Genomic DNA, 72,089 nt, shown 5'->3' on the forward strand with positions numbered 1-72,089 from the left:
GAACAACACTCCACTGTCCTTGGTGGTGTATTCGCAACATGTCCTTTTGCAACACTTTGGGAATAAGCACACACAATTGTCCACTGTCATTTTGAACTAGAATCACACCTTGTTGAACTGAAAGGCTGTGCTGGCGTGCAAAATATTGGTACACAACTGAGTTCTGTACACTCTTCAATGAATGAGACCAAGACGTGCGAATGTAATGCAACAAAACCTTGAGATCTGGGTCTGCTTCCAGGGCCTGTGCAATTTTTCTGTTGTGCAAGAGAAAGGATTCCAGCAATTCAGTGTCCTGCACATTGATCTGCCAATAAGATGCATCAGAATCAGAATCTGGGACAATCGGAAGGTGAGATAGGGTGTGTGCGTTGCAATGCTTTGCTGTAGGGCTGTACACAATTTCATACTGATAGTGCGATAGCAAGAAAGCCCAGTGTTGCAATTTTTGAGCAGTGCATGTAGGAACCATCTTTGATGGACGAAACAAGGGCTGAAAGGCTTGTGATCTGTCAATAAACAGAACTTTTGACCATAAAAATCGGGATGGAATTTTGTCACATCATACACAATAGCAAGAGCTTCTTTTTCTATATGAGAATAATTACACTGAGTTTGAGTGAGCAACTTTGAGGCTAAAACAATAGGTCTGTCTGTGCACCAATTCTGGACGAAAGCACAGAGCCAATTCCGGAGCAAGAAGTGTAGACTTGCAGAACTATTAGCTTGGCAGGGTCAAAATACCCTACACATCTGTCACTAAGTAAAGCATTTTAGAGTTTCAGAAATGTGTCTTGACAGTCTTTAGTCCACGCAAAAGGTACTTTTTTTTGCAAAGCAAGCAATGCAATGGAGCCGCAATCTGGATTGGAAGTAAATGATACTGGAGCAGGTGTGCAGCCTGACTGTTTATCACATGACCTAAATACTGTAGTTCAGTTTGAAAAAAGGCGCACTTTCAGAGATGACACTTGAGTCCTGCTTCTGACAACACTCGAAAGAGAGTATGCAAATTGAAACAATGTGTTCTGGTGGTGTAGCCCCCTGCAGATCCGGGGATGAGAATAGGCCAGAGGTATTCCTGCCTGTCGTAATAGGCGACTAAGAGTCTCACACGTTTTGGCCTTTATGTGATGGGTCCCTGTAGGGTTTGACCACCATTCTTCAATATTTTCCCAAAGAGCGAGCCAATTGGGCCCCATGTCGAGATTACGGACGCCATAATATCCCAATACTCCATGTGCCCTGCCTCCCATCTGTGTCAGCTGCAGAGAGCACCATTCGCCTTGCACGCCAGACTGCAGGATTCTCCAGAAACAAGGAAACTCGTGGAGTACAAGACTCTGGACTGACTGACCTACACTGAGGCTAAGAGAAAATTTGAACGCCCGCATCCTGTGCGTATGACATTGTCTTACGCCGCCGCTACAACAGTTTGGGCACCATCAGCTCCGCCAAACCCCCCCCCCCCCCCCTCCCCCCCAAACCATTGAGAACGTCCGTCCCCACTTCTAAGCCACAGAAGTCTTCTTTGGCTTCTCTTGCTTGGATGGGGTCCCTTGGGTCACTCCCTTTCCAGGTTTCTTCTAGTGGGAAAGATGACACCCACCAGTGGCTGAAGAGCCCAAAAGCAGCTGGTCATAGGGCTTCACGCTCATCCTCAGTCCCGGAGACTGAGCCAGTCCTCCAAGCCAGCAAAACCCAAGAAGCAGTGAGAGAAATCCAAAAAGAAGGCCCCTAAGACCAAGAAAATTGCAGTGGTACCCACACCACTGCTACCTACAAGCTCTGCGTCTGAGGATGGGTGGAGATTCTGGCGTCTGCTGAGGACCTAGATCTCACCAGACCCTCAGACACAACAGATATAGACTGCGCAGGCTGTAAGTCGGTGGCAGCAGGTGACCGTGAGGTGTAAACGGCCTCATTGAATGTTCCATGCCTTCCCATTCTCATGATTGCATCCTCTAGTGGAATTGCAGCAGTTTTTTCCATCGCCTGGCTAAGCTACGGCAATTGTTAAGCTTTACACCTGCTATCTGCATTGCCATCCAGGAAACCTGGTTCCCAGCAATGCGGACTCCTGCTCTCCACGGCTATAAGGATATTACAGGAACCATAGCGACTATAATCAAGTGTCAAGTGGAGTTGGCGTTTATGTCCTAAATTCAGTCTGTAGTGAAACTGTCCCTTCGAACCCCTCTTGAAGTTGTGGCTGTCAGAATGAGAATGACACAGGAAATAAATGCAGTGTATATCTTCCTCTATATGATGCAGTATCCCTGAATGTATTAGCTGCACTGATTGATCAACTCCCTAAACTTTTCCTACTTTTGGGAGGTTTTAACATCCATAACCCCTTGTGGGGCAGCACCGTGCTGACTGGCCGAGGCAGAGATGTCGAGAATTTACTGTCTCAATTCGACCTCTGTCTCTTAAATACTGGGGCTGCCACACATTTCAGTGTGGTTCCTGGTAGTTACTCGACCATTGATTTATCAATTTGCAGCCCAGGACTTCTCCCATCTATCCACTGGAGAGCTTCTGTAAAGTTTGGAAGGTAGGAGACGAGATACTGGTAGAAGTAAAGCTGTGAGTACCGGGCGTGAGTCGTGCTTCGGTAGCTCAGATGGTAGAGCGTTTGCCCGCAAAAGGCAAAGGTCCCGAGTTCAAATCTCGGTCGGGCACACAGTTTTAATCTGCCAGGAAGTTTCATATCAGCGCACACTCCGCTGCAGAGTGAAAATCTCATTCTGCTCTCATGCCCTGTTTCTTTTATGGTGTAATGTAAGCTCTCTTAGTGCTTTATACACACGAACATGCGGGCATTCTACACCACTGCAGTTGCACAATAATGCCTGTTTTCTGGCGCTCTCTGGCAACTGGTAAATCGAATCTAACAGTCTCCGGATAGTATTGCGAACGGTCGTTAGAAAAGTGTTACTTTCAAAGTAAATTTCTTTTTACGCAAGGTGAATTATGTTATGTGTGAGAAAGTGGGATGGATTTCTAAATCACAGAGCGTTAGAATCTGAACAGTTTGAGGACAAGCCACTTGCAAGAATTTCGAGTTCAGACATTTATGTCATAATTTTAAATTTACTGGCACATTTGTGTGATGTATCTTAAAATACAACACACGCAAAAAAGATCAATATTACCGTACATGTGAAAGCTTAGCTTCTGTTGTAGCATGTTAACCTTAAGAGACCAATATTATATGTGACAGCTTAGCTTTTCTTGTAGATATACAGTACTGTGTACATTAATGTAAACCGTTAACTTTTCATCTTCGTGTGTTCGCGCTACGTAACCAGTGATCTTGCTATTGGCTGACTATAACACGTGTCCTATGCTCTGAATAGCTGCTGTGATCGGCTGACCAGATCTCATGGCTTGAGATATGACTGGCTTACAAAAGGACATCGCAACCTCGGTTTCAACACTCCTGAAACTAACAACGCGCTGTATTTGGTGCAATTCAAATTTATACTTTCGTAATACGAAAATATGCAGCGGATATGTTGCTGCAAATGAAAAGTCTTTCCAAAAATTCTCTGGTTTTTTTTATTTTTTTATTATTATTATTATTTTTTTTTTTTTAATTATTAAAAGTCTCTCCAAAACTTCGCTCCCCCCGTCTTTTCTTTTTTTCACGGGAAGTTCTACGTGATAGTATAAAATGTTCACCATTCAAAGGATTGATTATTTACAGTTCTGAGGGAAAATCTACGGATAACCTGGATAACCTACTGCCACTTAGCGCAGAAAAAGTGTATTTTCACCCGGGAAAAAGCATATTTTTTAAATGAGATATCCAGGAGAAATCCGGGAATTTTTTCCTTGTCCCCGTATACACCCTGCACCAACACCAAGACCCCTCCGCAAACAGTTCTACTTAGCTTCCCATAAGTCAGGAGGCTTCCCCCATGAACCATGGACCTTGCCGTTGGTGGGGAGGCTTGCGTGCCTCAGCGATACAGATGGCCGTACCGTAGGTGCAACCACAACGGAGGGGTATCTGTTGAGAGGCCAGACAAACATGTGGTTCCTGAAGAGGGGCAGCAGCCATTTCAGTAGTTGCAGGGGCAACAGTCTGGATGATTGACTGATCTGACCTTGTAACATTAACCAAAACGGCCTTGCTGTGCTGGTACTGCGAACGGCTGAAAGCAAGGGGAAACTACAGCCGTAATTTTTCCCGAGGACATGCAACTTTACTGTATGATTAAATGATGATGGCGTCCTCTTGGGTAAAATATTCCGGAGGTAAAATAGTCCCCCATTTGGATCTCCGGGCGGGGACTACTCAAGAGGACGTGGTTATCAGGAGAAAGAAAACTGGCATTCTACGGATCGGAGCGTGGAATGTCAGATCCCTTAATCGGGCAGGTCGGTTAGAAAATTTAAAAAGGGAAATGGATAGGTTAAAGTTAGATATAGTGGGAATTACTGAAGTTCGGTGGCAGGAGGAACAAGACTTTTGGTCAGGTGATTACAGGGTTATAAATACAAAATCAAATAGGGGTAATGCAGGAGTAGGTTTAATAATGAATAAAAAAATAGGAGTGCGGGTTAGCTACTACAAACAGCATAGTGAACGCATTATTGTGGCCAAGATAGACACAAAGCCCATGCCTACTACAGTAGTACAAGTTTATATGCCAACTAGCTCTGCAGATGATGAAGAAATTGATGAAATGTATGACGAGATAAAAGAAATTATTCAGGTAGTGAAGGGAGACGAAAATTTAATAGTCATGGGTGACTGGAATTCGTCAGTAGGAAAAGGGAGAGAAGGAAACATAGTAGGTGAATATGGATTGGGGGGAAGAAATGAAAGAGGAAGCTGCGTTGTAGAATTTTGCACAGAGCATAACTTAATCATAGCTAACACTTGGTTCAAGAATCATAAAAGAAGGTTGTATACCTGGAAGAATCCTGGAGATACTAATAGGTACCAGATAGATTATATAATGGTAAGACAGAGATTTAGGAACCAGGTTTTAAATTGTAAGACATTTCCAGGGGCAGATGTGGATTCTGACCACAATCTATTGGTTATGAACTGCAGATTGAAACTGAAGAAACTGCAAAAAGGTGGGAATTTAAGGAGATGGGACCTGGATAAACTGAAAGAACCAGAGGTTGTAGAGAGTTTCAGGGAGAGCATAAGGGAACAATTGACAGGAATGGGGGAAAGAAATACAGTAGAAGAAGAATGGGTAGCTCTGAGGGATGAAGTAGTGAAGGCAGCAGAGGATCAAGTAGGTAAAAAGACGAGGGCTAATAGAAATCCTTGGGTAACAGAAGAAATATTGAATTTAATTGATGAAAGGAGAAAATATAAAAATGAAGTAAATGAAGCAGTCAAAAAGGAATACAAACGTCTCAAAAATGAGATCGACAGAAAGTGCAAAATGGCTAAGCAGGGATGGCTAGAGGACAAATGTAAGGATGTAGAGGCTTGTCTCACTAGGGGTAAGATAGATACTGCCTACAGGAAAATTAAAGAGACCTTTGGAGAGAAGAGAACCACTTGTATGAATATCAAGAGCTCAGATGGCAACCCAGTTCTAAGCAAAGAAGGGAAGGCAGAAAGGTGGAAGGAGTATATAGAGGGTTTATACAAGGGCGATGTACTTGAGGACAATATTATGTAAATGGAAGAGGATGTAGATGGAGATGAAATGGGAGATACGATACTGCGTGAAGAGTTTGACAGAGCACTGAAAGACCTGAGTGGAAACAAGGCCCCGGGAGTAGACAACATTCCATTAGAACTACTGATGGCCTTGGGAGAGCCAGTCATGACAAAACTCTACCATCTGGTGAGCAAGATGTATGAGACAGGCGAAATACCCACAGACTTCAAGAAGAATATAATAATTCCAATACCAAAGAAAGCAGGTGTTGACAGATGTGAAAATTACCGAACTATCAGTTTAATAAGTCACAGCTGCAAAATACTAACGCGAATTCTTTATAGACGAATGGAAAAACTGGTAGAAGTGGACCTCGGGGAAGATCAGTTTGGATTCCGTAGAAATGTTGGAACACGTGAGGCAATACTAACCTTACGACTTATCTTAGAAGAAAGATTAAGAAAAGGGAAACCTATGTTTCTAGCATTTGTAGACTTAGAGAAAGCTTTTGACAACGTTAACTGGAATACTCTCTTTCAAATTCTGAAGGTGGCAGGGGTAAAATACAGGGAGCGAAAGGCTATTTACAATTTGTACAGAAACCAGATGGCAGTTATAAGAGTCGAGGGGCATGAAAGGGAAGCAGTGGTTGGGAAAGGAGTGAGACAGGGTTGTAGGCTCTCCCCGATGTTATTCAATCTGTATATTGAGCAAGCAGTAAAGGAAACAAAAGAAAAATTCGGAGTAGGTATTAAAATTCATGGAGAAGAAGTAAAAACTTTGAGGTTCGCCGATGACATTGTAATTCTGTCAGAGACAGCAAAAGACTTGGAAGAGCAGTTGAACGGAATGGACAGTGTCTTGAAAGGAGGATATAAGATGAACATCAACAAAAGCAAAACGAGGATAATGGAATGTAGTCAAATTAAATCGAGTGATGCTGAGGGGATTAGATTAGGAAATGAGACACTCAAAGTAGTAAAGGAGTTTTGCTATTTAGGAGTAAAATAACTGATGATGGTCGAAGTAGAGAGGATATAAAATGTAGACTGGCAATGGCAAGGAAATCGTTTCTGAAGAAGAGAAATTTGTTAACATCGAGTATAGATTTAAGTGTCAGGAAGTCGTTTCTGAAAGTAATTGTATGGAGTTTAGCCATGTATGGAAGTGAAACATGGACAATAACCAGTTTGGACAAGAAGAGAATAGAAGCTTTCGAAATGTGGTGCTACAGAAGAATGCTGAAGATAAGGTGGGTAGATCACGTAACTAATGAGGAGGTATTGAATAGGATTGGGGAGAAGAGAAGTTTGTGGCACAACTTGACTAGAAGAAGGGATCGGTTGGTAGGACATGTTTTGAGGCATCAAGGGATCACAAATTTAGCATTGGAGGGCAGCGTGGAGGGTAAAAATCGTAGAGGGAGACCAAGAGATGAATACACTAAGCAGATTCAGAAGGATGTAGGTTGCAGTAGGTACTGGGAGATGATGAAGCTTGCACAGGATAGAGTAGCATGGAGAGCTGCATCAAACCAGTCTCAGGACTGAAGACCACAAAAAAAAAAAAAAAAAAAAAGGTCAGGAGGTAGATAATTTGCAAAGTTATTGACTTGGCCATGTGCAGATAGCCACTTAGTCTTGCAAGTGCACAGTTGACCACAATAAGTCTACCACTTGTTCATTAGTGTCAATAGATAAACTGGTGATTCGCTTCACCACAGACCTGGGGGTTGGGTAATTTGTGCAATAATTTCCACCCTTCTGCTGTTGCTGATCATTCTGCCCATGAACAGAACCCTCATCCTGGCCCACATTGTCTTGCCAATTGAGCAAACTACTCTAGAGCTCCAATGGGCAACTTTATTGCAAAATTCTTCAATTGCGGCCCTCTGCTTAGGATCAGTATTTATTACGGTGAGATTTTGCACTGAACTGAGCCTTGATTCTGAACACACGAGCATGGTTGGGGACAGTACCGTGCAGCTACTCAGTGTTGGCTTGCAGGCCAGCAAGGAGGCTGCCACAAACTGAACAGGCTTCGCTTACCACACCCACAGAGTTCGGTGTAATAATAAGACAGCAGCTAAGTGCACCCTGCAAACATTGTCTCATCTCTCCAACACTGCCCTATGTTTCGTTGCCATGGATAACCAACTCATGTTGGAGTTGGGCCTTAGTAACATAGGAAATGCCCAGCACCCCTCTTCGATCCATGACCTCTTGATTGTATTATGAAACACCTAAATCAAAAAACATAGCAAAATTATTCTGTTCTACCACTACACAGTTTCAGAATCACACCACTCATGCATAACCTGCCTCTACTACCACTGATGGTTAAGGAGCTGGTTGGGGAGTCGTAAGATACTGGGACCACAGAATAAAATATAGTATTGTATTGAACTGGGGACCTAGAAACGACGGAGAGGCTTTGTCCCCGCCGTAGCCCTCAGTGGTTCACAACCCCACAACAGGCTACAGCAGTCCACTCACCCCACCGCCGCCCCACACCAAACACAGAGTTATTGTGTGGTTCGATCCCCAGTGGATCCCCACCCTCCAACCCCAGGAACATCTCACACCAGATGAGTGTAACCCCAAATGTTTGTGTGGTAGAGTAATTATGGTGTATGTGGAGACAGTGCTTGCATAGCAATGGCTGACATTGTGTAACTGAGGCAGAATAAGAGTAACCAGTCTGCATTCTCCGAGGCAGATGGAAAATCGCCTTAAAAACCATCCACAGACTGGCCGTCACACCAGACCTCGACACTCATCTGCCGCGTAGATTTGCGCTGGGGTCTGGCATGCCTTCCCACTCAGAAAGCATTGTGCTAGACCACACAGCTAACCAGGCGGGCAAATAAACTGTATGTGAACAGCATGTTATTATCAGTTACAAACTCTTTACAACAAGGAAATACATGAATAAATATAATCCTTTAAGTGGAGCAAGATGATAATTAAAGAAAACTAAGATGTCCCACATTGGCAGGCCAAAATAGATCACCAAAATAATTCGAAATAGTTAGCGGGTGCAACCAAATGATTAATTGCCTTGTGTTGTTGCTCATTAAAAAACAGTTACAGGTCAAGAACATCAACATATCAAGGAAATTACTATACTTAACAACTGCACAAAGGGCTTAAGACCCAGTGATAAATTTCTACCATGGCACAACTATTTAAAGTAATATAATTTTACATACAAATTCCATTAAGGAAAATGATGCCTTGGCCATGATCAGTTTTTGTCAAGACTGACCAGTCTTAAGTGCACAGAATTTCACTACAAGAAACTTTAATAACATTTAAGACAGATACAAGATAAATGAATTACAAGGTGGCAGTCACGCAACCAAGCTTTGCAACTGGTGAAGGTATACACCTTCTTGATACAAGAAATCTGTTAGAAACTATTTTGAGGGATCTTAACACTAGAAGTGTCATGCGAGTTCTTTTTGACCCGTATGCAATTTAACACAATTTGATATCAATAACACTAATTTTCAGACTATATAGTTTCCAGGCGTGCCTCGACATTATCCACAAGATGTTAGAGTATATTGCGACAGTTTAGTACAAACATATTCTGAAATATGAAGAATTTGGAGGTTAGACAATGCTTTATATCATCAAGACTGGTGACAGGCATACCGATGAAGTGATGTGGGGAAGCCACAGAGTAACCTATGCAGAGGGGATGGAGGCAACACAAGGAAAATCATAAATTTTGCCTCGCTTCAGAAATATGAAATGTATTTACAGACAATTGTATTGCCTGCTACAAGCCAGGTGAGAACATGACTGTCAACAAGCAGCTGTATCCTTGCAAGTACATACTCAGTAAATCTGATAAAATACTGCCTTCAAGTGCTAATTCCTGAATGGATTTCCTTTCCGTGGCAAACATGAATCTATGATCCAAGCAAGGGTCTTGGTCGCCATATGCTTATGTAGTTGGCACAACCATTCCTCAGCCGTGGTCGTAACATCATAAGTGACAACTTCTTCACCTCCGTGAAACTGGCAGATGAGCTGAAACAAAAAGGAACATGTTTAGTTGACACTCAAGAAATCACGAGGAGAGGTCCCTCCTATGGTGCAAAGTGAAGACGATGCATTGTACGCAACACACTTGTACAGGTTGGGTGACAATCTTCTCACAGTGTACCAAGGATATACCTAGGTAACGTGAACATTGGATGTCAGGTCAGTGAGAATATTGAGAAGAAACTTACAGAAACTGAAGTTTTTAAGGGCTGAGTGGGTATAGTTGACCGAATGACTAGACTCTACAGTGCCAGAGCTGGCACCCACTGATGGCCTGTGCATGGGTTTTACAACATTATTGACCTTGCCATGATTAATTCCGACACAGTTTGTAATTTACTTACCTCTAAGAAGATCTCATGGTGAGACTTTATCCTCAGAGAAGCCGATGAACTTGCTGGCCCCTACAAACTGCACTGAGGAGCCAAACTCCCCTAGCACACACTTGGTACTGGCACTGGCCAACCTGGAAATAGATATTGTCATCAAACTCAGATTCCTTGCAAAGAACAAAAAGGGAATAAAACATCATGAATCTATTTCAAGTGGAACAAGTATGTGTGCAAAAGCTGCCAAGCCAAAACTCTTCTCAAATTTCTGAACTGTGTGCCCATCCCTGCTTTGACAATTCTGCCCACTTCTTTGTACCTAAATATTTCCAAATGTTTATAATTCTGGAGTGAAATTGGTTGTTCTTACATTTTTGTTATTTGATGCAATAAGCAAGTAAACACATACAGAGCATTTTAGTCACATGCTGCATATTAGAATCTTTTTCAAATACTCAGTACTTACATTATTTGTCTGTAAAAGTAAAAATATTGTTAGTAAAAATACAAACAGTGTGTTTTGACTGTGTTTCAATCTTCTTTTTTAAAAAGTTCTTGTAACGCTGTTTTACAAACTTGTTTTAATGATGTTTGATGAAAGACGAAAGAATTTCCTCAGTAAAATTGAAAATAATAAAAAAATCTGAAAATTTATTTTTCACTGTTTATTAGTCATTTTAGAGGCCAAATTATCCTGTGATTACACTTTAGAGTCTACCTGAACATATTTTAACATGTCGACACCCAAAACACCACCCAAATATCAGTAGAACGATGGTTTCCTACAATGGTTCAAAAATGATCCACGTACAGCAAAGTGTGGTACTTCTAAAGTTAAGCTTACATCTGAACAAGCCTCCACATGTAGACAGGTTATTAGGCTTATAAACGGTGTGAGCTATACAGCACAATGGCCAGTCAAAACATGAGGCTCAATGTACAGTAAGGGTGCCTCTGTTTCTATTTACTTAAGTGGAGTTTAAAAGAAATCATGTACAGTGGAAATACAGAGCAAGGAAGATGCTTAATCTCTGGGGCAACAGATAAACAAACAAATGCAGTATCCGACTGTTGTGTACATTGTTCTGCGTAGTCAGCGCATACACAACTTTCCCACTAGAGCGCGCCCCGCTAAGCACAACAGCGCAGGCACAGCGCTCGTCCGTCTCCGCACTATGAGATGGCACTGTCTTAGAGACGGACCAAATTCTGCTTCCGTCGATCCGCATATTAATATGTCACGCAGCCAGTGAGATTGCTGCTAATGTATAACCTTTTCTCCTTGTGGATCACACTCGCGCAGTGATACCTGAACGCGTGAGGTATTATAACGAGTGTACAGACCTCCGATTAGTCAGTCAGCATGTGTCTGTACCAGTCTATAGTTAAGTTTCAATCTGCGCCTAATAAGATTACCATATTCCTGTACATAGCCATGAAGATAAATGAATAGACACTTTGTCAAGTATCAGAGATATGTGAGAATAAGATTAACGTACCAAGACCAAAGGAACTTCAGATTGTCAATTGTAAACAGCATCCAGAATCAAGTTACGTAGTGTCTATAATTTTTATTATTTTAATAAATGTGTGTGAAAATTAATCAAGTTCTGTTTAAAGTTGTCAATGTCAATCTGCTACTCTAAGCGTGCAAGTGGCATTTCTATTGTCTGACCTAACGGCAGAAGGTAAACATGCCACGATAAGACCACGAGACATATTGCTGACACTTGCCTACTTCGTTAGAGCGACAAGTCAAATAATCTGATGGTGTGTGTACCGAAGGTCTTACAGTACGCACACCACACCGACCAAATATGCAGGCAGAATGAGCTTAACCTACTGGACAGAAACAGCAAATAAACAAATCATAAGGCAGTTATTACACAGGTAAACGGCTAAAAAGTAATGTGGATATACTAGAATCAGCAGCTCAGCTGTCTTACCCAAACAGATACCTTCTCCATAGGGGTATGACAAATTTACAAAATAGTTTGGTGACTGTCACCAGGCCACCTGAGGTATACAATGATGCCCTTTCTGGGTTTGCACCTGGATTCAGTAAATATGGTATTAAATAATGGATAACCTACAACTTGCACATGCTCATATGAACAGAATTAAACGCAAACATCTATGAATAAAGCAAGTTTGGCAAGCACTGGGTGTGTTGGACATTATTATAATAAAATACGAAACAATAATGGATAAAATAAGCAGGTAAGTGCTGAACATAAGTAGCTTAAATTAACCTTAACAGTAATTGTGCTTATCATTGTTCTAACAAAATACCAAAGAATTAGAGAAGACACAAAGGAATTACGGACATTGGCGCTAGTGGGCATTGATTGAAATCAATGGGAAAAGTTGAAAATTTGTGCTGGACTAGGATTCAAACCTGGGTCTCCTGCTTAATAGGCAAATGCTCTGACCACTGAGCCATTCAGATGTAGTGATTATTGCAACTGCACAGACTGCCGTAGCACACCTCCCATCAGATCCAAATTATCAAGTTAACCACACACTACGAATGTAGTGCCCATTGCTGATTATCCTCATTACTCGCGGCATTTCACCAATTCCCATAAGAGATTGAGTCCGATGTGCATCTGCACTGAAGAGATCATTGGCCATCTTGCCCTAGTTATAGATGGTCAGAGCATCTGCCTAGTAAGCTGGAGACCTGGATTTGAATCCCAGTCTGGTACAATTTTCAACTTTCCTCATTGACTTAATGCCCACTTGCATCTGATGTCTGAAAGTCCTTCGTGTTTTAATTCATAATAGTTTCAGAATCAAAAACTCTGTTCTTTCGTACATGTCTGAGAGAGAACACATGCACACATGTGAAAAACTAAAAACTGCAAGGACAGATTCCTGACTGGAAATGGAGGAAAAAAGGTCCTATGAACATTTGTCTGGAAATTGACAGTATGTGGGCAATGACAACAAATCGTCTCGGAAGATAGTACAGAGCTGCATCGCATCCACACCACAACAGGTGTTCAAAGTGGCCTCCATGGGATACAGTGCATGCATTCACATATCACATCACGGATTCCCGCAGACTTTTGCATGTTCTGGCCTCTCTCAGATAGTATCACAGGCATTGTGAACGTGCTGTTGAAGGATCTACACATCAGGAACTTGTTCAGCATACACAACTCTCTTCAGATCATGCCTGAGATAAAAATTCTGGGGGTTTAAGTCTGGTAATGTTGCAGAACATGATACAGGGTCTCTGTGTCCTATCTAATGTCCAGGGAAGCCTTCGTTAAAGTGTCAGTGCACTGTAATGCATAAGTGGGGTGGTACTCTGTCGTGTAGAAACCACAAAACCTATCATATTGCCAGAGGCATATTCTCAGGCAGCCCAGACTCTGTCGAAAGTCCAGGCACACTCCTCCATCAAGGTGTTGTGGAGTAATAAACAGTCCAAGTATGTGGTCACCAAGAATCCCTGCTCACACACAGATGCTGAACCAATGCTGATCAGACACCTTAACCATTCCTTGAGGATTTTTTTGTGGCCTGCAAATGATGACTATGCAGATTGGTAATGGCCATTCCGGTAAAGGTTGCTTTGTCAGTAAAGAGGATTGATGACACTAATTCCATAATTGTGATGGTCTGGTGAAAAACCATTGATGAAATCCTTCCCATAGAGTGAAATCCAGTGCTGATAATCCTTACACTTGCTGCAGGCGATAGGGATAGTAGTGGTTGTCATGAAGGATTAACATAATCGTACTGTGGCTTACACCATGATGGTGGGCCACCTGCCTGGAGCCTGTTCTAGGGTTCGTCTCAGTATCTTAAAGAACCCAGTCCTCCAGATCTAGAGTACGCACAGTCCGCTGCCTACCTGCACATTCGTCTGTCTGAAATTATCCATGATCACACGAATTCACAAAAAGGGTGAAATGTTGTGTGATGTGGCTGGTGTCTATAATGATATTCGTTTTGGTAAAGCCATGCTGCCTCTCGACTGTTTTCAACTGATTGGCCATACACAAACAAACACTGTCTCGGCTTATTCCCAACATGAATACCTGACCATCCTCCTCCTCACAGTATGCTGCGTCAATCACCCAGCCTGCAACACACAAGGAATACCTGGCATGTGGTCAGAGGAACTTTCATTTGTCAGTGCCACCTACTGTGCTAACCTATGTGTTTCTGGATGCATGTATATTGTATCTTTTTTCCTCCATTCCCAATCAGGAATCCATCCCTGCAGTTTACTGTTTTTATTAATGTTCACCCTGTATAAGAGAGTGGTTTGAAATGTTCTCGGAATCACCATGAGAGGTCAGTGCTAGCGCAACGAGTTGTTCACGTGATATTCATTGGACTGTTGCCTGTAAACATGTGCCACATCAGTGCTCTTGGAAGAGGGCTGTGGCGGTGACATGTCTCTGTTGTTGTTCCCACGTAGTGGTTTGCGAAAATGAAAAAAATTGAGATTCGAGCAGTGATTAAGTACTTCGTAATGAAAGGTATGAAAGCAAAGGACATTCATGCCGATTTCCAGAATACACTGGGGGACTTTGCTCCTTCATATTCAGCTGTTGCCAAGTGGGCAAATGAATTTAAATTTGGTCGGGAGAGTTTAGATGACGATCCGCACAGTGGTCGGCCAAGATGTGTCACTCAAGAAATCATTGCAAAAGTGCACAAAATGGTCATGGAGGATCACCAATTGAAAGTGCATGAAATTGCTCATGATTGCCAGATGTCATCTCAAAGGGTATATCACATTTCAACTCCCCCCACCCCAGGGAGCCTGCCATTCTTTGGCGGGTTCATGCTTGGCTAGCATGAGGTCCCAGCCTTTGCAAAATTTTTAGCTTCCGTGCTGCATGTCTATTCTCTTGCTATTCTTTTTCCTCTCCCTTGAGGAACATGTCTGGATCGTTATTGGGAATGATCTGTATTTTCTGTCATTAACATAAGAACAGTCTCACTATTTTTTTTGTCCCTTTTTCGTTTCTTTGTTTCCCTTCTCCTCTTGTTCCTCCGCTTTGGCGTTTGAGGTTCCTCTTTTTCTTCTTCCTCCCTGTGCGCTCCTGAAGGCCACCCCATGTGTCTCGCGCGTAACAAGTGACTGGGTAACGCGTAATTCCCAGGCCCGGGTCGACAGGTAGGGTTTGCATGTACCCCATGGTATAGGCCAGGCCCAGGTAGGGGTGATTGCCTGAGCTGCAACCTTCCCAATTACCAGTTGGTCCCTCTGTCAGGTGTTCAGGAGGTGTGACCTGAGGTGTAAACAATCACATAAGGTGGGTGTGCTGCCTTGTGAAGGGCCCCCCCAGTTGGAAGGAGCATGCCATCGGAGATGTGTGGCAATCGTGGGGGATTTTTCTTGCAATGAGTCAATCATCTTCCCAAACAATATCTACGAAATGTAAACGTAATGAGGCTAATGATTCAAAGACCCTTCCCGCTGCATCACGGTTCCTCGTGGTCTCACGTACTGAAGATGGTCAGTCCTTCACCACGGTGAATCCATTTATTATTCAGAAAGGTGTTGATGCAATTGCTGGCCCTTGAAATCCTGCTTCCTTTTACAGAGTGACATTTTGTTTTTAGAGACTTCTTCAGGTTCTCAAGTACAACCACTGCTTGCTTCCTCGCTTCTCCATGGCTACCCTGTTCGTGTCGACGCCCTAGAACTTTGAATTCTTCCCATGGTGTTATTTACACTAGGCTCCTTGACAGTCTAACCAAGCCCGAAATCCAGTCTTACCTCTCTGATCACGGCGCCATTGCCGTCCACTGGGTAATGAAAGTGATAGATTCCTCCTTAGTGCCCACCCGCACTCTTTTTCTCATCTTCGATAGAGTGGAGCTTTGATCCAAGATCAAAGCAGGCTATGAAATTATCACAGTCCAGTTGCACATTCAGAAGCTGATGCACTGCTACCAGTGTCATCATTTCAACCACACTAGAATGTCTTGTCGACACCCAGCCAAATTTGTAACCTGTGGTAGGGATGGGCACAAGGGCAGTTGTCCGCCTCCTTCTACCTGCTGTATCAACTGCAATGGCGGCCATGATGAGCGGGATGTCCAGGACATCTGGGTAAAGGATAAGTACCTTACGCAATCGCATGCAAGTTATTGGCTAGTCGCAAACCCTGCGTTCTCCCATCTGGCACCCTCAGTCCTGTTCTTGCTACCTCTCGCTCCATGAAGGACATGGCTACGCAGACATGCGACCTCCAGTTCAGCTCTGAGGTTGTGAAATCGCCCAGTCTTAAGGTAGCACCAACATTCCCTTGTCCAGCTGTGCAACGAGCCATCAAACTCTCACCTCAAGGGGCGAAGCTACCAGCTACACAACCGGTAGGCCAGAAAGGACAGAAGGAGCATTCCCTTGAAGACTTCCTACATCCCTCCAGTCAAACAGCACCCGAGTCTTCCATTAACCAGAAAATCTCAAAGAAGTCCACCAAAGGCAAAGAGTTTTCTCCTACGCCGACTCGAAGAATCTCTTCGACAGTGTCGCCAAGTGATACCTTAGCCCAGCTCTTCTCTGTGTCGCTGGTGTGCACCACCAACCGTTTTTCAGCGTTGGACTCCACAGACCTATCACACAAGCAAGCCGATGCTTCAGTGGACCCCATGGAGCAGGATCCTCCTGCTTCTGTGCCCCATGGCAGCGACTCTTCATAGGTTGTTACTCGGCAGCCGCCGCAGTATCACATGTACATGTCTTCCTCACCATGACTCTCCTCCAGTGGAATGTTTGTGGCATTCGGGCCCACAAAGAGGATTTACAGCTGATTTTAACATTGCAGCGTCCCTTTGTACTCTGCCTTTAGGAAACAAAATTGTGCCTTTACGTCCGCTTTGAGCTTTCACGTTTCTTACTGGTTCATTTTGACCTTCCCCCTGAGGTCTGCATTCCACCTCATAGAAGCGTCATGCTGCTCATACTGGATGACATTCATAGTCAACCCACCTCCTTGACTACCCATCTTCTAACTGTTGCAGTTCGCCTTTTCCTTCCCCACCTGACTTTTTCCCTCTGTATCATTTATGTCCCTCCATCATTCGATGTCACCAGGGCAGACTACTTACAGCTTACTGGGCATCTACCTCCCTCAATTTTCCACTCAATGACTTTAATGTGCATCATCCCCATTGGCATTCTCCAAGGCCCTGTCAGAGAGGTGCCCTTTGGCTGACCTTCTTAACCAACTTCTTCTGCCTTAACACTGAGGCACCCACTCTCCTTTCCAGCTCCTTGCACACCTATCCCCATTTGGACCTATCCTCTCGCACTGCCCAGCTTGCCTGTCGTCTTGAGTGGTCTGTTCTTTCTGACACCTACTCAAATGAGCATTTCCTGTGTGCTAGCTGTTTGCTTACCCCTACCCCATCTGCGTGCACACCCAAATGGCAATTTACTAAGGCTGACTGGCAGCTTTACTCCTCCCTGGCGACCTTCAAAGACCAAGATTTCCCCAGCTGTGATGACCAGGTGTAATATCTCACAAACATTATCTTTATTGCTGCAGAACATTCAATTCCTCGCACTTTTCTTTACCACATCATGCAATTCCTGCACAGTGACGTGATCTCTGCGTTTTTAACCATCATCCTACAATGGCAAACTGCATTCTTTGTAAACAGATGCATGCAAAAGTGTCGTCGTGTTCTTCTGGATAACAAAGATCCAGCTGGATTTCATTCACTGGTTCTTTTAACAGTTCCACTCCTTCCTCTGTTGTGTGGGCCAACCTGTGACGGCTCTCTGGGACAAAGATCCATTCCACAGTTTCCGGCAGACAGTGTCATCGCGGACCCTATTCCCTATTGCTCTCTCCAAACCCCTGGGCCGCCATTTTGTGGACATTTCGAATTCTTCCCACTATCACCCGGCCTTCCTCCATCGGAAACGAGTGGTGGAGGCTCGGGCGTACCTTTCTCCGAATCGTGAATGCTACAATGCCGCCTTTACTATGAGGGAGCTAGAGCATGCTCTCAGTTCATCCCGATCCTCCACCCCAGGGCCAGATGCCATTCTGGTAAGGACAAAAACCTTCCTTCTAGCTACTGCCCCATCTCTCTCACCAGCTGCGTTTGCAGTGTGGTGGAACATATGATTCATGCCCGGCTGGTATGGTGGCTCAATTGTCTCAATTTCCTGACGAATGCACAGCCTGGATTTCGAGTGCAGCGTTCTGCAATTGACCATCTCATCATTTTGTCCGCCCATGTCATGAATTGTTTTCTGCGGAAATCCCAGACTGCGGCCTTGTTTTTCAATGTGGAGAAGGCCTACAACACATGCTGGAGAACTGGTATCTTCCGCACTCTTTATATGTGGGGCTTCCGTGGCCGCTTGCCCAGTTTCCTTCAGGAATTTTTAAAAGACCGAGTTTTCAAGGTGCATGTGGGTTCTGCCTTGTCGGACACCTTCATCCAGGAAAACGATGTGCCTCAGGGTTGCATCCTGAGCATCATCCTCTTTGCTATCACCATTAACCGTATAATAGCGTGTCTCCTGCTGGGCATCTCTGGCTCCCTTTTTGTTGATGATTTTGCCATCTATTGCAGTTCTCCACGGACCTGTCTCACTGAGTGGCATCTTCAGCAATGTCTTGATCGTCTTTACTTCTGGAGCATCGACAATGGCTTTTGCTTTTGCACTGACAAAACAATCTGTACAAATTTCTTGCAATGCAATTGGTTCCTTCCAGCATCTTTACATCTTGGGCCTGTTGCCCTTCCGTTTGTTTAAACTACAAAATTCCTGGGGCCCATGCTCGATAGGAAACTTCCTTGGTCCTCCCACGTGTCTTACCTGGCAGCCCGCTGTTTGTCAGTGTGCTACATGTCCTTAATGGTACTTCCTGGGGTGCCGATCGAACCACATATTTGTACCAGTCCCTTATCTGTTCGAAACTCTGGTATGGGTGCTTTGTTTATGCGTCTGCACATCCATCCCTCTTACGCCATCTCAACACTGTCCACCATCGTGGCATCCGTTTGGTCACTGGTGTCTTTTACAATAGCCCAGTTGAGAATCTGTATGTTGAAGCTGCTGAACTACTATTGTCCTACTGCTGTGACTTTCTCCTCAGCAGATATGCATGCCGTTTGTCTGTCATGCGTGGCCACCCATCCTATGCCTCCTCCTCCAATGATTCCTTTGACTGCCAGTACGGGGTGCATCCCTCTTCTCTGTTACCTCCTTGAGTCCACTTTCGGCACTTGCTACGGCGGCTTGACTTCACACTACCTGCAACTTTCCTGGTGGGTGTTTACCCTTCACCACCTTGGCTTTGTGAAGCAGCCCATGTTAACCTTGGCCTTCATCCTTTTACTAAGGACACTACTCCAGCCTCACTCTATCACCTTCAGTTTGACGACCTTCACATGAAACTTCAGCTTCTGGCACACTGCTCAGTATTTACGGCCAAGCTCTTCACCCTGTATCAGGCCACGGAGTACTTCCAGCCACACAGACTTTACAATTGTGTCCTCTGCTCAGACTCACTCAGCACCATTCAGAGCCTACGTGCGCTGTACACTGCCCATCCCTTAGTGCATTGGGTCCAAGAAAACTCACTTGCTCACTCTTGGTGGAGTCAGTGTCATGTGTCTGTGGGTTCTTGGTCATGTCGGTCTACCAGGAAATGAGGCTGCTGACGCTGCTGCCAAGGCTGCATCCTCGTACCTCAGCCCGCTAGTTCCTATATTCCCTCCGATGATCTCTGTGTTGCCGTCTGTCAGGAGATGGTGTCCCTTTGGCATCACCAATGGTCCTTCCTTCATGGGAATAAGCTCTGGCTTATTAAGCCTCTCCCAGCGGGTTGGAAGACCTCCTCTTGGCGCTCCTGCCAGGTGGAGGTCATTTTAATTAGACTGTGTATTGAGAACTGCCTATTTAGCCATTGTCATTTGATAAGTGGCACTGCCCCACCCCCTTGTACTCATAGTGCCCAGGTTTTAACTGTCCGCCACTTCCTGACAGAATGTCCATTTTTTTAACCGTTTGTGTTCCAATCTGGGTTTGTCATCTGAGTTTTTGGCTGTTTTAGCAAATGACGCGCGGGATGACGACCGCGTTTTACTTTTTACCTGCCAAAGCAATATGGTGAAGGCCATTTAATTTCTATTTTTGGACCTCCATTTCTGCATGGTGTCTTTTGTAGCCCTTTATCCAGGTCCCTTTTTTTAGCCGTCTTATGTCATTTGAGAGTGACGTATAGTCATTTTTTAACTCCTCTGTGTCTTCGGGTTCTATAGTTTTGACTTGGGCACCTATGACCCCAGTTGTTTTTTGTGCCCAAAAGCAAAACAAAACAAAACCAACATTTTAGCTGAAGAATTAGAAATGAAAAACCTACCTGCAAGTTGGGTGCCGTGACTTGACGCTGGATCAAAAACATGTCGTCACCATGGCAAAATTACACAAACTAAGGTATGAATTGTTGACAGACCCGCCGTATTCACCTGATATAGCTCCATCAGACTTCGATCTCTTTCCAAAACTGAAAATTTTTCTTGGTGGACGAAGACTCACTTCAAACGAAGAATTGATAGCCAGAGTTGACAACTTTTTGCAGGCTTGAGGAAACTCATTTTTGAGATGGGATGAAGGCACTGGAACATCATTGGACCAAGTGAATTAATCTACAAGGAGACTACATTGAAAAATAAAAAACGTTTCAGTGGTTTAAGTACTTTTTTTTTTCTGTTCCGATAACTTTGCAAACCACCCTCATAATTAAGGCGAGTCAGCCAGTGATCCCTTCAGTGCAGATGCACATCAGGCTCAAAATCGTATTGAAATCGGCAAAGTGTCACAAGTAAGGAGTATAATAGGTGAGGGGCACATCATTCATAGTGTGTGGATGAGTTGGGAATTGGGTCTGACAGGAGACATGGTAGGGTAGTATGTGCAGTTGCAATGACCACTGTGTTCAGATGACTTGGTTGTCAGAGCATCTCCGTAGTAAGCACGACAACCACGTTCGAATTGTTGTACGGAACCAATTTTCAAGTTTCCCCATTGATTTCAATCAATTGTCCTCCCAGTGAACGTAAAAAAAAAGTAACATACTGCTCAGTAATTTTGACAGTGCCCCTGACGTGGGTCGCACAGCACAAATGTCAGTGGCTGTTCGCTTTCTTCAGACACAGCCTAGCAAAGAAATAATTATCAAGGAACATTTCCTTGTGTTTATTCCACTGCTGGTTAATGTCTAACCAATTTACTCTTGAACGAGTTGCTAAGATGGCAAATTATTTTGAAAAATATTGAAAGCCAGGGATGTGATAGTTCTAATTATGAAAGGTAAAAATATAGGACTTCAAAAAACAAAGAGCCTTTTCTGTTTTATGTGGGGCTCATTGATAATCCTTATGATGCAGCACAATCGTGTTTTGTTGCTGTCAACATTTTCAGGACAGTTCACGAGGTTTTCAATTTTGTTTCCAGATATAGCTATCAGTGAGGTGTTTTGGAGAAACAAATCTGTCCACAGTACCCGTTGAAAAATTGAGCAGGTTCCTTGAAGACACTTCGATACTACATTAAATAAGTGTGTGATGATGATATTATGAAGCTACTGAAGATTCTAAAGTAGATTCTTTTGTAAGGAACAGTGCTATTGATATTGCAAGAAAGCTACAAGAAATGAATTCTTTTTGTCACACAGTGACCTGGTATGAAATTAAATTTATTATCAACCAGGTTAGCAAAGCTCTCCAGAGAGTTGGCATAAACGAACAAAGCACCACTGATCTAGTCGAAAGTGTTGACAGTTTTTTAAAGAAGATGAAAATGGACGAGGTTTTTAAAATGTGACAATGGATACAAAAATGTTTGCTGACAAATGAGGGACTCGGGCATAAAACATGGTAGGTGACATTTTGGCCAAAAATGACTTACGCCACTTACGATATAGTGCCTTGCATGCTGACATAAATACATGAGTTAGTTTCAAAACATCTCCACAGATGGCAGAATACAGGTTGTTTTTTCCTGGTAAGTAGCGACATCTGCACGTATAACATGTTATCTGTGTGAAAATGACTACTGTGAGGAAGTTGGAGTTTGGAGGCACAATTAATGTGGACGATTTTGCGATGTTACAAGAGCTATTAAACAGTGATTTTGAGTGTGATGACAGTGACAACATTATGGAAATGGAAGAGGATGTAGATGAAGATACGATACTGCGTGAAGAGTTTGACAGAGCACTGAAAGACCTGAATCGAAACAAGGCGCCGGGAGTAGACAACATTCCATTAGAACTACTGACGACCTTGGGAGAGCCAGTTCTGACAAAACTCTACCATCTGGTGAGCAAGATGTACGAGACAGGCGAAATACCCTCAGACTTCATGAAGAATATAATAATTCCAATCCCAAAGAAAGCAGGTGTTGACAGATGTGAAAATTACCGAACTATCAGTTTAATAAGTCACAGCTGCAAAATACTAACGCGAATTCTTTACAGACGAATGGAAAAATTGGTAGAAGCCGACCTCGGCGAAGATCAGTTTGGATTCCGCAGAAATATTGGAACACGTGAGGCAATACTGACCTTACGACTTATCTTAGAAGAAAGATTAAGGAAAGGCAAACCTATGTTTCTAGCATTTGTAGACTTAGAGAAAGCTTTTGACAATGTCGACTGGAGTACTCTCTTTCAAATTCTAAAGGTAGCAGGGGTAAAATACAGGGAGCGAAAGGCTATTTACAATTTGTACAGAAACCAGATGGCAGTTATAAGAGTCGAGGGACATGAAAGGGAAGTGGTGGTTGAGAAAGGGGTGAGACAGGGTTGTAGCCTCTTCCCGATGTTATTCAATCTGTATATTGAGCAAGCAGTAAAGGAAACAAAAGAAAAATTCGGAGTAGGTATTAAAATCCATGGAGAAGAAATAAAAACTTTGAGGTTCGCCGATGGCATTGTAATTCTGTCAGAGACAGCAAAGGACTTGGAAGAGCAGTTGAACGGAATGGACAGTGTCTTGGAAAGGAGGATATAAGATGAACATCAACAAAAGCAAAACGAGGATAATGGAATGTAGTCAAATTACATCGGGTGATGCTGAGGGAATTAGATTAGGAAATGAGGCACTTAAAGTAGTAAAGGAGTTTTGCTATTTGGGGAGCAAAATAACTGATGATGGGCGAAGTAGAGAGGATATAAAATGTAGACTGGCAATGGCAAGGAAAGCGTTTCTGAAGAAGAGAAATTTGTTAACATCGAGTATAGATTTAAGTGTCAGGAAGTCGTTTCTGAAAGTATGTGTATGGAGTGTAGCCATGTATGGAAGTGAAACATGGACGATAAATAGTTTGGAGAAGAAGAGAATAGAAGCTTTCGAAATGTGGTGCTACAGAAGAATGCTGAAGATTAGATGGTAAATCACATAACTAATGAGGAGGTATTGAATAAATTTGGGAGAAGAGGAGTTTGTGGCACAACTTGGCAAGAAGAAGTGACCAGTTGGTAGGACATGTTTTGAGGCATCAAGGGATCACAAATTTAGCATTGGAGGGCAGCGTGGAGGGTAAAAATCGTAGAGGGAGACCAAGAGATGAATACACTAAGCAGATTCAGAATGATGTAGGTTGCAGTAAGTACTGGGAGATGAAGAAGCTTGCACAGGATAGAGTAGCATGAAGAGCTGCATCAAACCAATCTCAGGACTGTAGACAACAACAAAAACAACGACAGTGACAAAGATCTAGATTAACACGACACAGGCTATGAAAGTAATGTCAGCAGTAATAATGAAGAAAATAAGGTAAGTAGTGTCACTAACCTCATGTTTGCCTTTGCATGTAAACAGTGGAATTTACTGCAGTTAACATGCTATACAAGCTATGGAGAAAAGCAGATGGTATTTGCTGTAGCTACCACATTATACGTGCTATGGATTAATACAGAGAACTACAACTGATGGTTATGTACTGTAACATTCTCCTGTGCAAATATTTGTGTGAATATTATGTTTTAAAGCATGTAGCTTGCTTGGTTAGGTAATGCAATGTATCTACAAAATAATTTTCAGTGTATTTTTGATGAAGGTTTGTTAATAAGAACTGTAGTAGAATTAAAATTGTAAACGAATTTCAGTGTGTTTTTCGAAGCAAATCTTTTCGTATTTAAATTACATTAGGCCTACCAATTTCTTTCATTTTTATTTTAGAATAAAGCAGATCCTAAGAAAGGTGAACAGAGTTGTGACAGAAAAAGGAAGAGGGGTATGAACCAGCAACAGAAATGCCAAGAAGCTCCCAATAGAGGTTTAGCTTCTATTCAAAAACTAGGAAAAGGGATTGAGAGTCATAGCTGCAAACCTGGTCCTAACTGTAACTGCAGAAAAAAGGTGTTTTCAATTATTCAACGAGGGAGAGAGAATGTATACCTCTAAGATGTTTTGGAATATGGGAAATTATGACTTGCAGAATGCCTTCCTTCATGGTTGCATATAAGCAACCGAAACAAAGAGAAAAACAAAGAAAACTGACAGTCCATCAAGACAGAATATAACTATAAGGTATTCTGTGATGTCATCTAGTAGAAAGCACATTGAAGTTTGTAAGACTGCGCTCTTGAATATTCATGGGCTACAAAGAAGTAGGGGTTGTTTAGAATACTTAACATTCAAAGTAAAGGAAGGTTGTAAAACCCTCTCAGGAGATGGAAGGGGAAAACACCAGTATCTGCCTAAAAAGTACTAGAGTGCAGAAATTTAATTTGTCAATACTTTCATAAATAGACTGCTAACATATACCAGTCACTACAAAAAATTTGATAGTCCAAATAGGACATTCATGAGCATGGAGTACACAACAGAAAGCTGTTATGACCAATACCAAGAAGAATGTGAATAACTACAGAAATGTCCGCCCCCGGTAGCTGAGTGGTCAGCGCAACAGAATGTCCATCCTAAGGGCCCGGGTTCAATTCCTGGCTCGGACATTTTCTCCGCTCAGGGACTGGGTGTTGTGTTGTCCTGACATTCCGGAGGGCTGAACGGAAGGCCTCTCCAGTTTGTCTGACAAACCGGTTGCAGGCTCTGTCGGCTGATACTGAACTTTGGCCGGACATGGCTGCTTGTCCTGTTCCAGAGGTTGCCCCTCAGTCTGCAAGATCCGGGCGGTCGCAGAGGGTGGGCTTACTGATAGTTGGGAGCTCCAACGTCAGGCGCGTAATGGGGCCCCTTAGGGATATGGCAGCAAGAGAGGAGAAGAAAACCAATGTGCACTCCGTGTGCATACCGGGGGGAGTCAGTCCAGATGTGGAAAGGGTCCTTCCGGATGCCATGAAGGGTACAGGGTGCACCCATCTGCAGGTGGTCGCTCATGTCGGCACCAATGATGTGTGTCGCTATGGATCGGGGGAAATCCTCTCTGGCTTTCGGTGGCTACCTGATTTGGTGAAGACTGCCAATCTCGCTAGCGGGATGAAAGCAGAGCTCACCATCTGCAGCATTGTCGACAGGACTGACTGCGGACCTTTGGTACAGAGCCAAGTGTAGGGTCTGAATCAGAGGCTGAGATGGTTCTGCGACCGTGTGGGCTGCAGATTCCTCGACTTGCGCCATATGGTGGTGGGGTTTCGGGTTCCTCTGGATAGGTTAGGGGTCCACTACACACAGCAGGCAACTACACGGGTAGCAGGGGTTGTGTGGCGTGGACTGGGCAGTTTTTTTAGGTTAGATGGCCTCGGGCAAGTACAGAAAGGGGAGCAGCCTCAAAGGGTGCGGGGCAAAGTCAGGACATGCAGGGACCAAGCAGCAATCGGTATTGTAATTTTAAACTGTCGAAGCTGCATTGGTAAAGTACCAGAACTTAAAGCGTTGATAGAAAGCTCTGAAGCTGAAATCGTTATAGGTACAGAAAGCTGGCTGAAGCCAGAGATAAATTCTGCCGAAATTTTTACAAAGGCACAGACAGTGTTTAGAAAGGATAGATTGCATGCAACTGGTGGTGGCGTGTTTGTCGCTGTTAGTAGTAGTTTATCCTGTAGTGAAGTAGAAGTGAATAGTTCCTGTGAATTATGGGTGGAGGTTACACACAACAACCAAGCTAGGTTAATAATTGGCTTCTTTAACCGACCTCCCGACTCAGCAGCATTAGTGGTAGAACAACTGAGAGAAAATCTGGAATACATTTCACATAAATTTCCTCAGCATGTTATAGTCTTAGGTGGAGATTTAAATTTACCAGATATAGACTGGGACACTCAGATGTTAAGGATGGGTGCTAGTAACAGAGCATCGAGTGACATTATACTCAATGCACTATCCGAAAATTACCTCAAGCAATTAAACAGAGAACCGACTCGTGGAGATAACATCTTGGACCCACTAATAACAAACAGACCCAAACTTTTCGACTCTGTAAGCGCAGAACAGGGAATCAGTGATCATAAGGCCGTTGCAGCATCCCTAAATATGGAAGTAAATAGGAATACTAAAAAAGCGAGGAAGGTTTATCTGTTTAGCAAGAGTAATAGAAGGTAGATTTCAGACTACCTAACAGATCAAAACGAAAATTTCTGTTCCGACACTGACAATGTTGAATGTTTATGAAAAAAGTTCAAGGCAATCGTAAAATGCGTTTTAGACAGATACTTGCCAAGTAAAACTGTGAGGGATGGGAAAAACCCACCGTGGTTCAACAACAAAGTTGGGAAACTACTGCGAAAGCAAAGAGAGCTTCACTGCAAGTTTAAATGCAGCCAAAACCTCTCAGACAAACAGAAGCTAAATGATGTCAAAGTTAGCGTAAGGAGGGCTATGCGTGAAGTGTTCAGTGAATTTGAAAGTAAAATTCTGTGTACCGACTTGACACAAAATCCTAGGAAGTTCTGGTCTTACGTTAAATCAGTAAGTAGCTTGAAACAGCATATCCAGACACTCCGGTATGATGATGGCATTGAAACAGAGGATGACAGGCGTAAAGCTGAAATACTAAACACCTTTTTCCAAAGCTGTTTCACAGAGGAAGACCGCACTGCAGTTCCTTAAATACTCGCACAAACGAAAAAATGACTGACATCGAAATAAGTGTCCAAGGAATAGAAAAGCAACTGAAATCATTCAACAGAGGAAAGTCCACTGGACCTGATGGGATACCAATTCGATTCTACACGGAGTAAGCGAAAGAATTGCCCCCATCTAATAGCCGTGTACCGCAAGTGTCTAGAGGAACGGAAGGTTCCAAATGATTGGAAAAGGGCACTGGTAGTCCCAGTCTTCAAGAAGGGTCATCGAGCAGATGCGCAAAGCTATAGACCTATATCTCTGATGTCGATCTCTTGTAGAATTTTAGAACATGTTTTTTGCTCGCGTATCGTGTCGATTCTGGAAATCCAGAATCTACTCTGTAGGAATCAACATGGATTCCAGAAACAGCGATTGTGTGAAACCCAACTCGCTTTATTTGTTCATGAGACCCAGAAAATATTAGATACAGGCTCCCAGGTAGATGCTATTTTCCTTGACTTCCGGAAGGCGTTCGATACAGTTCCGCACTGTCGCCTGATAAAAAAAGTAAGAGCCTACAGAATTTCAGACCAGTGGTGTGGCTGGATTGAAGAGTTTTTAGCAAACAGAACACAGCATGTTGTTTTCAATGGAGAGACGTCTACAGGTGTTAAAGTAACCTCTGACGTGCCACAGGGGAGTGTTATGGGACCATTGCTTTTCACAATATATATAAATGACCTAGTAGATAGTGTCAGAAGTTCCATGCGGCTTTTTGCGGATAATGCTGTAGTATACAGAGAAGTTGCAGCATTAGAAAATTGCAGCAGAATGCAGGAAGATCTGCAGCGAATAGGCACTTGGTGCAGGGAGTGGCAACTGATCCTTTATTGTATGATTATATGATAGCGGAACACACTGGTAGCAGTTACTTCTGTAAAATATCTGGGAGTATACGTGCGGAATGATTTGAAGTGGAATGATCATATTAAATTAATTGTTGGTAAGGCGGGTACCAGGTTGAGATTCATTGTGAGAGTCCTTAGAAAATGTAGTCCATCAACAAAGGAGGTGGCTTACAAAACACTCGTTCGACCTATACTTGAGTATTACTCATCAGTGTGGGATCGGTATCGGGTCGGGTTGACGGAGGAGATAGAGAAGATCGAAAGAAAAGTGGCGCATTTTGTCACAGGGTTATTTGGTAAGCGTGATAGTGTTACCGAGATGTTTAGCAAACTCAAGTGGCAGACTCTGCAAGAGAGGCACTCTGCATCGTGGTGTAGCTTGCTGTCCAGGTTTCGAGAGGGTACGTTTCTGGATGAGGTATCGAATATATTGCTTCCCCCTACTTATACCTCCCAAGGAGATCACAAATGTAAAATTAGAGAGATTTGAGCGCGCACGGAGGCTGTCTGGCAGTTGTTCTTCCTGCAAGCCATATGTGACTAACAGGAAAGGGAGATAATGACAGCGGCACGTAAAGTGCCCTCCGCCGCACACAGTTGCGTGGCTTGAGGAGTATAAATGTAGATGTAGATGTAGATCATCATTTCATCCCCATCGACGCGCAAGTCGCCGAAGTGGCGTCAAATCAAACGACTTGCACCTGCTGAACGGTCTACCCGACGGGAGGCCGTAATCACATGACATTATTATTATTACTACAGAAATGTTCTATATCCAGTGATAAATTTCAACGGATTTTTGTAAGAGAGCACAACATATACAGGGTTATTACAAATGATTGAAGCGATTTCACAGCTCTACAATAACTTTATTATTTGAGATATTTTCATAATGCTTTGCACACACATACAAAAACTCAAAAAGTTTTTTTAGGCATTCACAAATGTTCGATATGTGCCCCTTTAGGGATTCGGCAGACATCAAGCCGATAATCAAGTTCCTCCCACACTCGGCCCAGCATGTCCCCATCAATGAGTTCAAAAGCATCGTTGATGCAAGCTCGCAGTTCTGGCGCGTTTCTTGGTAGGGGAGGTTTAAACACTGAATCTTTCACATAACCCCACAGAAAGAAATCGCATGGGGTTAAGTCAGGAGAGCGTGGAGGCCATGACATGAATTGCTGATCATGATCTCCACCACGACTGATCCATCAGTTTTCCAATCTCCTGTTTATGAAATGCCGAACATCATGATGGAAGTGCGGTGGAGCACCATCCTGTTGAAAGATGAAGTCGGCACTGTCGGTCTCCAGTTGTGGCATGAGCCAATTTTCCAGCATGTCCAGATACACGTGTCCTGTAAGGTTTTTTTTCGCAGAAGACAAAGGGGCCGTAAACTTTAAACCGTGAGATTGCACAAAACAAGTTAACTTTTGGTGAATTGCGAATTTGCTGCATGAATGCATGAGGATTCTCTACCGCCCAGATTCGCACATTGTGTCTGATCACTTCACCATTAAGAAAAAATGTTGCTTCATCACTGAAAACATGTTCCACACTGAACGCTTCCTCTTCCATGAGCTGTTGCAACCGTGCCGAAAATTCAAAGCGTTTGACTTTGTCATCGGTTGTCAGGGCTTGTAGCAATTGTAAACGGTAAGGCTTCTGCTTTAGTCTTTTCCGCAAGATTTTCCAAACCGTCGGCTGTGATACGTTTAGCTCCCTGCTTGCTTTATTCGTCGACTTTCGCGGGCTACGCGTGAAACTTGCCCGCAAGCGTTCAACCGTTTCTTCGCTCACTGCAGGCCGACCCGTTGATTTCCCCTTACAGAGGCATCCAGAAGCTTTAAACTGCGCATACCATCGCCGAATGGAGTTAGCAGTTGGTGGATCTTTGTTGAACTTCGTCCTGAAGTGTTGTTGCACTGTTATGACTGACTGATGTGAGTGCATTTCAAGCACGACATACGCTTTCTCGGCTGCTGTCGCCATTTTGTCTCACTGCCCTCTCGAGTGCTCTGGCGGCAGAAACCTGAAGTGTGGCTTCAGCCGAACAAAACTTTATGAGTTTTTCTACGTATCTGTAGTGTGTCGTGACCATATGTCAATGAATGGAGCTACAGTGAATTTATGAAATCGCTTCAATCATTTGTAATAGACCTGTACTTTAAAAATCAGACACTTGCAGCACATGCCATTGCCTACATATTAAAACAGAAAATGCAAAAATGTCGAAAGACCAAAACTTATGAAAAGCCTTATCTGCTGCTGAACTTGAGTTACATCAGCACAAAGCGAAAGCAGGATACGATGTTATTACGCTAGCTACAAAAGAGTCAGAGAAAGATAAATGTACTTATGTCATTATGGTTCATTTGCAGCAGGCCTTACCAACTCTTAAACTTTCAACTGGTCCTGCTTTCTACAAAAAGAAATTTTCTGTTACAATCACAGTGTCCATTCGTGTTCATAAAAACAAGGATATTTCTATGTGTGGGATGAAGTAACTGCTGGTACAGGAGCAGATGAGATTGTCAGTTGTTTACTGAAGCACTTCGAGGGACATGACATTCGCGGAAAGAAGTTGATGGCCATATCTGACAACTGTTGAGGCCAAAACAAAAACTGGACCATTGTTGCAGTATGTTTGAATCTTAGAGCAGAGGGTGGATTCAAAACTGTCACACTCACATTTCTTCAAGTAGGGCATACACTATTGCCTTTTGATCATGATTTTGGCATTGCTGAGAAATACCTACGGAACCATTGTCAGTATGTATTCTCGTGTAAGGAATGGATAGAGGTCTTGAAGAAGTGTCAGAGGAAAAAACCAATGATTGTGTACCATATGACAACCATTGATTTTGTAAAGATTTCAAACTTGCGGGACAACTTCAACCAGGTTTGAAAATACATTCTGGTGAAAAGTTTGGAATTCAAAATGTTGTGAAGATGGAGTTGTCAAGGCAGGTACGTGAAAAAATGAAGGAATGTAATTCGTACCATGGTGAAATAGATACTGTATCACTAAGGCGAAGAGGTCGCCCACTACAGTTCCTCGAACACTTCAAAATTAATGTTCTCTACCAATCCTACACAGAAGTCCAAAACCTATTGATTCAACCAAATTGAATGATGTTCTATCTTGTTTACCATACATATCAGAAGTACATCATGCTTATTACAAGACATAAAAAACAGCTGAGCAATCTAAGGCAAATGATGAGAGCAGTAACAGTGAAATTTGAATACCACTATTAGTGTTTTCAGTTATTAAAGCTGTTAAAAGTAAATACATTATATTGTGTCATTAATATGTTGGCTTAAATTATTATCAACTAACTTCATAATGTCAAATTTTCCTGTGGGAAATGAACATTTTTAATGCAATGAATAACATGGTATCTACATTTTACGTTCACGAATAACATGGTATCCACTATATAATTTGTGTCAAAGTGTTATGCATTGCTGCTTTTTTCCAATAAAAAAATTTATTTCCATTTTGCAACATTACCAGTGCATTCCTTAATGTTCAAATACTTAGTTAAAACTTGACGAAAAGATAAAACATAGTAAAATGTATTGTTATATTTTTATGAAACTTCATATTGTAATATCTCCAAATCACTAAAATGTCAGTTACCATGTTCTACGCCTGAGCCTCTCAAATGTACATCTCATTCAGATTTTGGAAAAGAATAAAAAATTTGTCCCATGAGAGTGAAGAAGCAATTTACCTGCGAGTTTAACGATGAAGTTGATACAGGATGCTCCTTTAAGGTAAAGTTTTTTTACATTATTGTAGATACAGTTATCAGCTCGTTAAAAGATAGATTTGAGATCACGGACAATCATAGCAACAGCTTATTCTTCCTATACGGTATTCGTGATGCACAGATGTAGGATGGTGGGAAATTTAAACTGTGTACATGGATTTTGTGACTGTTTTAAGTAATGGTGATGAATGTGACATCTGTGGAAATGAAGTTAACGATGAAATTTAGATTTTAACTCCCATTCTTCCTGCTGGTATTTCACCACAAAGCTCTTTACCTTATATTTAAAAAAGCAATTTTATTGTTATTTTTTCCAAGACTTCTGTAAGCTTACTAATCCTGACTTTGCTTATATATGCAGCCACCTCTCTATATCTAGTATCTGTATCTGCAGTTAATGGTCAAAGGAGTTTTTCCAAAACTGAAATTCATGGACATTCCTTAGGTCAACACTTTCTAGAGATTGATTGTATGGTCTGCTTTATACATTCAAAGCAATAACCTGAAGTCAATTGATTCTGATTGTATTTTCTGTGATTTTACTCAGTTAAAGGTTAGAATAATTTCAATATATTTTTTATCCAAAGGAAAAACTGTCAGTACATATACTAAAAATGGTCTTTATAGATTTCGATGCGTTGAACAGAAATATCGCAATTAAAATTGTCTCCTAATGGAGGATTGCAAGTAAGATGGGTTTTCACATATACTGGTATCACCTTAGGTAGCTTATTCATGCTTTCTCTTTGGCATCCACATCTGGGTTATGTCTGGACCATCTTTCTGTAGCATCCAGTAGAAATCTGCCAACCTAGTCCACCATCTTGTGTACCACTGTCCAAAGAGAGAAATTTTCTGATGGAAACACTCACTGTGCTCATCACTGAATGCACCACATTTCTCTAGGAACATGTCAAGGTGGAAGTAAGGGTAATGCCTCTTCTACTATTGTTGCAGCGAATGACCATAGGAGCATGAATGAGATTATCCACAAGGTCCCTGTAATTTTCGACCCTCCTGTTTCCCAAGAATAATGTTGTCACATTACGAAAACAATTCCACACATGCGGCTGATAGGGGTTAGAGTGGACTCAAGCGTGTGTCCTCCAACAACTTATCTGTGAACCAATGAATATCCCCTTCGTGATCTTCTCTGTGCTGAGTTGTGGAAACTTGTTACACAAATAGTGAAATGCTGGTTCATTCTTGTATGCAGTCTTAACAAATGCTGTTGTGGATTCCAAATTAATGTGTAATAGTGGGAGAACAATTTTGTTCGGATTCACTAGAGGTCCTTTGGCAATATTTTTTTAAACAAGAACCAGAGCTGTTTGTGGTGGCCTGTGTGCACTGCGTTCCTCTTCCACAACCGCGCCACTTACACAGATAGCAGCAATACTTAGTGTAACCACTTTGCAAACCCAACAGCATCACAATGACTTTGAAATCTGCCCATACCAGCCATTAATGCTAATGGTAATTAAGGGCCATTTACTCTGTCTGTTTCTGTTCCTTTTCTGCAATGATTTCGATAGGCATTGGCCTCTTGGTTAGCAATTGCACACAGTTCAAAGTCACAGTTAATCTATAAGACATCAAAACTAGAGCAAAAATATGCATCGTCACTAGTTTTTAGTTAAAATATGCAATAACCAGTGAAAAGGAGCCAAATATGCAACATGTAGATACATATAATCCGGTCTCTATACATCACATACAAATGTCATAATTCTTGATGTATCTGCAGATGCTTAACAGAATACTCTCACCTTGGCTGACCATGTACATTTCTGTAATTACTGGCACACCCTACAGCTAGCTATTGCCCTAGCAACATGCGTAAACATACTCCATTATTTTGATGATAGGTTTTACTCTCCCACACAAATACTTTGTTGTCGTCACACGTTTGGAATCCTGAAAACAATCAGTCATTCTGTTTCTTGGGGAATATTCAGAAACAGACACAAGACCCATAAGCATAACACATGGCTGGCAACACATGAAAACATGAAACACTCTATTATAGCACTCATTACAACATTAATACATTCACTTAGCCTAGTTTTTGTAGTTGAGTTTGTGACCACATTTCGCCTCAATTCTTCTGTTACATTACCATTTACCAATTCATTGCATCCTTGTGTGTTATTTATCCTACTCTAAGATATTCAGTTTTATAATAATGAACTTCGTCTAGATGACAGTCGCATTCCCATCAAACAATATAAACAAAATACACGAGCATATCCAACACCTTCAGATGGTCGGACTTGAGAACCCTTATTTATCAGTAATCATTCTTTCCCTTCATCATTGCCCAGTGTGTCATGCTAGTGTCTTGTTTAAAAACAATAAACAAAAATCTTCATAGGCTCGGCTATCCATCTTGTCGGGCAAAATGTAAAAGTCTCGGCGATACATTGCTACTGGCAATTACTACTCGGTGCTTCCTGCACCTGCATCTAACATCAAACAACAGAATGCAATGTTTTGTCCGATGCTTTCATCATTGTCATCTTCCAACACTTACCGGGAACTCATCCATACGAAATTCACCACGGAAATTCGTCGATGTCAATCTCCCTGATTCTGTATTTTACAGTCGCCTGGTTATCAGGTCTTTAATGCTGCCCATTCAATTAATGTTTTGAGGTGCAAGATATGTCGCCGACCTTTTGATTTACGACTCCCGAGGGTCTTTATCTCTGCAGTGTTGTAATGTATTACTTTGTTCACTCCGTACAACCTACACAAGATGCAAAGGAATTAATGGTTTACAAACTTGCTCTTGTGCGATCTCTTTCTCATCTTCAGTAGAACTTTATTCTCTACTGAGAGTTGGATTTCTGCTATGCTGCCTTTCTGATTTTCTTTGCATTTCCTAGCCTTTTCTGTGATTCGATCCAGAGTCAACTTCAGTATTTCATGATGACATTTACTTCAGACAGGTGGATAACCTACTATCTCCATTATTTAGTTGGTGGGGCGGTGGACTGCTGATTCAGCTGGTCCAAGTTTCGGTACTAACCTGTCACTTCATGAGGCAGGTTATTAATATCTTGGAAATCAGTTGTGGTAATAGAGGCGACATGATTTCACAATTACCCTCATAATCTTCTCAATGGGGTTCAATGTTGAGTGATAGCATTAGATGCAAGTTGTTCATACCCTCTTAAACATCATGAAACTGCTCCAGATTCGAGAGCAGACCTGGGATCCATTGTCAGTTAGAATTCTTTTTTCTCATCCAACTACATGCAGAAAATTCCTCTCAACAGCCCTGTTCATTGTTCTGCGAGCGGTATATGTCTGTGGGTTGAGAGTCACAAACTTTGAAGTTAACTCGACAGTAACCAAAATACGAGGGTTGTCCCGAAAGCAAATTCCGATCGATCGCGAATTGGAAACCACAGTGAAAACCAAAAACGTTTTATTTGCAACAGTTAAGTTCACCTTCCACCTATTTCTTCTCTACATAGTCGCCGCTCCAACTTCGAGTGTTGCCATAGTGTTGTATCAACTTTCCAATATCCTCGTCATAGAAAGCAGCCGCCTGTGCTTTTGGCCAGTTATCTGAAATGGTCTGCAGCTCGTTGTCTGTGGAAAAATTTTGTCTTCATAGCCAGCGGTTCTTGTGAGCAGAGATAACTCAGGGGGAGCCAATTACAGACTGTATTGTGGGCGATCAAACACTTCTCATCGTAAACGCTGCAGGAGCGTCTTCATTGCCCCTGCAGCGTGCGACTGAGAATTGGCATGAAGAAGGAACTGCTCGACAGTTGTGTTATGTGGGCTGCATGACACAGGTGAAATCTCTAAGCAGGCCCTCATACTTGGCGGGAGACGCTATTCCCTATGCATCTTTACATGCTCAATGTTCACTCAAAACTGAAAAGAGGGACGCAAGATGATCAACGGGTATACTAGAGACACTGCCCAATACATCTGTACAAAGCTTTACCAGATTTTCCCAGGGGTTTCTATATCGCGACCGATCGGAACTTAACTTTCTGGGCAACCTTCGTATATTGGTGACCTCTACACGAACACGGGACACGGCTGAAAAGATCCAAGGCAGCGGTACCACGCAAATCATTTGGCAATATGGGATACGTGAGCTACGGTCGTGGATTTTGCCATTTCACAGGGTACAGATGTGCTCAACACCTTCCTAATGCAACTTACCATATTGTTAAAACGCATGAACTCTTACAGTTTGTGGAAACACTTGCATGGTCCGAAATGTGCCTTACTGAAGTGGGTATACCACATGAGCTTGTTAACAAACTCGTGTGGCGTACGTACAACAACCAATTGTTTTCGTCATGATTGATCCAACTGAACAGTACGTTACTTCTAAGCAGGTAACACTCTCTGATATTGGCTGCATCACCTTCACATAATTTCAATTTGACATTGTGAATGATAGGATCCTTATCTAGTTCTTTCCTGACATCAGCAATAGTGGCCCTTACAAACCTATCAAATGTTAAGCTTTATCATGTGCAGAATATTGAAACTTGCCTCCTTCCACTGATTATTGTCCTCTTTCGGGTTAGTCCAGGGGGTACTCTGGGCAATACATCTAAATCTAAATTCTTGGCGGTGTAGAGCCCAATGATGGAGTCGTCCATATGTCAATTTTGCACTCTTAAGAAATTCAAAAGCTTTATGGTCACTATATAGCTTGATCATTCTTCCCGCTAAAAGATATTTAAATTTGGTGAACCCCCAGACAACTGCCAGAGACTCTAATTTGGTCACTTAGTAGTTTCTCTCGGCTTTATTGAAGACGTGACTACCAAACACTATTGTCTGTTTATGCATTACACCGTCTTCTTCCACCTCTTTGAAGAGAGACCTTTACTAAATGTATCAGTGGACTTGCAGAATTCTTTGCTCAGATCTGGGTGGAACAGAATTGGAGCCCTCAAAACACTTCTTTAACGTGTTCAAATTCTTACTGCTCGATTCGTCCAACTCAGTGCCATGGTCTTGCCTGTCATTCAACATAAGTTCATAGTCGTGACTGTCTCTTTTATGAAACTGCTGAGAAGTTAACTAGGCTCAAAAGGCACGTACTTGCCTCTTGGTTCTTGGTACCACTTAATTCTCTGTGGTCTTTACAATGTTGTTGTTGTTGTTGTGGTGGTCTTCAGTCCTGAGACTGGTTTGATGCAGCTCTCAATTCTACTCTATCCTGTGCAAGCTTCTTCATCTCCCAGTACCTACTGCAGCCTACATCATTCTGAATCTGCTTAGTGTATTCATCTCTTGGTCTCCTTCTACGATTTTTACCCTCCACGCTGCCCTCCAATACTGAATTGGTGATCCCTCGACGTCTCAGAACATGTCCTACCAACCGATCCCTTCTTCTGGTCAAGTTGTGCCACAAGCTCCTCCTCTCCCCAATTCTGTTCAATACCTCCTCATTAGTTATGTGATCTACCCATTACAAAGCGTAATTGGTTCTGCCAGTATCATCTCGCCGGCGAATTAAGGATGTGGTATATGCTTGATGGGGCACAGACATTTTGTACTGCTGATATGAAAAGACATCTAACTTGCCAAAATGGTCCAAGATGGACTGCCTATATCTTGGTCTCTGAGGCCACCTAACCTTGATTTTCTGGATCATTCTGCCTAATATCGTCTTCAAAGTGAAGTGTGCAGCATTTTCGTTGGTACAGTTGAAGAACTGAGGCAGCTAACTGTACTGCCTCGCCAATATTTACTAGAAGATGCAGGGATGTTTGAAAGAATTTCTAACTAACTGCAGACACGGGTGCAGTATTGCCTCTAAATATGAGGATGGTATGTGGAAAACCTCCTGTACGAGTATACAGTAAATTGGAATGTGCAACGTGCTGAGGTAGTATTGTTTCTTGTTAAGGTAGGCCTTGGGTGGAAACGGAGTCTAATTAGATAGGGGCTTGATCGAAAAGTTGTAAGGATCACAGTTTGTAGTAACTGATGGAAAGTTATTGAATAAAACAGAAGTGACATCAAACGTTCCCCAAAGAAGTATTATAGGCACTCTTCTGTTCCTAATCTCTATAAACGACTTAGGAGAGCATCTGAGCAGCCATCTTAGATTGTTTGCAGATGATATCATCATTTACCATCTAGCAAAGTCATCAGAAGATCGAAACCAACAGCAAAATGATTTAGACAAGATAGCTGTATGGTGCGAAAAGTGGCAATTGATGCTACATAAAGAAAAGCATGAGGTCATTCACATGAGTACTAAAAGGAATCCATTAAATTTCAGTTATACGGTAAATCACAATTTCAGTTCTGGACAACTTAATTTTGAATGACCATGCGCATAATGTTGTGAGAAAGGTAGGCTTACCGTGCGTTTGGTGTTAGCATGGGCGGCCCTCGTTTTTTTAGTGCTGTCTAGGGTTGCAAAAATTTGTGGGGTCTGAGAATTTTATAAATGGCGAGGATTTCTTTCAATTTTAGAACTATATGCTCCACGTCGCATTCTTAAACATTCTCTTATGGCCGCGCCTCTCAACCGCCCTTAGAGCAAGTGCGACTTGACAGGGAGGCGGACTACCAGTTCCGCCACAACTTTTCAATTATTGGTGGTCATTTGGCAACACAACAGACGCAACGTGTTTGCTATTCTCGGGTGTGAAATAAGTGGTCTCTATTCGCTAACTTGTCTCTTTGTTTAGCAATGGGTAAAAGAAAATGTCTGTTTAATGCTAATCTGCAAGAGGATACAAATATTTGAAATTATTTAACGACAGTTACAGAGTATGTGAAAACAGCTAATCATAGGTGTGCTACCAATGCTACTGGTTCAGCAAATGTGAGACTTTTTTAAAAAAGTAAAATGTGGAAATAACAGTGATCTGGAATGTGCTGCTAAACGCTAGTGATGTTCAGGAACAAAAATTCTTCTCAACTGAAGACAATTTTTATCAATTTATTATCCAATACGTAGAGTTGTGAAGAACTAGTTTCATTAAATTTAGTAAAATTCAATGGGTAAATTTACAAACTGAAATTGCCTGAACTGCATTGGAAGAAAATGCACAAGTTATTAATGAAATTATAAATATTCCATAAATGAGGCATCTAGTATCAAACTGGTCAAGTCACAAAATTTACGAAAATGAGTTACCAATTACAAGTAGAAGTGTGTCACTATCAGATGGAACAAGAATGTGCTTCAAAATTAGTCATGTCTTCATGTTACAATTCATTGAATTCTTCATCATGCAAGACATTTGCCCAGGTCTTGCAGGCAGTGAATTCATAACCAGTCATGTCAAGAAACAAGCAACAATCATGATGCAGCATTTTTGCGTCGAATCTTGTTTTGTTAAATTACTCAAAAATATGACCATATCAATAGGCAAAATCATTCTTTACACTGTACATTGTTTGAAGTCATATTATATCATTTGTACGCTGGGAAAACCAATCTTTTGCACTCATTTACGTATTTGTGGTCTTCTTTCGGTAATTTTACAATAATGATATGAGGCTATCAGCGCCGTATTGGCCTAACCTACATTTCTGGAGAAAATGAAATACACAGAACATCACTTTATGCCCTACCATTACGTCCTACAATCGCTGGACATGTATTCGGACACCATGGACAATGTGTCAGCGTTAGATGTGTTTATGTGCCATGCAGTGCCATCCGAAACGGGGCGCAATAGTGGCCTATGCCACATAGGCCACTATTGCGCCATGTATGCATAGTGAGTAGGCCGGTGGGACAGCGTACCGTACGTCGTACAGCACATGACTTTAGTTCAAAAAGGAGTCCACTACTCAGGAACACTCATCTTCAATAATTTGCCAGCAAACATAAAAAATTTAGTTACAAATGAAGATCAGTTTAAAAGGAGCCTAAAAGACTTACTAGTGGCCAACTCCTTCTACTCCATTGACGAATTTTTTAATAGAAACAAATGATATATTGTACATATTCATACTATTAGTATTGTTATTTCAGCTTAAAAAAAAGAATTGACATGTTCCACATCCACGAGGATCTCCTCAGCACGGATCTATGGAACGAAAAACTAATCTCATCTAATCGAATCATGACGGCTGGCGGAGGACACAGCTGCAGTATAGACTCACAGTATTGTGGTCGACACCGCTGAACGGTCAATAGTGTGTGTGTGCTACAGAACGACATGTGCAGTAGTCCTAGTGACGATGTCGAAGCTGCATTGCGAGGTAAGGATGGTGTTATGTTCCCTTGTTGGACTCATACGATTTGATATGGACACTGGTGCAAATAAGGAACATTTCCATTTCAGACCTATCTGGATTGCTCACTACTACTGATACCTCATATAAAGGCACATTTGCATGCCGAGCGTGAGTTTCCTCGGAAACGCGAAATATTAATTAAGTAAATAATCAGTGACAAATAAATAAAGCCTATGGCACACAACTGTAGCGCTGTGTCGCTGATAAAACAAAAGCACAATTACGTTACTCTTATGTTTGATTAAGAAATGAGTGCTCTGGTTGAAGTGGTGCGAGAAGCACGTATTTTATTTTATTGTCTGGCACACCGCCATATTTCATGTTATAGAAGAATACTGCGAGTTGCAACCACACTAGGCACTCGATTCTGTAAAGAATTTATATTTATAAAAGTAAGTAGGATTATGAACTGTAGGCTTATTCATTGAATATATCTGATTTAACTAACTGTGTAACTTTTTTATGTTTAGTATTCAATCACCTCTGTACGACGTATTGGCATGGCTGGCAAATTATTGTAATATTGAGATTTAGATTATGAGTCCGCACCTACCGCAGCAGTCTTTGGAAACGATTTAATTACGAAGTCCGATTATTCAGTTTTATTTCACGGTCAACTACGAGTAACATTGCCTTTACGAAAAAGCCATTGTCAAGCGTCTGATACCGAATAATTAAACATCCACGTTCCAGATAAGCAAATACAATTGCAATCACAATCACCATCATACAGATAGAATAATTAACATATTTAAAATAACATTTTTTATTTATTTTATTTATTTTATATTGGCGACCGTGACAGGACTTGTTATTTTGTCATTTGTTACATTGTTCTCTTTGTTTCATGTAAAAAATCAACTTTCTGGACCTGGACGTCAGTGTATGAGAGATAACAAAATCTGAAGATATTTTCCAATTCTGAAATTTTGCGGGAAGACGCAATGAAACTTCCAGCAAAATAAGGTAAGACGCAGCATCTTTGCATTGGTAGGCTTGACCAGACGTATAATTCAGTGTATTAGCTTTTCAGTAAATTCTGTAATGTTTCTTTTCTGCATAACAGTTTCAGTGATAAATTTCATTCTCAGTACTTTTCCCTAAACAATAACGTATGCAACAATACCAATACACGAGTGTACAATATGGCCGACTTCTGTACGATATCATGTAACATGGCCAGCAGCCATTACCAATAATCTCAAATTCAGTTTATATTTTTAAATTAACAGACAGCCATTGTAGCTACGAGCGATTCATGCTCAACTACATTTTATTTTAAAATCAGTGTCAAAAATTTTCTTGAAACATATATCACGTGTGGCATGGTAATAACTAGAAAACAATACGCAAAAATGGAACAGCAAGGACGTACTATTCAGACGCAATCCGACTCGGACGTGAGACAAGTGTTAGAAAATGACTTTACGACAGCAACCGGTAGTGACGATTCATCAAACATTGACGCAAGTGTTGACGAAAATTTTGACTATAGGCCGTCCACTACAAAAATTTCAAAATCTCAATCAGAGCCCATGTTAATGCATGACGTCACATCTAATGACGTGGCGGGGGCAGAGACCTTGCAAACGGTAAACATTGCCGACATGTTACAAATGCTAATGAAACAAAACGCCGAAAACATGACAACCTTAAAGGCACAATTAGAGACACAAAATGAACAGTTAAAAACACAAAATGACGAAATCAAATCTGATCTCATAGCAATCAAGATAGGTAATGACACTTTATGTAAGCGTGTGGAACTTATAGACGCCACACTGACCAAGCAGATGACCGAACTCAGTACTAAATTTTCCCAGCTCAATACGAGACAAGAAAAGACTACAACTGACTTAGCACTTTTACAGACACAAGTAAAAAACCTTAATGTCACGTGTGAAGTTCTTACTGAACAAATTCAAACATATCCTTCAGTACATGACAATCTTGAAAAACGAATTACTGACGTACAGAATAAATTTGACAATGTTGAACAACACCTGACTGACATCTTACAATCAGATGCCACAGCTCATTTTCAAAATATTAATAAAGAATTTCATGATTGGGTTGAGAACAAAGACAAACATTTTGATAGATGCTTACGTGAAAATTTACCAACAATTGTGCACGACTCTGTAGCGCAATACATTACTAATAACAAACAGCTGATCAGTGACGCAGTACAATCCGTCACTGCACCCATGAGACAATTCACCGATCAACTACAGTCTGAATGTAACGAAAATATCAGTCAAAATGTACAGTTCAGAAACCAATATACATTCGAGTATGATACACACATTCCGCACACGACAAATACACAAGAACAAAACACACCACGACTACAACACATACCAAGATGTGGAAACACAAACACAAGCTATTATCATGGTAAACCACAGCAACATTATCGTAATTACTCGCCAGCTGAGCATACCAGTAATTACAGTGGAATAAATCCATATCACAATGCGTAGGAAGATGAAAGCTTAATGAAACACAGGCAATTTCAGATTTTTATCCCAGAAAAACGAACCATTCATCCGGTGATTTTTCTTAAATCTTTTAGTAACGCATTTCCACGCACTTGGAGTGACCGGAAAAAGATTTCATATATTGTCGGTTACATCCAAGGCGATGCAGCTGTCTGGGCATACAGTCAAGCTGACGTATGTACCACGTACAGTGAGTTTGAGCGTGCTTTTCTGAACAAATTCTGGTCGCAATCCGTCCAGGAGCGACTCAGAAGACAAATTTTAGAACCTGAAACTTTTAACAGTAAAAATGGTAACTTACGCAGATATTTTGAAAAATACTTGAACATGGGACATTTTTTAGACGAACCAGTCGCAACGCGTGATATACTCCGAGCGTTGAAGGCCAAATTGCCTTTCAACATTAAGGAAAAACTTCTACATATCCCGGATGACGATTCAGATTATTTTTTAACAGCTTTAGATTCGGTTGACATGTTACTTGAATATCAGCGCTTCGCGCGGAAAAACAGCAGCCACAATGTTTACACTAGTGGTATGCAAAACATGCAGGCTTGCCAACACAATTCTGGCGCGCCCACAGTTGGATATGCGGTACAACAAAAACAGCAAACTCACATGCCGTCTCAGTACGGAAATCAAAATCAACACGCGTATTCCAATACAAACAATAGTTACAACAGTAATAACATTTCATGCAGCAATCCATACAAAAGGCACCGCGGCAATAACTACAACGGTAACAACGGATACAAAGGTAATAACAAAAACACAAACAGAAATAGAAATAATAATAACTACGAGCCAAGACAGCATCAAAATATTGCGGACTCGTAACGATCAGTACTTTCATTCAAACTCTGCTTTACCACAGCAGCCACCAGGACAAAATTGGAGCATACCTTACGACCGACAGGTAAGTTATAATGCGCAACAGCAACAACAACCGCAAAAGTTTGGAGATCATAATAGGCAATATCCGAATGTGAATATAATAGAAATGACACCTGATGCACAACCTCAATCTGTGTCAGTACCTAGTACAAATGATAATCCAACAAACTAGAAACAGTCACTACTTTGCCCCAGGTCATGGCTGAAGAATTCTTGGGGGGCGACTTCAATGTTAATCAGTTATTTGACACCACACTTGAACAACAGAATAATGATATGCCGAGTAATTCTAAACAAAAACTACCTGTTTTATTTATAAGATACAACCACAATAACAATATATCAGATGAACTTTTACAAGACAGTACGCAATGTCGTTTAAACACAAATGAAATTGTTTTAGCATCTACTACTGGTGTAGTAGGTGGGATTCCAACTACTATTATCCTAGATACAGGTGCAGCTGTGAGCGTTTTGTCTTTTAATTTCTATAAAAAGATGTGTGAATTGGAACCTGTGCCTGAGTTTCCTGCCCAAAACTGTAAAATAACTACTGCACTAGGTAATAAGTCATGTAGGGTTACGAAGCAAGTTTTTGTAAAAGTTAAAATAGGTAATGGAACCGTACAATGGCCATTCCTGGTTGTACAAAACCTTGTGACAAATTGCATATTAGGAATAGATATTATGAGCGAGAAGGACTGCATTATAGACTTCTCCAAAGGTAAATGTATTTTAAATGATAAAGGCAGTGTAATTATTATTGATTTGGACAGGAGAACTCTAAAGCATGACAAACACTGTACAGGGTACAAGGTTCAGTTAGTACTTGACAATGACATTCAAGACATGCAAACACACTCATCTGATACAGAGCTAATGGACTTGAAAACATTGCTTGATCATAAGATAAGTGAAGCTACAGCTCTCAGTGTACATGAACGTATAAAACTACAGGAAGTGTTATCCAAATATTTACAAGTTTTTACCAAACGATTAGGTGTTATCAACACGTATGTGTACAAGATTGAAGTTAAGCCTCACAAGATCTTCTACCATAAGACATATAACGTACCGTTATCTCAACGACCTGCTGTGTGGCAAGAATTAAAACAAATGTTAGACTGGAAGGTCATTGAACCATCCACCTCACCCTATTGTAGTCCTCTACTTGTTGTCAAAAAATCAAATGGAAGCATTAGGTTAGTGTTAGACGCACGAGCTATTAATGAAATAATTTTACCGGTTCACACAAAACCTGAAAATTTAGAAGAGCAATTACAGAAATTTCTAGATGCAAAATATTTTTCCACAATAGATCTCGCTAATTCGTTTTGGCAGGTGGGTATCACTCCTGATTCTCGGAAATATACTGCATTTATGTTCGGGGGGCGAACCTATCAGTTTTATGTTCTACCCTTCGGACTGAATGTCAGCTCTTGGGTATTCATTACAGCGCTGGATACCGTGCTTGGCGACGATTTAGTTGAGACAGTCACACACTATGTAGATGATATACTGATAGCTACACAATCTTGGAATGAACACGTTGACACTCTTCAAAGAATTTTAGAAAAATTTGCACAAGCTGGAGTCACAGCCAACCTAAGAAAATCAAAATTTGGTTGCAGTGAGATAAAGTATTTAGGACATATCATTAATTCACAGGGCATACGTCCGGATCCCAGTAAATTAGATGCTATCAGAAACTTTCCTAGCCCTCGAACTAAAAAGCAGTTAAAATCATTCCTTGGGCTATGTTCATTTTTCAGACGTTTTTTGCCACAACCACTTTTGAACAGTAAACATCTGCTAAATCTACTCAGAAAGAATCAAGTTTGGATCTGGTCGGAATAGTGCCAGAATGACTTTAATACAATTAAACATGCTTTAGTGAATGGTAACATATTGAGCCATCCAGATTTCAATATAGATTTTTGTATGACTTGTGACGCTTCACGTACTGGCTTGGGCTGTTGCTTATTTCAAGTTGTAAAGAATAAAGAGGAGGAACAGATAAGAATTATTGGGTTTGCGAGTCGCACTCTAACTGAATGTGAGCGTACATACTCCACTACTGAGTTAGAAACACTTTCCATAGTATGGGCATTCAAGAAATTCAATTATTATTTATTTGGAAAACATACAGTAATTTACACCGATCACCAGGCCCTGACATTTTTGTTAACTTGTAAACTTGTACATCCTAGGCTATCACGATGGGCAGTTACACTTCAGAACTACTCTTTTGAAATTAAGTACATAAGAGGTAAGGACAACACCATTGCAGACACTTTGTCTAGACTTCCACAAGGTATGAATGATACCAACAGTGACTTAGAAAATATAAATGACTACAGGATTCTCTTAATGCAAGACAAGCAGTATCACCAATATTATATTGATATGTGCAGAAACATGGCTGAATTACAAAAATCTGATCCTCACTGGTATAAGATAATAACATTACTGGTAGAAAAACACAATCATCCTTTGACTAAGTATTACAAGTTACACAATGATGTGCTATTTTATCGACGACATCCAAATGCTACTAACTGGTGTGTATGCATTCCCAAAGAGTCTGAACGTAATTTAATTTGGCACACACACTTAGTTTGGGGTCGTTATGGGACAAAAAAGTGTTTAGCGAAGCTCAGTATATACTGTTATTTTAGCAATATGAGAAGAAAAATTTACAGGGAACTAAAAACATGTGTCATATGTCAAAAATCAAAACCTCAGAATTTATCCACAAAAACAGATTTACATTCTATTTTACCTAGTAAACCCCTGGAAATTCTGTGTATTGACATCAGTGGACCGCATCCAGCAAGCTCTGGAGGCGTCAAATATATCTTAGCTTTTTACGATATATTTTCTAAACATGTAAAACTTTATGCTTTAAAATCCGCCACTGCAAATGCTATAATACGAAGATTCTCAAGTGATTACCTGACGCACGTGGGAAAACCTAAAGCAATTCTATCAGATAATGCAGCATACTACTCTGGGTACAAATGGAGAAATTTATTGAAGGACAATAACATTAAAAGTATATTTATTTCGAGGTTTAGTCCACAATGTAACGCGACTGAGAGACTTTTCCGAGAATTAAACCGTTTCATGAGGACCTATATTTCATCAAAACATACTAATTGGGTGTCCTACCTAAGTCTTTTCGAAGACGTACACAATAACTTAAATATTTACGATACGAATTACACACCTAACGAGATCATGTTCAATTGCAAACAGAACGATCAGTGGATAGAACCATTACCTAAGTTGTCAGACAAGGAAATCACACCTGAACAGAAAATAAAAGAAGTATTGACTACATTGACACATCATGCACAAATACGAAACAAACATCACAGAAACATAATAAAAAGAAAACAAAAATTCGAGGTAGGAATGCTTGTACTACTTCGTACTCATCATAAATCTGTAGCACTCAAACGACGCAACACTAAGTGGCGTCTGCTATATGAAGGACCTTATATAATTGTTAACATACCGCATCCTGGTGCGTATCTGTTACAACATCCTAGAACTAACAAAATTATTGGGCTATACGCACACCGAGATCTTAGAGCATTTCATGCTGAATAATGTCAAAGTCATACCCATCAAAATATTGCTAAGCAACTCGAAAAACTCTGTTGTTACAACACAGATAATAAGTAGTATAGAAATTCTCATTTCAGCGGTTCCAGTGACGCAGTTGAAGACAGAAGAACTCTTCTTTCAGCGCGCGCCTCCACCTGAAAGACGGAATATTAAAGTAAAATTTATGATTACGTAGCAGTGGATGACATATTAATTTTTCACGGAACATTTGTTACTGAAGGTACCACTGACTTGGTGTGACACCTGACGAACTGACAGACGTCATCTGTGAAGCGATCTTTTACTTTGAGAAATAGATTAGACGCACATCTCTCAACACGAAAAGCATCTATCAGTAGTCAAGGCCACACAGACACTCTACACACACGCACAAAACGCGAGGAATCGAACATTTTCTCTCTCTTACTATTTTGAATATTTTTTGAGTAGTGAAAATGCCTGGTCTTGCCTACTGATGTAATGAATGTTGTGTCTAACCTATCTTAATTTCAGATGACATCACAAAAAAAACATCGATAATATCCCAGCAAAACCGCTAAAGAGGATGTAAATATCTGCAATTCATGTAATCAAATGTGACACAATGTAATAACCTATAGCGATGTAATGATGATGTAAACATGTTTATGTGCAACTATATTATGTTTATGCTAAGAAAATATGTGACGTGTGTATGTATAATTACTTATTTTTTTAACTGATGTATAGTGTAACTGTTACTATGTAAAAATTTGAACAAAACGAGTGCCAAAAAGACATTGCATAGTGAACCACTGTTCACGGACATTAACGAACATTACTAACTCTGCAACTACGCGGAAACCTATGTGAAAGAAACTGTTAATGCCATTCATTATGCAGCGTATCTATGTGAACGCGATGAACGATTTCCTTGATTAATAACTACGAACATTTAGGTGAGCTATATTCAGCAAAAAACTGAAAATGTGAAGTGCATAATTCGTGCATCGTCTAATGATATTACTACAGTACCCAACTTCAAGATGTTAACTGGATTAAATGGACACAAAGTGCCTGTCCAGAAAACAACACGACGGGTGGAAGAATTTTGGTTGGAACTTCAGGGAATGAAATGTTCTCGAAATGTGACGGACACTCTTACCTGGACTGTCCAAGGATCGACGCCAGCTATGTGCCATCCGAGGTTCTGCAACCAAGCTTCCACGGAATGTAAAAAACGAACTGCACGTGGACCAATTACTCGACGGGTCACGTCTGATCTGTAATAAGCAATGCTTTTAGTCACAACGAACTGCATCACTACGACTATAATGGAAATGAGAAATGGACACGCTTATGTATTAATCACGTTGTTATACAACGATGTTACTGTGATCAAAAAACTTTACCACGACGATACTAACCTGTAAAAAATTATTGTGCAGCGGATGAATATGAACTGTAATAACGACACGATGTGTATAGGTCAACGCACCTGAAAAATACGGACATTTTTCTTTGAAGTATTTTAAAACAATACTATGTAACTAAGAACATTCAACAATCTAAGTTGTATTGTGTTATAACAAATATTGTAAATTTAAAACTAAGTTACCTGTCGTAGAATGTAGTCTTCATATGTAATCTTGGTTTAATATTTTCTTTGTGCAACGTCTGAAAAACGCGCGCACACGAACAATATGATCTGCAATACTGTGCCGCGTGATCTAACTTTACGATATAACGGCAGTGCCGCAGTTACACAGACGCTTCTGCGCATGCGCGCACTCTATCTGCCAACATTAGAACTTTTACGGCGCACCCGCGTCATTCAAATTTTGTATATAATGTGTATAATGTGTAATGTAAGTCATGTAAATAGTTGTAGATAACTTAGATTTTCTTGTGCCTTTAGGTGAATTGCTCGCCTGCAGGTGTGTCCTTTCGCCTCGCAATTCAGGGGGCAATATAAAGGCACATTTGCATGCCGAGCGTGAGTTTCCTCGGAAACGCGAAATATTAATTAAGTAAATAATCAGTGACAAATAAATAAAGCCTATGGCACACAACTGCAGCGCTGTGTCGCTGATAAAACAAAAGCACAATTACGTTACTCTTATGTTTGATTAAGAAATGAGTGCTCTGGTTGAAGTGGTGCGAGAAGCACGTATTTTATTTTATTGTCTGGCACACCGCCATATTTCATGTTATAGAAGAATACTGCGAGTTGCAACCACACTAGGCACTCGATTCTGTAAAGAATTTATATTTATAAAAGTAAGTAGGATTATGAACTGTAGGCTTATTCATTGAATATATCTGATTTAACTAACTGTGTAACTTTTTTATGTTTAGTATTCAATCACCTCTGTACGACGTATTGGCATGGCTGGCAAATTATTGTAATATTGAGATTTAGATTATGAGTCCGCACCTACCGCAGCAGTCTTTGGAAACGATTTAATTACGAAGTCCGATTATTCAGTTTTATTTCACGGTCAACTACGAGTAACATTGCCTTTACGAAAAAGCCATTGTCAAGCGTCTGATACCGAATAATTAAACGTCCACGTTCCAGATAAGCAAACACAATTGCAATCACAATCACCATCATACAGATAGAATAATTAACATATTTAAAATAACATTTTTTATTTATTTTATTTATTTTATACTCAGACGTGGAATGTGCCCCTGTCCGATTTAGCCAGCGTGCAAGTGGTAAAGCGGATGAGTTACGTGTCATGTTAGCAGACCCCAATCTACCCGGTATGTCCAAGGACACCACACCCACTACGTCAACCATGGACATATCGGAGGGGGATCGTAGTACTGGTACCGTAATTGACCGCAACAAGGAGGAAAACGGGTCAGGAATGCACACCTGTGGGCACGCAACATTCGAAAAGAAAAGGGATCGAAAGGGGAAGACTACATTAACGTGAAGGGAAACGTAGTGCCAAAGAAATGTCCCACCCTCGGAGCATGCACGTTTCAGAAGGAATGTGGTCAACATTTTTCACCTGAACACGAGCAACATCTATTTGACTCGTTCTCTGCATTAGGTAGGTTCGACTAGCAGTTGGCATACGTTTTTGTTATGGTGAAGGAGGTCCCCACAATATGCGCGTATTCCTCCGGTGCTACAGAGTCGCGGTGAGTAACAACATGCCTATACCATAATCTTTAATGCTTACATGAGCGAAAAGTGAATGAATGACAAATGTAAGCACACTATTCCTCATTGTCAATTTCCCTAGGAGGGGGGTACACAGCTAAGAGCTAAGTAATCCGATCAAAGTGAGAGCGAATACTACAAGTCCAGACCCCAGGCGTGACCTACACAGATGTCTGAGTTGAACTCTCTTTCAGGTGCTACCATTTACGTTGTGTGGCAGGCTACGCTGCCCCTTCCACATTGGCACTCTTGGCCGCCAACGAGTGGGGTCTTGTGTGTGACCATATATGGTCACTGTCAATTCACTGCTGCATCTCATGGCTTCCCCATGTGAGCTCACATGATACTTTTTGAGTATATGTAACATTTCTGACCAACCTGTAAACCATTATTATAGTTATTTGAAGCTTACCTTCTGTCTGTACATTTCCTTAGCGAGTTCCATGACTCCTTCAAAATATTACTTATCCATGTCAACATTAGCTAAATGGATGGACCTTCTTTGACCTCCTACATCATTAGGCGTCCATAGCGCTTGCTGGACGTGACATTACACATTTTGTGGAGCGAGCTATGGGGTTGTTTAGTTGGTCATGGAATAGCATGCAGCTGTGTGGCCATGAGTTATAGGAATAAAACACCCATCTTGGAATATCGAACCTGCTCAACCTGACATCACGTAAAACGATGGAGCAGCTTTGATATCCCTTTTGCATTACTTGAATAACCATATGCAGGAGAGCAGCAGAGCGATGAAGGGAAAGCAGAAGGTCTCTTGAGGAAAAGAAAACAATCCCTATTTATTGCCAAGGAGTAGACAGCACCTGGAGAAGACAGATGGAGAGACTGGGACCAGCGCAGGAGAAAGACAGCACCTGGGGATAGTGCAATCAACCCAGAAGGCGGCCAGGGGTGGTGAAGCCAGAACAGCAGAGGGAGACTGTGCCCGGGGTCGAGGCAGAAATTTCAGATGGTGGCCAGGGTCTGCAACAGCAGCACGAGGTCACGGGGTGCAGAGGCTGTGCAGAGTGATCAACAGTTGTTGAAAATGGTGCGAAGTCAAAGACAATGGTACAGGCGCCACGGCTAGCAGCGTGCAGCCACAGATGGTGCAGAGGCAGTGCAGCGGCACCAGTGGCAACAGATAGTGGCACGGGTCGCACGTGGTGCGAGAGTAGGTGGCAGTGGTGGCAGCACAAATGAAGCACAGTGTCACGGACAATGGCGTGAGGCACTGGAAGACACACATAGTAGCAGCAGCAGCAGCACGGCTGTCATATCACATGTCAGAGAGAATGTTTCAAGTGCTGGTATTGACATGCATGAGCCATTCACTAGGCAATTCATTAGTTTGTCAGATATTCTGAAATTAATACTGCAATCGTCTGATGGCACTAAGAGCACTCTAAATGTGTTTTTTGACAACTGTGATATCGTATTTGAAGTTACTGACCCAGGGAAGCATAATATCCTTTTGAAATTCTAGTAATACTAAGATAGTGGGCTCAGCACATAGCAAATTTGTTGGTTAGAGAACTAAGCACTACTTGCTGGGGACATGTGTGCGATATTATTAGAAAACTGTTCCAACAAAAGGGCACTCGATTGCTATACTTGTCAGATGTTTGCAAGTCAGTAGCAATGTTGGGAAAGTGAAACATAGTGACGCTGAAGATTGGATACAGTGCAGCACCACTTCAGGGAAACTATCAGAAATAGCATATGAGAATCAAAGTTAGGAGGCATCTTGCACTCATTTGGAAACTATGCCAAGCTGTGTATATACAAGCCATATATGACGACAGGATAAGGACCAAGTATGAATGCATGGTGAGCATGTAACATTAGCAGAGGCTAAAGAGATCGTTCGTAACAGAGCAGAGCGCTATAGCCTCAGGCAAAAAGATGATTGCCTAAGGTAGTGGACGGGTGCTGCAGAATGAAAGGAAGACCAAAAAGTGCTATATGCATGGGAAGACAGGCAATGTCACGCGAGATTGTCGCACTGATAAAAGAATATGAAAGGTAGGGCCGGTTGTATGAGGAAACAGCAGGGAATCAGACTGTTCGTGAGCAGTGAGGTGCTCACAATGTAATTTTCCATGTCACATAGACCCATGTGTGCAGCTGAAGTTTGAAGCGGGAACGTGTTGTATCTCCGCTTACAGTCGCTCATGTGCAGTGAACCGGCTTTATCGCCGCGCCCACGCACTATGCTCAAGGGAGAGGCTTTGTGGCAATAAACGACTAGAGCGGTTTCGGGACAGGACACATTTATTTTTCCTACCGTTACAATAAATGACGAATAACATTCGTCGCTAATGTCCGTCCATACAGGCGCGTTGCACTGGCGGCACGGCTCGATCACCGATCCCGGAGGGTGTACACACCAGTGACGAGCCGTGGCGCGACCGCGTGGACCGAGCGGGACAAAAAGCCGCGTCACAGAATGTTCTGCTCCTGGCGCGACCGGAGGCGCCATAACGTCCGCGAAGGAGCGGAAGACACTTTAACGGCGACTGCGCTTACGACCGCGCTTACGCATTTACGGCGGAGTCACGTTGACTCGACGCACGTGGTCCGCGGCGGAAGAACTGGGAGACGTGTTTCGCGTCGCGTCGACTAGCTCGCACTGGCCGCCTGCTTTGTTCCCGTGCGGTCCGGTGTGCAACGCACCGTTGCCGAAATTCTGCGTAACGGTACAGCTGTACCGCCCCTACTTGTGTCGGCAGTGCCGTAGTTCAGCCCTTCGTGCGCTGGACGGTGCTGCCGCCACAAGTTCATAATATGCTGTAAATGCAAAGGAACTGATCATAATGAAAGAGACTGCTCAAGAGAGTAGAACAATAGGTAGAAAGTACAGTTGGCGACTACCAAGCGGGATTCAGGAAGGAAAAAGGTTGTCTAGACAGATACTTGTCCTGAAGCAACCGATAGAACATCGGGCCTTAAAAAACAAAAAGACAGTAATAACCTTCGTGGACTTCACAAAGGCATATGACTCCATCGACAGACAGTCTCTTGTTAGGATCCTGAAGAACAGAGGACTTGATGGAACTACACAAGAACTCATAAAAGAAATTCTGACAGACACAAAAGTAAGGGTGAGATTCAGAGGAGCACTGTCAGAAGAATTTGAGATCAAGACTGGTGTTAAACAGAGAGATGGATTGTCACCTTTCTTGTTGAATATAGCACTGGACGAAGTGATCGGGCAGTGGAGACCAATAAACGAGGAAATGGGAGTACCAAAGACACATGTGGGAGACAAAGAGGACAACAGGGCTCAAGTGGACCGCCTAGCCTTTGCAGACGGCATAGCAATAGTGAGACGGAAGAAGACGCAAAGACACAACTCGACAACTTAAGTAAGGTAGCCAGAGAGGTGAGACTGAGGATCGCCTATAACAAGACAAAGACATTAAATACCACTGCAGACTGAGAAACACTGGAAGGCACTGTGCAAATGGTGGACAAATTTAAGTACCTGGGAGAATTTACAACAGGAAGGAACAGGAGCAAGGAGAGAATAACAGAGAGGATAAAGAAGATGAGGTCAGCCTTCTGCATGACAAGAGAGATATACAGTAAAAAGAATATATCCAGAGAGGCAAAGATAAGCCACTACAAGGCAATGGTGAGTATTATATGCTGCTGAGACGATGATACTAGGAAGAAATGGAGCAGAACAACTAGAGAAAGAAGAGAGAAAAATACTGAGAAAAATACTAGGTCCCAAAAGAGGTGGATGCAGAGACCTAGGGAAGAATTGAACTGGAACATGAGAACAATATCCGGCGAAATCAGACTCAAAAGGGCAAGCTTTGCTGGACATGTAGTTAGGATGAGTATGGACAGAAAGACGAAGGGGCTACCCGTGGTCCTACAGAGGCCGTAACGCAAGAAGAAGAAGAAGAAGAAAGAGACTGCCCAGAGAGCACTCACCATGCACAGAATGAGCGCATAGTAAAAGCCAGGAAAACTAAGTAAGGATGAAAGAAAGCAGTCGCCTTATGCCTTGCCTGAAAAGATATTAGGTCAACAGGGAAAACAAAAATGAGCATGTAGAATTGTAGTGTCAGGAAGGCACTAACAGTCGCCTGATGTTTCCTATAGATAGTAGAGCACAGATAAAATCTAATTCAGAGAAATAGTTTGAGAAACGTCGGAAAGTATATTCCAGCCAAACGTATTAAAATTTGGAGAACTGTAACCCTCATATTATGAACAGGAAGCGGAACGCAAGTGAGGCATTGCTTCCACGAAATTGAGGAAGATGTGGATCATCCTTTTGTCTGGGCTGAGACTTTTCCAGGGAAAATGGAGTTGTAAACTGTTACGCCACCGGAAGGCTATGGATCCACAGTGATTGGACTGGAATGAAGATGGAGCCATAATGTGAGCTCCGCACAGTGCAGTTAGGTATTAGAAGTTGGGGACCTGCTACCACAGTTGCACGGGCACAGGAAAGAGAAGACTCTTTCAGAGAAAGCTCAGGCTTGCCCATGGGTCTTAAAACAGCTCCAAGTACGTTTCAGAGATTGATGAACTCCGTTTTCACAGGGTTACAAGGCGACAAATTGTTCCTGTACTTGGATGACGTGGTAATATTTGCCTTCTCCTCAGAGGAACACAATGTCCTGCTGACAGAGACAGACTCCACAATTTAAAGTTGCAGGTGAACAAGTGCGAATTTTGGTGAAACGAAGTATAGTGGAGGAGGGGAGGGGAGGTCCTCCCACCCGCAAGACCGCCCCTGCTCTGCAGCCAATAGCGTGTAAGTTTGCCTGTGCACTCTCATGTGCTGCCCAGCATGGAACCAGCTCCCCCCCCCCCCCCCCCTACGCACACACACACTACCCGCCCCACAACACACGCACTCCAGCGTTCCTGCTCGGCGGCCAAAAACGATAAAATATTTGAATATTCGAAAATTATTTCCGCTACGTTTACATTACTGACTCCCAAAAATTTGTTTAATGTCTGGCTCACTAGTCACGTTGGTAAATTTCATTTGAAGCTATTTAGGGTGATTCAAAAAGAACGAAAAGGTTTTAATTGTTTATTGCAGACAAACTATAAAATACACAAATGCATTGTGCATGTCACTGGTTAGGGGAAGGTTCAAACACAACATACAATAAAATTGGTTCAAATGGCTCTGAGCACTGTGGGACTTAACTTCTAAGGTCATCAGTCCCCTAGAACGTAGAACTACTTAAACCTAACTAACCTAAGGACAACACACACATCCATGCCCGAGGCAGGATTCGAACCTGCGATCGTAGCGGTCGCTCGGTTCCAGACTGTAGCTCCTAGAACCGCTCGGCCACTGCGACCGGCCCGTACAATAAACACCATACAATAAACTCACAATGAGCACCATGGCTTGCTCGATAAACATCGAAATGGTAGTCCATTTCATCCCACACACGAATCAACAGGTTCCCGTTCATTGAACCAACAGCTTCAACAATCCGATTTGTCGACTCTTGAAGAGTAGCTGCCATAGGCAGGACAAAGACTGTTTTACATATCCTTACATAAAAAAATCGTAGTGTGTGAGATCTGGTGGCCAGGGAGCCCAAAATTAGTGACCCTCTGCCAATCAAAAATTGTGGGATGGTGTTGTTAAGATAACATCTCACCTCAAAGTGAAAGTGAGACATTGTGCCTTCATGTATATTAATGAAATCACTGGACTATTTGTGAAATTGAGGAAAAAACCAATTTTACAACATGTCCAGGTATGTCATTCCTGCCATTGCAGTTTCTGAGCGCGCTACTTCCTGCCGCACCCAGCTTATCAGTGACGTACATCCGCCATGCAGGCAGCATGGCTGTGTGCGCCGCCATATTGGCGGTTGACCTTGAACGAGTTTTGCTCGGCCGCCGCTAGGGCTCGGCGGTTCGCCTAGAGTTTTAACTAAAGGCGATCCGGGGAAAAAAGATTGCTTCCGGCCGCCATTGCTGTTTCTGAGCGCGCTACTTCCTGCCGCGCCCAGCTTATCAGTGACGTACATCTGCCATGCAGGTAGCAGCACGCTCATTTGACTCGAGGCAGCCGCATGCAGCACACAGCCATGCCGTACAGGAGGAGGAGATATATAAGAAGATCAAGAATGCCAGTTTACAAGACTGTCGATACTTTTTCTATGACACCTAATAATGTTGATCAAGAAGAGCTACTGACTGGTCCAATTACTTTTGTTGGAGCCAAGATTAATTTTTCATGTACAACTATGAAGGTTGTGACTGGTAATAGTTGGTTGACTATTGCTATTGTCAGAGGTTCAGATAAGCCTCTTGAAGTTTTGGAGGCCTACTATGACAGAGACATTATTGCTTATCGTACCTTTTCTATTGGAGTTAAGGGCGATAGGAATTGTGGTACAGCTGTTGTATTAACGGACAAACCATTTTCATTGTATACAACAAACAGAAGACTTGTTAATGCTAATGAGAGAGTTAATATTTGGGTGAAGATTGATGGTGTACTGACAAAGTACATAAAAGTACAAGGAACAGCACAAAACACATTCAGTTTCGGCGCGTCTCATGTTTGACAACGATGCCAGGATTATGTGACCCCCAAATTCTCACATTATAGCGGTTTATCTTACCCGATAGATGCAAAATCCATGAGGAAACATGAGTCGTTCAGAAAAATGTCCTCTGCCATATGGTGGAGAATCTGAATTCCAAATTCGTGCGTTCTATTACGGTTGCCGAGATGCAATTGCTGCTGTAACTGCAAAGGCTTTATACGTATGTAGGCGTCATATCAGAACGTGCCACACTGTCGTTTGAGGAAGTTAAAATTCCTGGCTTGTCATCTTGTGGGCTTCTGATGGCTTCTTGAGAGCGCACCTTGAATATGCATGATATTTTCATCAGACTTGCATGGCTGACCAATGCTAACCAATTTCCACGGATTCTGTACGCCAATCATAAACCTTCTTGTTCAGATGCAGCCTCTTACTGAATCGATGACGGAATGCACGTGGTATTTGAACAAAGGATTGACTTTGCGCAAATTCCAACACATAAAATGATTTTTCTTGTGGTGTAGTCACCATATTGCTACAAACTAACGACTGTGCATCTGTGTCAAAGCTTTGAATCTTCCTCTACGCAGTGACATGTCCAATGCATTTCCATTTTTTATAGTTTGTAATGAAAATCTGAAATCTGTTCATACTTTTTTAATCACTGGACATATCATTCCCCATGGAATACTGGAATAGGTAGATAGTATATTGCTCTAAAACTAAATTAAAACGAACATTTCCTTGTAAAATATAAATAACGAATTAGGAATCCATATTTGTTGAAAATGAACTTTACCTTAAATACTATACCACAAACTCTGAAACGTAAATACACCACTGGACATTAAAATTGCTACACCACGAAGATGACATGCTACAGACGCGAAATTTAACCGACAGGAAGAAGATGTTGTGATATGCAAATGATTAGCTTTCAAGAGCAGTCACACAAGGATGGCGCCGGTGGCGACACCTACAACGTGCTGATATGAGGAAAGTTTCCAACCGATTTCTCAAACAGAAACAGCAGTTGACAGGCGTTTCCCTGGTGAAACGTTGTTGTGATGCCTCTTGTAAGGAAGAGAAATGTGCACCATCACGTTTCCGACTTTGATAAAGGTCGGATTATGGCCTATCGCGATTGCGGTTTATCGTATCGCGACATTGCTGCTCGCGTTAGTCGAGATCGAATGACTGTTAGCAGAATATGGAAGCGGTGGGTTCAGGAAGGAAATACGGAACGCCGTGCTGGATCCCAAAGGCCTTGTATCACTAGCAGTCGAGATGACAGGCATCTTATCCGCATGGCTGTAACGGATCGTACAGCCACGTCTCGATCCCTGAGTCAACAGATGGGGACGTTTGCAAGACAACAACCAACTGCACGAACAGTTCGACGACGTTTGCAGCAGCATGGACTATCAGCTCGGAGACCATGGCTGCGGTTACCTCTGACGCTGCATCACAGACAGGAGCGCCTGCGATGGTGTACTCAACGACGAACCTGGGTGCACGAATGGCAAAACGTCATTTATTCGGATGAATCCAGGTTTTGTTTACAGCATCATGATGGTCGCATCTGTGATTGGCGACATCGCGGTGAACGCACATTGGAAGCGTGTATTCGTCATCGCCATACTGGCATACCATGCGGCGTGATGATATGGCGTGCCATTGGTTACACGTCTTGGTCACCTCTTGTTCGCATTGACGGCACTTTGAACAGTGGACGTTACATTTCAGATGTGTTACGACCCGTGGCTCTACCCTTCATTCGATCCCTTCGAAACCCTACATTTCAGGAGGATAATGCACGACTGCATGTTTAGGTCCTGTACGAGCCTTTCTGGACACAGAAAATGTTCGACTGCTGCCCTGGCCAGCTCATTCTCCAGATCTCTCACCAACTGAAAACGTCTGGTCAATGGTGGACGGGCAACTGGTTCGTCACAATACGCCAGTCACAACTCTTGATGAACTGTGGTATCGTATTGAAGCTGCATGAGGAGCTGTACCTGTACACGCCATCCAAGCTCTGTTTGATTCAATACCCAGGCGTATCAAGGTCATTATTACGGCCAGAGGTGGTTGTTGTGGGTACTGATTTCTCAGGATATATGCACCCAAATTGCGTGAAAATGTAATGACATGTCAATTCTAGAATAATATATTTGTCCAATGAATACCCGTTTATCATCTGCATTTCTTCTTGGTGTAGCAATTTTAATGACCAGTAGTGTAAAAGAAATCCTGTTTCACATACTGCTTGCTCCTGTCTTACTGCCACCAGCTGATGGCAGTACTATAAAATCGAGCAGTGCCAAACCTTTGTACTGCAACTTCTTTTGCTACCAGTAGAATGCCGCACAGTTAAAAAAAACGAAACGAAGTCGTAAATTGTTTTCTTCATCTACGATGTTGAAAAAATTCTAAAATGTCAGCAAGATATTTCAGCAATGCGAAAAGTGCGCTGTTTACATTGCTCGTTGAGGTTAATACATGAAAAAAACGCTGCAGGGCTCAAATAAATTAATGTGAGGTCACAATATTGCAAAAATTACATCTTCAGTTTAAAAGAAAGTGCGAGTTAATTGCCACATGTACAAATATTCATCAAGTTAGTGCCCAGATTTCTAAAGTATGTCCGCAAACGTTAGATTTCAATACCTAATAACAACTGCTACTTGAGACTGTAGGACTAACAATTCGACCTCGTAGAACTAACCTGACTAGGCTTATAGTTGCAGGAAAACATTGTTAGCTAAAAATATTGCGCTAGGCAGGCAAATAAACAGACTGAATGTAACTAATTGGGCCTACTTTTGAAATAAGTTTCAACTCTCTGTCGAATATTTTCGTATCCTAATTGTCATCAACCACCATTTAGAAAGGACAAAGTTAGTGCATCACGTTACTCACTTGAAAAAAGATAAACGGCCCTACTGGCTGCCAGTTATACACATAGCAGAAAAAAGTTTAGCATCGCCCCAGTTCCCAGAACTCCTGAAGATAGACGTTGACTGTGGATATTGTAACACAGACACATTCCCTTTGACTGTTCAGAGACGCCCCTAAACCCGCCCAAGGATGAAAACAACCATAAATGAACAGCGTCTATTAGACCGAGGGGTCCGACAGCCGATCAGTTCCAGTCATTCCACCAGGAAGGAGGTACACGGCTCGTGTTGTCTGTAGTTCAACCATGCCTAGATGGTCCGTACCGCGGATCGATTGCGTCCGCATTGTTACTTTGTGCCAGGAAGGGCTCTCAACAAGGGAAGTGTCCAGGCATCTCGGAGTGAACCAAAGCGATGTTTTTCGGAGATGGAGGAGATACAGACAGACAGGAACTGTCAATGACATGCCTCACTTTGGGCGCCCAAGGGCTACTACTGCAGTGTATGACCGCTACCTACGGATTATGGCTCGGAGGAACCCTGACAGCAACGCTACCATGTTGAATAATGCTTTCCGTGCAGCCACAGGACGCCGTGTTACAACTCAAACTGCGCAATAGGCTGCATGATACTTCCGACGCCCATCTTTGCCACCACGACATCATGCAGCGCAGTACAGATGGGCCCAACAACATGCCGAATGGACCGCTCAGAACTGGCATCACGTTCTCTTCATCGATGTGTCGCATATGCCTTCAACCAGACAATTGTCGGAGACATGTTTGGAGGCAGCCCGGTCAGGCTGAACGCCTTAGACACGTTGTCCAGCGAGTGCAGCAAGGTGGAGGTTTCCTGCTGTTTTCGGGTGGCATAATGTGGGGCCGACGTACGCCTCTGGTGGTCATGGAAGGCCCCGTAACGGCTGTACGATACGTGAAAGCCATCCTCCGACCGATAGTGCAACCATATCGGCAGCATATTGGCGAGGCATTCGTCTTTGGACGACAATTCGCGCTCCCATCGTGCACATCTTGTGAAATACCTCTGAAGGTCTCACTGTATGGTGGTACAACATGCAATGTGTGTTTTTCATGAGCTATAAAAAAGGCGGAAATGATGTTTATGATCTCTATTCTAGTCTTCTGTACAGGTCCCAGAACTTTCGGAACCGACGTGATGCAAAACTTTTTTAGATGCGTGTAGAAATATTGGAAATGACTCTGGTCTACCGAAGGCTATATAAGTAACAGCAGTTTGGTGTCCAAAGGCTTCCTAAAAGTTTTATAAACTTAATTTTTTCTATAATATTGCTCACAGTATTCTAAAAATACGTCAGCAACGCGAAAAGTGCGATGTTCATGTTACAGGTGTATCTAAATACGTAAAGCGTGTATTCCATCTGTGCAGTTGCTTTCCGGATATTATGGCTTGCAAAAATAAAATCTATAAACAACCAGACCACCACAGACACTTGCACAAGACAACATTATTCTAAGGGAAGGAAGGAGTAAGGTGCTTTTATTACCACATATCACTTAAACTGCAGATGAACATGGACTGCTTGTAAATACGCAATCAAAGACTATAACCAGTGAAAAATGTTACATTTACAAACACATTAAAGAGTCGATATCCCGGAAAATAAATAAAAGGACTTACCATATTCTGAGATGCCTCACACTTTGCAAGCACAAATTCAGTATTGCCGTATAGCTCATAAAAGTACATGTTTATCGCAATCGCTTGGAAATTCGATTTCTTACGCTTTGCAAGCACAATGAGCCATCAAAAAATACCCCTAACGCCAAACTCCATTGCTAGAAATGCTAAAAAATGACAAAACAAATATTAAAGTGATGCTACTCTACTATAACGTAAAGATATGTAGACGTAGATGTGGAAGTTGTGTTCTAAAATTTAGGTGGTCACCACCAGATTCTACTCACCCATAACCCGGCCTCAGCTGAAATATACCCTTAATATGAAGTCGTCAGCCCTATTGTTCATGTTAGGACTTTCAAAAAGCAAAGCTTAAAAAATGGATGTCATCATTATGAGATATGGTTCCTCAACATTTCTGCGTGACTGCATGACAGTGCCAGTTTGCAGAGACGAAGATATCAGCGTCGTAATACACGGAAAACAGAGAGGAAGTAGTGTGATTACAGCAGCAGTGATGGTAAGGAATTATCAGTAATTGCCAAAGTGACGTAATTATGTCCCATAAAAGAGGATATGCCGAAGGAGGGAGCGTGCGATAAGCAGAACTGTTAACATCGTTACGCTTCGATGTCATATTCCGAAAAGCTGCAACATTTATTTAGCTTATTTAAAATTTTACTGCATTTCTCGTTTAACCATAGTTATCGACGTTGCTAAACAGTGAAAAGCTCGTCGTTAACTGACTTTGATGTTTAACGTCGATCTAAGGCCATGCTAACAACAATACTATCGTGCCTGAAGCGTCACGTTCCGTTACCTAGCAATTACTTCCGTATTCTCTCGAGTACATCAGGTATCGATATGACTACGTTCTCTGTTGTAACTCAGTAAAAGAAGCTACAGTGTAATTCAAGTACAGTAATGTTGATTTTTGTGTTTCGAGTACAAGTAACGAAACGCTTTAAGTTACTGGGGAGCTTTAACAACTTTGATTGAACCGAAAGTCCAGCTTCAGAGCCGAGGTGCACTGTACTCGGAAGAGGTATGAGTCATTGACTTAACTGTCACCTGTTTATTTGTCATATACAATCATTTGGAGTTAAAATATCGTATAAGCTTTTAACATGTTGACTGCCGCCCTTAGTGATGACACGAATCTGGCTCTGCCGTTGCCGCCGGCGGCTACTTGGCAGTCAACATGTTAAATAACTTTATGTAGCGGAGAAGTATTGACAAACTGATGCGTACAGTGGAGTATGATGTGATTTCGGGATTTAAGAGCAACGTCCGATTTCACCGATGCGCTTTGACCAACGACGTGCTGCATGACGTCATTACTTACGTGGCGAAGTATGTAAGCGACTGTTAGTATATGTAAAATTTGAAATTTTCCCGGCGAATCACCTGTTCAAAAAGATTTCGGACTTGCAGCCGGTCGTCGTAAACTTCATTGCACGATATTTCGGGTGGACAACTGCCAGTCATCTTCAGGAGAGCCGAACGAGGACTGTTAGCACATGTTATCTGTGCTTATCTTATTTTCTCGTGTGATTTATGACTTTTTGCTGCGAGTGAAACGCTTAGTAATTAAAAATATAACGTTTTTTACAATTATTTGGATGTTTTTGTAATGTGGCAGGTTTTTCAGGGTGAGCTTAGATGAAAACGTAAGTGCATTGCTCGAATGGGCGTGAATGAAATGAATTGTAATGCTATTCATAATTTTGTTTTTCTTCCATTTTCTTTTTCAAATATGGTTTCGTTGAGGCGATGCGTATATGAAATATTACACTCCAAGTTGTTGTTAGTGGTTGGTCGCTTTTTGTAGTGGATGTGTTTCTTTCGAGATAAGGTTTGTAATAATGATTTAGTTAAGTGGGACAGAGTCTTTGGTAGATACCGCTTACTTTTGTCTTAATGAATACTCATTTGTTAATTTTTATATGCATTTCTTTGTTTCTATGAAGGAATCTGTGTTTTTCCGATTAATTTGTTAATTTGGGAGGTGTATGGTATCCGTATTTTCGTCCGAGCTATATATGCAAATGAAGAATGCGACTGCAACTGTGCACTTTTTCTTCTGTTTATTTTAGAGATACTCCTTCGTGCAATTTCTGTTATACGTGGCATTTTCGTTGTTGTAGCAGGAGGGAGGTACCTCTCGTCTCTGTCTTCGACTGAAATATATCGGTCTAGCGTACATTACGATTATCTTTCTGAGTTATTTTTTATATCTTCATTTTCTTTTGTTTGGATGAATTTGAGAATATTACGAGGGTAGTTTAAAAAGTTCAAAAAGGACATTCAAGCCGACTTCCAGAATACACTGGGGGACTCTGCTCCTTCATTTTCAACAATAGCAAATTGGACAAATGAATTTAAATTTGGTCGGGAGAGCATAGATGATGATCCGCGCAATGGTCGGCTAAGATGTGTCACTACTCCAGAAATCATTGCAAAAGTGCACATAATGGTCATGGGGGGATCGCCGATTGAAGGGGCGCGAAATTGCTCACGCTAACCAAATGTCAACTGGAAAGGTATGTCTCATTTTAACTGAAAAATTAGAAATGAAAAAATTAGCTGCAAAATGGGTGCCGCGACTCTTAACGCGCGCCCGCACACATGTGCCGCCGCCATGACAGAACTACACGATCTACGGTATGAACTGTTGTCACACCCGCCTTATTCAACTGATATGGCTCCGTCAGACTTCCATCTCTTCCCAAAACTGAAAATTTCTTGGTGGACGAAGATTCACTCCAAACGAAGAATTGATAGCCGTAGTTGACAACTATTTTTTCAGGCATGGAGGAAACTCATTTTTTCGAGATGGGATAAAGGCACTAGAACATCGCTGGACCAAGTGCATTAATCTACAAGGAGACTACATTGGAAAAATAAAAAAGTTTCGGTTATGTAAGTACTATTTTTCTATTCCGTTCCGAGAACTTTTCAAACCACCCTCGTATTATTCGATTTTTTTCGTTGCTTTGTGGAGGTGTGTCCGGTAGCTCTGTATTCGTTTGAGCTATATAGGTCAAGAGAAATATTCGATTCTAATTGCTTGTGTATTGCATTGTTACCTGTTTAGTCTTTTTTTTCAGTTACACGACATTCATCTGCGTTGGGACTTCTGGTATTATTGTCTCAGTTTGACTTACAGGAACAAGCGAATTATTCCACTTGTGAGATTATTTCTCGGTTTATTTTAAAGGTCCAGAATGGGATTTTCACTCTGCAGCGGAGTGTGCGCTGATATTAAACTTCCTGGCAGATTAAAACTGTGTGCCGGACCGAGACTCGAACTCGGGACCTTTGCCTTTCGCGGGCAAGTGCTCTACCATCTGAGCTACCCAAGCACGACTCACGCCCAGTCCTCACAGCTTTACTTCCGCCAGTACCTCATCTCCTACTTTCCAAACTTTACAGAAGCTCTCCTGCAAGGTTCGCAGGAGAGCTTGCGTGAGTCGTGCTTGGGTAGCTCAGATGGTAGAGCACTTGCCCGCGAAAGGCAAAGGTCCCGAGTTCGAATCTCGGTCCGGCACATAGTTTTAATCTGCCAAGAAATTTTATTTTAAAGGTATTTGTTTGTGTAATTTCCTTTTTCTCTGCTTTTATTGTTCGAGGAACGGCGAAATTGGGAACAGAGTAAGGTGTGATTCCAGCTGTCTGCTTTGACCAATGGTGTCATATTACACGTCAAGACAATAGGTTACAGACCGATAACATTCTTCAAGATGTCGATGACAACATATATGTTCATAAACAAACGTGAAAACCACGCAAAGTTTTTCAGTGAGCACAGAAAATTAAAGGGCAATCGCGGATATGAGGGGGTTTGCGGCGGGGACAAAAGAAGTTAACCCTTTCAGACGATGTAGTTCCTTTTGAAGCCACCTTGTATCTTCTCATTTCGTGGAATACGCACAGTAACTACATATGTAGCCACCCTTTATGTTCCCAGTACATGCTGCCCTTGAGCGGCTGCAGCTTTGAACTACTTCACATGTTTCGAATCTTAGCAGTTAGCAAACGTAGGAGCCATTTTTGTATACGGTGCACTGTTGTCTGTAAGGCATGTTTTGGCCTTGGATTAGGTACACAACACTTTTTTAAAAATGTATACTCTGTGTATTGCGATAATAATTAAAGTTATGTATTTCCTTTCGAAACCACTACGGCTCAAAGAGCAACATGAGTACCTGGGACAGGTTGCGGTATTTCCATTTTCACACGACGTCCTCTCGCAGAAAAAGGAAGAGGAAATCCTGGCGTGCCTTTTGGAAGGGATTTCTCCTGATGCCGACTGTAGCACTGAAAGTGGATATGACGTGACAGCTGAAGACGGTAATCTTGATTATCGAACGAAAAAATTGGTGTTGTCTTGCATTATTTCAAAGAGTGAGAGCAAAGAACAATTAGCAAAAAAATGTAAATCTGTTGTTCCAGTTGGAAAACATACAAAAGAAGTAAAGCATCTACAGATACATGACACCTCAAGTCCCTGCGTACACTGTAGCTCAAAAAAGGAACCTCACAAAAGCGGATGGAAGTGTGCTTTCTGTCCAGTGGCGCTATGCATAACTGCAGAAAAGAACTGCATTTTACCTTACCACCAAACGTAACATCTCATGCTTATTCGCTCTGCTTGAAATCACCCCACATGTGTTCAGTTAATGAATGTACACTTGATTTTCACATTGTTATGTCTTAATGTATCTCTAATAACCTAATAAAACAAGAAAATTCAAAATATTTGATTTTTAATACTTCGAATCTGAAAGGGTTAATGAAGATGAGATCATTCCAGAGCAATGAAGAGATCGAAAACTAGGACGCTCAAATTCATCTGGTATAAACGGAACGAAAATATAGAGAAAATACAAAATTGGAATCTAATAATTCACTTGACCTTCAGAACGTCTAGTTATAACAGTACACCACGCGAAAGAAGACATTGCTTTAATTTATGATGCCGTTTTTTAATGGCGTGATTTCACAATGACAACGGTGTTGCCGAGATTTGCTGCTTGTCGGTTACACTTACATACTGTCTGTTGTCATTGTAGTGTCTTACTGCTGGAATTTTCTTTCATCTGTGAAGAAGAAGACATTCTGGAAAATGGTGCCAACTGCGCAAGTCATACTGAGTTGAGCAGGCAGCGTAACTATATAGTTTTCCTCTCCTATTGTATAAGGAAATTGAATTAATCCCTTGGAGTATCCTTAGCTAGTAAATCCATTGTATGTTTATTTGCTTCTCTGGAGTTTTCATTATTTAGATATTGCTGGATATTTCTCAGTCGCAAATCATGCTTATTTCGTCGTACATACATTTAAATTATTTACAATTTTACTGAAGTGTTCGTTTAAGCATTGCTATTGACGTTGCTAAACAGTGAAGTGCTCTTCAGTTACTAGCTTTGCTGTTAAAGTCGGTCTCAGGACGTCCTAACAATACTATGTTGCCTGAAGCTTCATGATCCGTTGCCTAGAAATTACTTCCGTATTCTTCCGAGTACCTGATTTATCGATACCACTACGTTCTTCGTGTTACTGAGTTAAAGCAGCTCCAGCTTTGATTCAAGTTCAAATGCTTTGAAGGAAGCGAACGCCCATCTTCAGAGACGAGGTGCATTGTACCCTCAAGGAGTACGAGGCATTGACTTAACTGTCACCTATATATTTATCATATATAATCATTTGCAATTAGAACATCGTATGAGATTGTAAATTAAGTGCATAGTTTCACAATCACAACGGTGTTGCCAGTCTTTTCCATGTGTCTGTTACACATGCATACTGTCTGTGTTCACTGTAGGTTTGTGCCGACGGAATTTTCTTCCATCTGTGTAGAAGAACACTCTTTGGAAACCGGTGCCAGCTGCATAGCATCATTTTGAGCCGAGGAGGCTGCTTAAAGAAACTGAATTAATATTTTTGAGTATCATTGGCTGTTAAATGCGTTGAGAGTTAATTAGCTACTACCAATACTCAGCCACGCTTTGTTGTGGCTCAGTACGCTAAAATGCAAAAGAAAGAAAAGAGAAAGCACACGTTTGTAGTACGTATAGGGATTGGATAGACGACCTAATCTCCTTCTCTCCCCTGCCTCTGTCCACCTCTTGCTTCCCTTTTTCTATGTCCATTTCCTCCCCCCTGCATCTTCTTCACACCTCACTCTGACCTTCAGCCCTTTTTTATTGTAATTGCAAATTTAGATTCTGTGATAGTATTCTAATCATAAACCATTAAGCCATAAATACAACTTTGTTGTTTGCTAACAATGTTTCACTGCTATATACTTTGTAACGTTTCTCTACTACTACATTTGTGTAAATTTGCGTATTAAATACATTTAAAAAGTAGATAAATAAAAACATGTATGTATACTCGTGGAACCTTGTGTCAAAATTTCAAAGAATTCGATAAAGAATTTTCGAATATTAACGATTCTGAACAAACCAATATTTACGTCAATCAAAATATCCACGGGTATGCTGCCGGTCTATAGTGTCCAACGGGCACAATATTTCGGCGATCATACATGTCGCCATCATCAGGTGAACTGACGGACTGAGCTCCTGTAAACGTGCCGGCACGGAGATCCGTACGCTATGGCTGCTCAGAGGGAACTGGGTTCAGTCGCGGCGGCGGCCGATTTAAATACCCTCCGCCCGTGGCGCGCTCCCTCCGCCGTCCGCGCCCCGCGCCACGGTCGCGCGGTGGAACAGATTGCGACGGCGTCTGAGATGACGTCGGTGTGATGGCTCTGTCCGCCGTGGTCGTCACAACTATACGTTTGCTCGATTTACTCTTGATTAACCCGATCGCTGGTTCCCAAGCCTTGCTAAGATTATAGCCGCAGTCACGGCTTATGAGGCCGTCATTGGTGCGAATTTCGATGGCCTCTCTAACAACGCTGTCCCAGTATCTCGACGTCTGTACCAGAATCCTCGTGCGGTCATACTCCATGGCGTGATTTTCCGACAAACAATGTTCAGCAACCGCCGACTTGCTCGGATACATCAGTCGAGTGTGCCTCTGGTGTTCATGGCATAGATCCTCGACGGTACGCATCGTCTGACCTATATACGACTTGCCACATTGACACGGAATCTGGTACACGCCGGCCTTCCTCAAACCGAGGTCATCTTTGGCGCTCCCCACCAGTGCACGAGTTTTATTTGGAGGACAAAACACAGTTCCGACCCGGTGTTTCTTCAGAATGCGGGCGATTTTCCCCGAGAGTGCGCCTGTGTATGGAATAAACGCAGTGCCTACCTCCTCCCTCGTGACTTCATCCATCTCAACAGGTTGCGCTGCAGTGGTTGGGCGGAGAGCACGTTGAATCTGCCACTCTGAGTACCCATTTTTTCGAAATACAGTTCTCAGATGTTTCAATTCCTGGGGTAGACTCTCTGCGTCAGAGATAGTGCGCGCCCTATGTACTAGAGTTTTAAGTGCCCCATTCCTCTGTGAAGGGTGGTGGCAGCTGTCTGCGTGCAAATACAGATCAGTGTGCGTAGTCTTCCGATACACCCCATGACCTAGGGTGCCGTCAGCCCTTCTCTTGACCAAGACGTCAAGGAAAGGTAATTTACCCTCCGATTCAGTCTCCATAGTGAATTTGATGTTGGGGTGTATGGAGTTTAGATGTGTAAGGAAGTCAAGGAGTTTATCCATACCATGTGGCCAGATGACGAACGTGTCGTCCACGTAATGGAAAAAGCAAGTAGGTTTCCATACGGATGACGACAGGGCTTCCTCCTCGAAGTTCTCCATGTACAAATTCGCTACCACCGGTGAGAGTGGGCTACCCATGGCGACTCCCTCCGTTTGTTCGTAGTATTCTCCATTAAAAAGAAAATACGTGGAAGTCAAGACATGCCTAAAAAGTTCGGTGGTGGTCTCGTCAAACTTCTGACTAATCGATTCTAGTGACTCTCGCAGGGGTACCCTCGTAAACAAGGAAACGACATCGAAACTCACCATGATATCTGACTCATCCAACCTGAAGCTATCAAGGCGTTTAACAAAATCCACGGAATTACGGATGTGATGAGGGCATTTACCCACATAAGGACTTAATATTCCCGTCAGGTATTTGGCCAACAAATATGTAGGTGCCCTGATGTTGCTGACAATGGGGCGTAATGGTACGCCCTCTTTGTGAACCTTCGGGAGTCCATATAGTCTAGGCGGTACCGGACCTTGGGGTAACAATTTCTTAGCGTCACCCTCCGGTAAATCTGCGTCCTTGAGAAGCGCCCTCGTCTTGTTCTCCACCTTCTTTGTAGGGTCAACGCTGATCTTCCGGTAGGAATCGTCATTTAGCAGGCTCTGCATCTTATCAGTGTAGTCCTTATGGGAGACAACAACTGTAGCATTGCCTTTGTCAGCCGGTAAGACAACAATTTCAGAGCGCTCCCTCAGATCACGAATGGCCGCCCTCTCTTTACTGCTGATATTTGATTTCATCGGCTTAGATTTCGCCAACGCACGACAAGTTTCACGACGTATTTCCTCGGCTGATTCTGGCGGAGGTCGAGCTGCAACCTGTTCAACAGCACTAACAATTTCTGCGACCGGAGTGAACTTGGGGGTGGGAGCGAAGTTGAGACCTTTCTGCAAAACCGAGACCGCATCATCACTCAACACCATGCCACTCAAATTGATGACAGTCTTGCACGGAACCTGCAGAGATGGTTTGTCAAGGAGACGTGAGAACTTAGCTGTTTGACGTCTCGTAGCCTTCTTATGGGCGGAATCAGCTGACACCCAGGTGACACCATCAATCCAATCCCAGGAACAAGAAGTGAACTTACTAGCCAGTTGCAAATGTAGTTTGAGTAATTCCTGTGAGATAAACTCAAGGATCCGGCGGGTGAATTGCACTCTCTCACGTACCAATGCGAGGCTGGCTCGTTTCTTGATTCTCTTAGCTGCTGCAGAATCGATGTGATGCATAACCTTAGCAAAATTTGGAACAACATTCTCGGAACGACATCTCTTTAGAAAGGCAAGAGTACTTAGCAAACGACATCTACGGTGGCGCAACTTTTCAAATTTCTTCATGCTGCGATACATCTCCTCCCCGTAAAGGTGTATGATGTGATTCTTGAGTTTCTCTCGGCGTATTTGATAATCAAAATATCCACGGGTATGCTGCCGGTCTATAGTGTCCAACGGGCACAATATTTCGGCGATCATACATGTCGCCATCATCAGGTGAACTGACGGACTGAGCCTAGTCCGTCAGTTCACCTGATGATGGCGACATGTATGATCGCCGAAATATTGTGCCCGTTGGACACTATAGACCGGCAGCATACCCGTGGATATTTTGATTATCAAATACGCCGGGAGAAACTCAAGAATCAATATTTACGTGTTTATAACGTTTCCCATTTTATCACATATATATTACGTATACACCAGATGGAGCTCCAATGGATATATAAAAAACACCTGAGTACTCGAATGCAACGTTGTGCCAAAATTTCAAAGCAGTCCGTGCAGAAGTTTGTATATTTATAGAAAATGTAGATGTTCCTACTAGCAAATCCCCGAAAGTTGTTGACCGATTGCCTCGAAATTTAGACTCGACGTTCCATCGGTACACACGCGTGTTTTTATTTGCCTGTTGTTTAAATATAGGTAATACATACATTTATATAAATTTGATACTAGGGAAACGTTGTTACAAAAAATCTCAGGAAGATACATGCACATATATTACATATTGTATATTGTGTATTAAAACACGACTGTATTAGAATCCAACGTTGTGTAAAAATTTCAAAGTAGTTGGTCTAGAACTTTTGTAGATTAACGTTTTTGAACAAACCAACATTTACATTTTTATATCGTACCTACTTTTACTACATCTGTATATTACGTGCATATCAGATGGCGTTTCCGTAGGTGTACTGTATAAATCCACACGAGTAATCGAATGCAATTTTGTGTCAAAATTTCAAAGCAGGCCGTGAAGATCTTCCGCAGATTTGAGATTCTGAAGATGCGAAGATCTATGTCTGTACTTATCTAAATGTCCCTAGTCGCAAATCTCCGGAAGTTTTTGACCGAATTCTTTAAAATTTTGTCACAACATTGGACTGGGATAGGTACATATGTGTAGGTACATAAACCATGTCTATATTAGAATTCAGTATTTCAAAGCAGTCGGTCACGAACTTTCAAAGATACACGGTTTTGAACAAATGAACAACTGCATTTTTATTTATATAGGTTCAAGTGTTTTCATCATTTAGATGCTACGGGACATCTTTCAATCCCAAAACATGGTTTCTTCGTCGTTCATACATTTAAATCATTTACAATTTTACTGGAGTGTTCGTTTAAGCATTGCCATCGACGTTGCTAGACAGTGAAGAGGTCTTTAGTTACCAGCTCTGTTGCTTAAAGTCGACCTAAGGCCATGCCAACAACAATGCTATGTTGCCTGAAGCGTCGTGCTCCGTTGCCTAGCAATTACTTCCGTATTCCCTCGAGTGCATCAAGTATCGATACGAATACGTTTTCGGTTTTATTGAGTAAAAGAAGCGTCAGTCTTGATTTAAGTATTGTAGTGTACAACTAACGAAACATTTTAAAGTTCCTGGAGAGCTTTAAAAGTTCTGAACGAACCGAACGCCCAGATTCAGATACGAGGTGGAGGTGAAATCACCAGCAGGAGGTATGAGCCATTGACCCAACTGTTATCTATTTATTTTTCATATACAATCATTTGCAGTTAGAATAACGTTTGAGCTTTCAAATTAAAAGCGGGGTTTCACAATGACGAGGGTTTCGCTATCTGTGTAGGATCATGTTGAACAAGCTGGCATTGTAATCACATAGTTT

The sequence above is a fragment of the Schistocerca americana genome, chromosome 5, assembly GCF_021461395.2.
Source record: "Schistocerca americana isolate TAMUIC-IGC-003095 chromosome 5, iqSchAmer2.1, whole genome shotgun sequence".
NCBI classification, from domain to species: Eukaryota; Metazoa; Arthropoda; class Insecta; order Orthoptera; family Acrididae; genus Schistocerca; species Schistocerca americana.